Source organism: Conger conger, chromosome 7 (assembly GCF_963514075.1).
Source record: "Conger conger chromosome 7, fConCon1.1, whole genome shotgun sequence".
NCBI lineage: Eukaryota > Metazoa > Chordata > Actinopteri > Anguilliformes > Congridae > Conger > Conger conger.
Genome location: NC_083766.1, coordinates 49,663,595 through 49,735,683, shown reverse-complemented (window position 1 = coordinate 49,735,683; position 72,089 = coordinate 49,663,595). Strand labels below are relative to the sequence as shown.

Sequence of the window (72,089 nt, the reverse complement as noted above, 5' to 3'; positions counted from 1 at the left end):
AGTTCTTTTTACCAATGCTTTTTTAAATGAATCTGACAACGCTAGCTAGCTGATTAGCTGCTTAACTGGGATAAAAAAAAAAAGAAGTAAGAACAAGTTGGCTAACATTAGCTAACATAACGTTAGCTAATGTTGGCTAACGTTAGCCAACATAAGCCGCCTTGAACACACATACGGCATGTTGTGCCTCCTCCCTTCTGAAGCCCTCAGTGCTAGAGCCACAACACCCCAAACATTACTCTGGACCTCCGTCTTCTGAGTGTCCTCACTGGGGCTACTCCAAGATACACTCTGAACTGCAAATCACAGTAATCTAAACGCCGAGCGCACTCAGCAATCAACCCTCACATGCACAAACGCAGCAACGGCTAGGGCTCCGCCGGGCTTGAGGCGTGATCTTTACGCGGACGGCTGTTGTAAAAATTGGGCCGGTGGAGTATGGCTGGGTCTGGTGCCTTATCGCGCATGGTTTGTCAGGAATGTCTACGGAGAGATTAGCTGTCAGATTACAAAATGCCCTCTGTCAGCTTGTAACTATCAGACCGCAGTGACAGGTTATGATACAGCACTATTACATTAAGGGCCTGCTTGGATGCACACACTGCAAACACAGCACACAGCAATCCGGTCCAGGTAATGGACAGTAGCTCTTTTAATAGACTGGATAATAACTATAGATCTCTAAACCACACTGCGCACATTTCGTGGCGATGAATCAATGGAGTCTTTTTCTGATCCCCCCAATTTTAAGGCCCAGTAATACAGGGTCTGAAATAGATCAGCTGAAGTTTATTTAATATACAGGCAATCAATATATTTTCCCCCCCTCCACACTTTTGTCAGAAGCCATTATACCAGCAATGCGTAATGATTAGAGCTCTCTGCATGTCGAAGATTAATCTTTCCATATCCAATATGGTCCACCTTCATTAGAATATTTTGAACGAGTAATTAAATCCACTTTCATTTGATGGAATGCAATTAATTAAACATGAAGCGTGCACAAAGATTGAGTGCTGTGTTTGATCCACTGCATTCTCAGTGGTTTAATTTCCTTGACTAAAAACTGGAGCTTTCCCAGAAATTTTGCGTTCAGTTGGTTACCATATTTTTCCCAGCTACTTACCATCTGGAACTGAAGTCACTCAGTGTGGAGTGTTTACCTATTCCAGCAATAGCCAGGCCCTTGTGTAAAATATTCATAGCTTGTTTTCACCTGCAGGAATTAGTTTTCCACTCACTGTCCCCAATAAAAAAAACAATAAAAAAGACAAATGACACAAAGTCAGTTAACTGTACAATGCAGGACACAGAAACAATCTTGTAAACATCAGTTACAAATAAAAATATTTACTGTGACTACAAGTAAAAACGGTTTGCGATTGCTGTTTAATTAGCCGTGCTTCTGATAGAAAATGGGAAGGCAACACAGAGACTCTCATTTGACAGAACATCAAGTATTTCGATCAGACAATTTGTCCACATCCTGAAATCCTGACTACAGTAGGCTACGTGCTGTATTGTGGAAAACCTTTTGATTTCCCCCCCGACTGGTTGCCTCCTTGAAGTGCCTGCTGTTTGCTTTTGGTTTTCCCTCAAAAAGTAAACTCCATTGGTGTTATCAGAAAAATCCCTTTCGGCCTAACTGGCCTTAGCCCACCTGTGTTGCGACGTGGGTGAAAAATAGAAGCTACGGTTAGGCTACAGAAGCTTGATGGTATACAGCAGCGACTCTTGTCGGCCTTACTTATTCAAATGAACACCTGTGTGCTCTCAAAAGAATATCAATAAAGCAGAGCCCTCGGTAGTGGAGTACAACCAGCTAATAAGCGGCTCTGATGGCGCCTCAAAGGACGCGTTGGCGTTTAGGGAACAGGATTGAGCGCCTGATCAAACGAGCCCGGCGATCAGAGAGAGGCAGGAATTAGTCTGTGTCTGTGTGACAAATAGCGAGGGGAGGAAATCTCAGCAACGGCCCACTCCCGCAGAACGATATCGGGCCTTGATGGAGGAGCAGGGCTAATGTCTGGCCTTCTGCGCAAAATCAATACTCCTCTTATCTGCAGTGCCATACTTTCCGGGATTTTTAATCATTTCCCTTCCCCCCACCCCCCCCTTGGTCCCGTCGCAGGGAGCAATCCGTACATATTGTCATGTAGGCTACACCTTCTTCAGATGGCATCCATCCAGCGGCATGAGTAAACTGCGTTACATTTCAATTTACGACCCAGACGGAGCTCCCCAAACAGACAGGAACAGCCCCTCCGTGTATTTGTTTGGGTTCTGCGGCGTCTCATTACAAGAAATATGAGGCGACGCCGTAAGGATGCGCTTTCATTCGGAGACAAATTCACTGAGCTATCTGTCTTCCTAGCCTTATCTCCACAGTACTTGCATTGGGGCTTGACAGAGCATTCTGTGAATATCAAAGCTAGACAAGGATGGATATGACAGGGAGAAAAAAAAAAAAGACCAAAATTGATTATGCATGCTGAATATTTCTCCTCGACATGTTTGTTGTAATAAGCTTCCTCAATTAAAACGCTATCATCCCGCTTGAGAGCAGAGCGCAGATGATAGCATTTTTTTTCGAGGATGAGTAAATTACTTTCAGACTGGATAAGATCTCTTCTCCGCTGGGACATTTTGGTCTTTTTTCAATCCTGGAGAACACAAACGTCATTGCCGCCATCCTAAAACAAATCCCTTTTTATCGTGGCGTGAAGAAATAGATCCTGAATATGTCACTGTCTGAATACCTTGCCTGGTGGGATGCTGGTTTTTGGGGATTAATTTGCTGTTGAACGCACTTTTGCGTGATTAACTAAAATGCTCGTCTCTGTGGAGAAATGCCATGTGGACTAGGTTTGTTGTCAAAGGCTGGCCCTTTGAAAATAAATATGTGGGTAATGTCATTTGCACCTTGATGTAATATGCACCCATGAAGAAAGATTATTCATTCAGAATAAAGCATCATTAAACTCTATTATTGGCTCATTAGTAGTCGAGGCGTGCTCCGAATTGAGTCCATTGATCTGAGTAGGCTGTGTTTGGGCAGACACAAAAATGCGTGTAATCTATTTCCATCATTATTTAAGCGCCACCGTTGATGCCAAAACAAAGCTGCATTAATTGGACAATATTTTATTTGCTTCTAATTCATCAGCGGGTGGGCATACTTCTAAAGAGCAACAATAACTGAGCACAAGAAAATGTGTACTTTTCTGCTGAGGATAGTGGGATGAATATATAGTGGAAACAATGACATTTTCCATAATGGACATTTGAGGGATTAAGAAAGAATTTTTGCCACACCATAATAGATAATACTACAATTGCACTTGTGATGCCTCCATACCAAGAGGCAATTCTTCAGCTGCTTATTCAATGAACCTGCATTACACATTAATACACACCAATAGCAACCTGAAAAACAGAACAGTATGACTGTTATAAAAATGATTTATACCACTATTAGATAAGGGTAATGCTATTTTACCTTCTTTGGGCTGCAAGTAAAACTCTGCAAACATACATTTCTGGTTCCAATATGATTTTCACATCGAGTTGGTCTAGCCTATGTTGTTGTTGTTGTTGTTGTTGTTGTTGTTGTTGTTGTAGCCTAGCCTACGTCTCCTGTTTGGACCCCCTGAACTCCTGGAAGCAGATTTTGTGATGCCATGTTTGTCGTCAATATTTTTGCCTAACATCAGACAGTGCACTTGGAGGTCATCTAATCTTTCATGGTATTACACAGAAACCAAAATTGCTAATAACTATAACAGTGAGTAAAATTATAAAAGGTTTAATCAAAACAGTTATATTTAAATCACCAAAGCTTTGAAAAGAACGCTGTAAAAGTGAAATAAATTGTATACACGACTCTTAATCAGGTTACTGTTTCTCATGTCATTTCATATACTTTGCTGGTTACAGACCAATATGAAACCACCATCTGCTGCATACAGATTTGTGACATTTAGATAAACATTTAAGGATGCATCTACACTAGGGACTCCCAGATGAACGTCCACAGACGGTATTCAGCAAAATTAAAACATTACTTTTCTGGCAGAAGTCTATTTAGTTTCATTTAAATTTCCATATTTCATGAATATGTTTTGGGTTTCCAGATCAAACAAACCGTGTTTACAAAATGTCTGGTTTAGACATCCTTGGAAACATCATGCAAATGTATTACAGGTTTACAACTTACTAAGCACATTGATATAGGAGGCTGAGGAGAGGTTCTCTCGTTAAAGATGAGTTAATGTACAGTGTATTAAACAGCCACTGCATTGCTGTAGGGGGTGTTGTGGACAAGTGTATGCCAAACATTTTATTGAGGTGAGAATTCTCTGCCAAATGTCCGTTGTTTTTGGCTGAGCGGATGAGGACCACGGTCAGGGACCAAGATCCCACCCAGGCAAGTGTAGACTGTGAGGCAGAATTGAGGGTAGCATCACCCAGGGTTAGGGAGGGTTGAGTCAGCAGGGATCCATGGGACCTCCTCTAAAGTGAAATGATTGGACATAGAAAGGTACACACCTGTGTAGATAAGGTTCCTCAATTCACACGGCATGCCAGGAAAAAACCATGCAAAGTAGACATCCGTGAAAATTGTGGCATGGCATAGATCAGGGCATGGGTATAAAACTATTTCTAAAGCTTTGAGCGTTCCCAGGAGCACAGTTGCCTCAATAATTATGAAATGGAAGAAGTTTGGACTCCAGGACTGTTCCTAGAATTGGCCGTCCGGACAAACTGAGTAACCGAGAAAGACAGGCATTGGTCAGGGAGGTGACCAGAACCCAAAATTCAATAACAGAGCTTCAAAAGTCTGGAACAGACGGGAGAACCTGCCGGAAGGATGACCATCTCAGCAGCACTCCATAAATCAGGCCTCTATGGTAGAGTGGCTAGACGGAAATGGGCAAGAACTCCAAGAAGTCTGTCAGGCAAACACCAGGCACTACTCGTCACCTGGCTAATATCATCCCTACAATAAAGCATCATTTACATTTACATTTTACATTTTAGTCATTTGGCGACTTACAAGTGCATAGGTTAAAGTTCCAGAAGTTAAAGCATCACATCCAATACACCTGAAGTACTGTTCTAAACCAAAAATACAGTCATCGTAAGTGCATTTTTTTTTGCTTTTTTATATATATATTTTTTGGGTTAGACAAGAGGGATATCGGGGAGGGCGGGGGGGGAGAGAATCAGGAGGGAGGATTAAGGTACAGTTTGAAAAGGTGTGTTTTTAGTCTGCGTCGAAATAGGGGGAGGGATTGTCAGGTTTCAGGTCTGTCTCGTCATGTTTTATGTTTATTCATGTTGTCTTAGTCACGTAGTGTCTTCATGTATTATGTTAGTCTAGGTTCGTCATGTTGTTTAGTTATGTTTCGTTACGATTTATTTTCTTGTCATGTTTAGTTTTGTCTCGTTACGATTTATTTTCTTGTCATGTCTAGTTATGTTTTCGTACGATTTTATTACCTGGTTATGTTGAGTGATTATCGTCTTAGTTTTCGCTTTGTGTTATGTTTTGATGCTTGTTTATCGTTACGTTAACTGGTCACGGTTTATGCATACACTTTTACATGTTTTTCCGCAAACCTTGCGTTCCGCCTTTTCTCTCTCTCTCCTTCTGTCATTCACTTCCTATTGTTTCTATTTGTCTATTTACTAAAACTACTAACGCATGACGCACATCACCATTCCCTTACAACTGATCATTTCTGGGAACCATCGGGAGATGATCCAGTTCCGCGTCATCCAGTCCCCTAATGACCAACTCATCTTGGGATTACCCTGGCTCCAGAAACACAACCCCACGATCAACTGGAGTTCTAACCAAGTGCAAGCATGGGATCCGAAGTGCCATCTGTCCTGCTTGCGTTCCGCCCCACCACCAGCAGAGGGAGTGCCAGCTCTACCACAGACTCCCAAACCCTCCCTGGAGAGGGTCCCCTCTCCTTACCATGACCTGGGCACAGTGTTCTCCAAGACACAAGCTCAGTCTTTGCCGCTTCATCGACCCTACGACTGCGCCATCGAGCTCCTCCCTGGTTCGTCACTTCCCTCAAGTCGCCTATAAAACGTCTCCAGACCAGAGAGGGAGGCGATGGAGAAATACATCCGTGACTGCCTGGCTAACGGACTAATTCGCCCTTCTTCCTCTCCCGTCGGTGCGGGATTCTTCTTCGTTCAGAAGAAAGATGGCTCCCTACGCCCGTGCATCGACTACAGGGAGCTGAACAACATCACGGTGAGGAACAAGTATCCTCTGCCCCTGATGGACTCCGCGTTCCACCCACTTCACGAGGCCACCATCTTCACCAAGTTGGATCTCCGCAACGCTTACCACCTGGTCCGTATCCGCGAGGGCGATGAATGGAAGACCGCCTTCAACACCTCTCTCGGACACTTCGAATACCTGGTCATGCCATTCGGCCTCACCAATGCTCCTGCTGTGTTCCAGGCCCTGGTGAATGATGTTCTTCGGGACTTGTTGGGTCGCCATGTGTTCGTCTACCTGGATGACATCTTAATCTACTCCACCAATGCCAAGGATCATGAATACCACGTCAGGCAAGTCCTACAGAGACTCCTGGAGAACAGACTATTCGTCAAGGTGGAGAAGTGCGTCTTCCACTCCGACACAGTTGAGTTCCTGGGGTTTATCCTTGAGAGGGGACGGATCAGGGCGGATCCCAAGAAGATTCTGGCAGTTACCAACTGGCCCGCACCCACCTCACGTAAGCAGCTCCAACGCTTCTTGGGATTCGCCAACTTCTACCGAAGGTTCATTAGATCCTATAGTCAAGTGGTCTCTTCTCTAACCAAACTCACGTCCCCTGCGGTGCCATTCCGGTGGAGCTCCGAAGCTGAGACGGCCTTCACCAAGGTCAAGAGACTGTTCTCTTCCGCTCCCATCCTGGTACCCCCCAACCCCACCCGCCAGTTTGTGGTCGAGACGGATGCTTCCGACACAGGGGTGGGAGCAGTGCTCTCTCAGGTGGCGGCCGCTGACAACCGACTACACCCCTGCGCCTTCTTCTCCAAGAAGCTGTCCCCGGCGGAGAGGAACTATGACGTTGGGAACCGAGAGCTGCTAGCAGTCAAACTGGCGTTGGAGGAGTGGAGACATTGGCTGGAGGGGTCCGAGAAGCCGTTCATCGTTTGGACCGACCACAAGAACCTGGCATACCTCCAGACAGCCAAGAGGCTGAACTCCCGACAGGCCAGATGGGCACTGTTCTTCGGGAGGTTCAACTTCTCACTCACCTACCGCCCGGGTTCTAAGAACGTTAAGCCTGACGCCCTTTCTCGCCAGTTTAACACCTGTCCTGAGCGTGAGGTTCCAGAGAACATCCTTCCGGCCTCCTGCACCGTTGGGTCCGTCACCTGGAGGATCGAGTCGGTGATCCAGAGGGCTCTACGGGATGAACCCGATCCTAGGCCCAACCCCGGATTACGCCTATACGTTCCCGCAGCCGCTCGGACACAGGTGCTGCAATGGGCCCATTCATCCCTCCTTTCCTGCCACCCCGGCTTTACCCGCACCTTGGCGGTGCTGAAGAGGAGATTCTGGTGGAGCTCCATGATCCCTGACACCAGGCGCTTCATCAAGGCATGTACCACCTGTGCCAGAAGCAAGGCCTCCCACCAAGCCCCTGCTGGTCTACTCCAACCTCTGCCTGTGCCCAGCCGACCCTGGAGCCACATCGGCGTGGACTTCGTTACCGGACTTCCCCCTTCCGAAGGTAACACCACCATTCTCACTGTGGTGGACCGATTCAGCAAAGCGGCACACTTCATCCCCCTGGCTGGATTGCCCACCGCCCAAGAGACCGCAGAGGTTCTGGTGAGAGAAGTATTCCGCATTCACGGACTTCCCTCGGACATCGTTTCTGACCGCGACCCCCAATTCATCTCCCAAGTTTGGAAGGCGTTCTGCGTGGCCCTCGGGGCCACAGCTAGCCTCTCTTCGGGCTACCACCCTCAGTCCAATGGCCAAACGGAGAGGGCCAATCAGGACCTGGGGGCCGCTCTACGCTGCGTATCGGCAAAGAATCCAGCCAGCTGGAGCAAGATGCTAACCTGGGTGGAATACGCACACAACACCTTACCCTGCGCCGCCACCGGGAAATCTCCGTTTGAGGTCTCCTTGGGCTACCAACCTCCACTGTTTCCTGACCAGGAAGCCGAGATCGCTGTTCCCTCCCTCGCCATCCACATGAAACGGTGCTCCAAGGTTTGGAGGGATGCCAAGGCCGCGCTGCTAAGCACGGCAGATCGTAATCGGCGTTTTGCTGATCGCCACCGCACTCCAGCTCCGGCCTACAAACCAGGTGACTCCGTCTGGCTGTCCACTAAGGACATTCCCCTCCAAGCCACTTCCCACAAGCTGCAACCCCGCTTTATTGGTCCCTTTAAGATCCACAGAATCATCAACCCTTCCTCTGTTAAACTGTCACTCCCTGCTTCCCTTAAGATTCACCCCACATTCCATGTCTCTTGTATTAAGCCTGTATCCTCTCACCCCATATGTCCCCCGGATCCCCCACCACCTCCCCCCCGCATTATTGACAACCACCCTGCATTCACTGTTAAGAAACTCTTGAACATTCGTAAGAGGGGCCGTGGGGTGCAATACTTGGTTGACTGGGAGGGCTATGGCCCTGAGGAGCGTTCCTGGGTCGCTCCCAGTCTCATTCTGGACAAATCGCTCATCAGAGACTTCCATCGTGACCACCCTGATAAATTCCAAGGACCGCCAGGAGTCGGTCGTTAAGGGGGGGGTCCTGTCACGTTTCAGGTCTGTCTCGCCATGTTTTATGTTTATTCATGTTGTCTTAGTCACGTAGTGTCTTCATGTATTATGTTAGTCTAGGTTCGTCATGTTGTTTAGTTATGTTTCGTTACGATTTATTTTCTTGTCATGTTTAGTTTTGTCTCGTTACGATTTATTTTCTTGTCATGTCTAGTTATGTTTTCGTACGATTTTATTACCTGGTTATGTTGAGTGATTATCGTCTTAGTTTTCGCTTTGTGTTATGTTTTGATGCTTGTTTATCGTTACGTTAACTGGTCACGGTTTATGCATACACTTTTACATGTTTTTCCGCAAACCTTGCGTTCCGCCTTTTCTCTCTCTCTCCTTCTGTCATTCACTTCCTATTGTTTCTATTTGTCTATTTACTAAAACTACTAACGCTAGATCAGGATTCGGTAGAGACTAACAAACTAATCATGTGTTCATGTTACCTTACGTTTCTCGTGCATGTCATTTACTAATTTACTAATGCTAGGGCAGGATAGGTTTATTACTAACGATTACTAATCTCCTTGTTAAACTTGTCATCCTTCACACCTGTTTTCCATTTCCTTGCTACGCTCTAACTAATTGTCTACACCTGTCTACACCTGCATTTATAGCCCAGTCGCGCAACTGTTCACTGCGAAATTGTCTGCCTCTGTTTTTCACGCAACTCTTGAGCAGTTACTGTTTTGATTACACGTTACGATCCAAGCCTGTTTACCGACCATAGTTTATTGATTTCTGTTTTGTGACCATCGTTTGTTTTTTGACTACGTCCTCGCCTACCGTTTTTGTACTTTTGCCCCGCTGATTGTTTCATGGTTTCGACTCCCGCTTCGCCCACGACTACGCCTCTGCCTGCCGTCCGCCTGTTCATCTGCCCCGCTGACAGCTCTCCTGCTACCGGACCTCCCTGCACGTCTACCGACTACGAGATTGCCTCTTCCCTCGGCACCGTGCTTTTTGTTTGTTTTATATTTGTTTGGCTGGTTCACCTTTCAGCATAACCCAAAGCATCCAGCCAGGACAACGCTGTGGCTTCTGACTGTCCTTGAGTGGCCCTGCCAATGCCCAGACTTCAACTTGAAAGAACATCTGTGGAGAGACCTGAAGATGGCAGTTCACATATGCTTCCCATCCAATCTGACGGAGCTTGAGAGGATCTGCTGGGAAGAATAGGATAAACTGCCCAAATCCAGGTGTGCAAAGCTTATAGAGCCTAGAAGATTGAAAGCTGTAATTGCTGCTAAAGCGGCTTCTACAATGTACCAAATTAAGGGTCTGAATATCTATATAAATGAGAGATTTTGGTTTTAGATTTTTAAGAAATGTGCAAAAAAACCTGTTTTCACCTATGGATTATTGAGCATAGATTGACAGGAAAAAAAGTTTTATCCATTTCAAATAAAATCTAAAACATGAAGGGTGTGAAGGGGTTTGAATACTTTCTGAAGCGACTGTACAATTGGCTATTCCAAACCGGGTGTAATTTATTGTTTTCTTGGCATCCACTGATCTACACCGCTCAGCTGTACAGGCAGTGCAAAGAGTGGGGAGGAGGAAACGGTGTATCCTCTGCAGACCAAACATCAATCTAGCAGCACTTTCATGTTGCACTTGTATCTTAATCTTGATGTTGTAGTTCTTTATCATGAAGGGGTCGCAATGTTGTCCTTGTACTAGTGTGTGTATCACAAATTAAATGTGTGTTTGGAGTGTGTGGGCTTTCTTTTTCATTTACGTAGTTCTTTATCATACCCCTACACTCTCAGAAATAAAGGTAGGTAGGATGCCTAAAAATGTAGAAATGCTTGTTGCTGGATCCCATGTAGGTACAGAAAGTTGTAGCCTGCAATATATACTGAGCACTTTATTAGGTAGACCAGTACACCAGCTTGTTAATGCAAATATTTAATCAGCTAATAATGTGGCACCAACTAAATGCATACAAGCATGCAGACATAGTCAAGAGGTTCAGATGTTTTTCAGAGCAAATGTCAGAATGGGGAAGAAATTAGATCGAAATGACTTTGACTGTGGAATAATTGTTGGTGCCAGACAGGGTGGTTTGAGGATCTCAGAAACGGCTGATCTCCTGGGATTTTGCAGAGAAAGGTGCAAAAAAAAATTGAAAAACATCCAGTGAGCAGCAGTTCTGTTACTGACAGTAATGCAAATAACCACACATTACAACATTGCAACAGTGCTATGCAGAAGAGCATCTCTGAACACACAAAGCGTCAATCCTCTAAGTGGATAGCCTACAGCAGCAGTCAAAAAAATAAGTCCAATAAATATCGAAAAGTGCTCACTGAGTGTATCATTAATTTGTACCTTTTTTGCTTGGAAAACATGCTCAAAGAGAACATTGCAGTATTTTCAGGGCACATTTGGGAAATGTTATCCTTGAAGAACAAAAATGCACCGCCACTGTCACTTTATTGTAATCATGCCTCAGTTCTTGTGCATGACTTTCCATAACTTCACGGACTTAGCCAATGCTTACTGTGTGAATGGCTCTGGATAACAGATAGTTTATGAGAACTGTACCTTATCTGACCTGTGTTCTGTAGTTGTTCCAACAACCTTCAATTTGCACATTTAAAACATTATTGTATGTCGCTTTGGATAAAAGCATCTGTCAAATATGTAATGTAACAGAAATGAAACACATAAAATTGAAACACATTGAATATACAAAAGCAAAGTACTCATGTTATAGTACATGTTAAAATCATATTCTCAGGAATTGTCTGATAAATGCAAACCATTTATAATGGCATTTATTAGAAATGTAGTGGGGCTTGCGGTTCTGGCAGTACATTAGAATAAATTAATGTTTACATGTTATTTCCTCGTTATTTACTGCTACTGGTCTTGACAGGTTCTGCAGGGAAATGTTTTGTCTGCAAAGATGAGAACAACAAACAGATAAAAGTTAATCCCAGTAAATAACCTTTTCTTCCCACAAACTCCTTGAAGTGTGTGAGATTGAGATGCAGAGCATCTCCTGTCAAGCTCCAGATGCATGGATGTTAATTATAATTTTAAGGCTGCCCATCACCGGTGCCTAGCTGGAGGAAAAGGGTGGACCTGTGCAGAAAATGAATATTTAAATGTGTAAATGTGGCAGTGCGTGAGGGGAAAGGGGGTTGTGTCCACCTTGTGCCAGAAATAGAGAAAGAGGGAGAAAAAGGGAGAGAGAGAGACTGAGAGAGAGAGAGAGAGAGAGAGAGACTGAGAGACTGAGAGAGACCAAGAGACTCGACTTTAAAAAATAATTTAATGAACAGTGTCAAACAAGAGCCATAGTGTACAATCAGACAATAGTCATACCCAATGATATTGTCCAGTCAACCAAAAAAACAAGAGTCAGAGAGAGAGAGAGAGAGAGAGAGAAAGAAAGAGAGGGGGAGAGAGAGAGGGAGGGAGAGAAAGAGAGAGAGGGAGAGAGAGAGAGAGAGAGAGAGAGAGAACACCCCGGAAACAGCTGAGTCACACACAGCGGTGATGCAGGGCCGAGTCCGACGTGGAGCCCAGACGCTCAATACCACACTCACACATCACCGCGTTTTCGCTGGCTCGTATCGATCGGCCATTACAGCGAGCCAGGTGGATCAATCCTTCTTTTCAAGGGTGAATATTGCGAGGGGCTCAAGGAATTAGTTAATTTTGTAATAGTGAGAAATAAGTTGTCAATCACAGCCTGTTCAGTGGAAGGTGGGTCGGGAGGGGAAGGGGGGGGGGGGGGGGGGGTCGATCTGCAAGCTGTGTCAGATGACATCCCCCACCCACTGAGCTGGGCTTTTAATTAGCATTCTAACCCTTTCCCATCTCAGTTGACAGCTCCATCTGTGAAGTTGCCCTGGAATGTAAAAAAGTTGCTCAGTGTCTGCTAAATGAAATTAATGAAATGTAAAAAAACCCAAATTTAAGCATGAATTTAAGAGCTGCGCTGGAGGTAAGGTTATAATTGAAGTAATTGCTGAAAGGAACAACTCACTTTGAATAGACATAAAAGTAGCCTTCAGCTCACAGTCATGCAGTGCTTATACACTGTGGATGGCCTAAGATCAGTTCTCCATTTTGTCATCATTCCTCGAAGTAAACATACCCTCAGTGACCACTTTATTAGGATCGACTGTACACCAGCTTGATCATGAAAATATCTAACTAACCAATCATAGGCAGCAACTCAATGCATAAAAGCATGCAGACATGATCAAGAGGTTCAGTTGTTGTCTACACCAACCTAAAATAAATGTGACTTTGACAGTGGAATGATTGTTGGTGCCAGATGGTTTGAGTATCTCAGAAACCGATTAGCTCAAATAACCACACATCACAACAGCGGTATGCAGAAGAATATATGCCATTCGATGAATACTTTTATTCTAAGCACCTTACAATACCATGAGCTCATACATTTTTTAGGATGGCTGGCATCAGTGAGTGGGGATTGAATAAATAACCTTGGCAGTGTTAGTGTCATGCACTACCAGTGGAGGTACTGGTGAATGTTGCCTTTCATATGTCATTAGCCAGTTATTTTCCATAAACAGTGAAAACAGATGATTCGCTAAGTGTACATGCGTGTCACTAGATATAAAGCATACCACAATCTTGACACTGTAACATGCTGACCCGGGGCTGAGAACCTATAACCCTGTACCAAAAATATTGGCAATTTTTCTTATGACCATTAGCTTGTGCTTGGTTTCCCAATAATTAAAACGAAACATGAAATAAGATGACAAACAAGACCTACACAAGGGTACATTAAAAGTGTATTTTCCTGATTATTTCTTGAAAATATAGGGAGAGCTTAGCCCTGTTAGCCCATTTATACCAGCTGCCACTGCTGATACCATATATACATGCATACACATATACACATGCATGTGCGTGTGTGTGTGTGTGTGTGTGTGTGTGTGTGTAATGTAATGGGTATATCGCTTTCCATATAAAACACAATCAGCCTCATGATCTACCCCATGCAAGGTGTTCGGAGTATTCTAGATAAACCGAAGCCGTCCGGCAGTGTTACAGCACTTCAGATAAGGTCAAAAGTAAACACGGGCTTTAAGGGGGAGAATTTATTTTCTGTGCAGACAGATTAAACTCAAACTGTGTGCACCGTGCCTCCTTATCAGCGTCTGCAAGGCGGCAGAAAGGCCAGTTTCCCACCTCCGCCCACTCCACGACGGCTCCACTTTCACACGTCGCCCAGCTGACCGGCCACTGCAAGCCACCAGAGCGACAATTAGCACACACGAGCAAGAAAAAGGCGCCACTGGATATTGTAATTAATGCGCCGGCGAGAATACTAACCAGTGCCCTTGTCAGCGCGCGCTTCTTCACTGGAGCGCTTCATTAAAAGCTAATTAATAGGCCCCCGATTAGCATGTCAGCATCCCAGGACGAAGCCGTAAGTGTGTCACGTTGTATTTATCTCCGCTATAAGTCAGCCACCTCGCCCCCTCCAGAGGAGACCCCGCGCCTCGGCCACCCGCTCCCGGCGACGTACCGACACGTTCCGCGGTCCCAAAAAAACCCCCCGCGCGGCGTTATGTTTCCACGGTATCCGTGGAAACAAGAGCGGCACATAAAACACTGCCTAATGACTTCGGCGTGAAGTGCGTTTTGGCTGTCTCAGCTTCTCTACGTCTTGTTTTGTCAGAGCACTTCAATGTCAAACCATTAATTAATTCTGCGTATGGAAAATCTAGCGGACCGTTTTACAAACACCCATGAATTACACAGATAAGTAGCTTTCACAGCCTTCTAAATGTTTGCTCTCAGGATGATAGATGCTTCCCATGTGCTGATAAAAGAACATCATTTACAAGCTGGTGGCAAATGTTTCCCCCCCGTTCAGTTTTACATGAACGCTCGAAACCAAAGCGGTCGCAAAACGGCATGTCAATTCACAGAATGCAATGCTGTTACGGGTCACTTTTTATTCTTTTTTTTTTATGTTATGCATTCTGCCACATTAAAACAAATGAAGTGGTTCAGCCAACCCAAACATGGATTCAGATCTATAATTGATGTCAGCCCCAGTAACATTTTTTGCCACACAGAAGAAAAATTATGTGCTATGATTCATGGCCTGTAGTTTTAAATACATAAACATTTCAGCTTGTCAGAATAAACATTACATTTTCCACTCCGTTGATTGGTGCTGGCTCTTAGAAATGACTTATTTCAATATTTTTCACAGGCCTGTGATGTATTCTGTTGAAGAATGACGCTATTCACGGACACCCACGTGGTCGACTAACATAAAAAAAGTCAAATTGATGTTTAAACACTCCGTAAGCCTTTAATTGAATGCAGATTTATTCCAGGCTTGTGATTGGACGGGATTAACCATCGCCGTAGGGATATGTTATGAATGTGGGTCACTGTGGGCTTCAGCCAGTCTGAAATTGATTTCACCCCTTTTAGTAAAGCTGTCAGGCAAGCATCACGATTCTTAAATTCCTATACATCTCAGGGGTGTCCAGAAAAAGTTAACAGCCCTAAATGATGCCATTTTGTTTTAGTTTACTACAATTAGGGCATTTTAGTAGCCATTACAGTCCTTACGATTCCATAATTTCTCGATACAGGACAGGGCAGAACATATGACAACTGACTATCCTTGATGGATTCAAATAGTATTTCACAACTAAAGAGATTTTGTTTAAGAAACAAACTTGTTAGGATGATTTTTCTAACAAGAAGCAGAATCAATCCGCTAAATCCATATTTCATAAACGCAATAGTATAACAAGACATGAAATCTCCATAAGGATAGGAAACCATTGCCAGCAAAAGATGAATGTGCTCATACCAACTGGGAGGTCGTGGTTGGATTAATGAGTCCCAGACAGAACGGTCTGATTAGCCAGGTGATATATGAACACACTAATCTGATTAAAAATGGGGGAAGCGTCCCCCTCTGCAGACCAGCTTCCATGGGCTGCTGTCAGAAGGGGACTTCTCGCTGAGTAAGGAGCGATGTCACTGCTAACGCTGGGGGGCTGGGGGAGTCTGTGTGGGGTCATTTCACTATGGTAAAGACAAAGCGGGCAGGAAGCACAAAGAAAAGAGGAATGCTTTGTGGGAGACTTCAGTTGTGATTTATTCTGCGGAGACTGACAGGTACAAGGCTTTAATTGCATGCGTTTCTTTTGTAGAACTGACACAGAGAGAGGAAGTACTCAGGCATTGTAACGAGCTTATCCGCGAGAAAATGAGGACAAAATCACACACGAACACACACACACACACACACACACACTCACACTCACACCCTCACACTCACACACTCACACACACACACACTGACACAGACACAGACACAGCGAGCAGATAAAAAGTCTTCTCCTTTTACACTGGTTGATTAATCAAAGGATTAATTGGGCTTTTTAAAAGATACCATCATGGTAATATTAATATGATTCAATTCAGTACATTTATTTCCACTGCACTTAATGTATTTATGGCTGTGCTTCAATACATTACCCAGTGGGTTAAGTGGTCACACTTAATTGATTAAATAAATGTAAAATATTATAATTTATTACTGATCAGAGCTTTAATTGATTACTTGATGTAATTTAGATTTATTTATCACCATTTTATGTAACCTGGGTCCCTAGGATATTCATTCATAGGATATATTATACACCTAGAGGTAGTAATATGCATAATATATGTGGGCCTGTGTGGCGCATGCTGATCCAATCATTAATCCAATGAGCAGAGAGATTGTTAAAAAGCCTTTTACATGAACTTCATTTTTTTAAGTGAGTGTAAAAAATGGCCCTGAATCTTCAACAACTTCTGTCCAAATATGAAAATATTAAAAAACTAAATTGTAAATGTAAAGGTAGCAATAGCAAAGCTAACAAGAGCTTAGTACAGCTCAATTTAGGACAACAGGAGAGCTAATTGTCCTGTTGGACTTAGAGCAAGGAATTGGGATGACTACATTCTCGGAGTCACTTCCCAATTGAAATTGTTCTGAGAACAAATAAGCAAGAAAATACTCTGTACTTAATGGGTGTAATATTGGTCTGAAATGAAAAGGAGACTGAGAATATACAACTAATGAACTACCAACAGCACCATGCTTATTTTTGAAACAATATTCATAATACATCAAAGCTACGGCGCGGCGAGTTTAGTTTTCTGCCGTTTCATCTGAATTGCGCTTTTTATTGTATTAATGTAGCACCGCTTAAATGTATATTTTCATATTATTCCAACCCTTACTCACTCATACCTCCATCTGTTTATAATAACCTCTTATTATTCTGTACTGTAGGAGGCTTGCATTCTGATCGTAGGAGGGAGGGAGAGAGAAAGAGGAGGGATGAAGAGAGACAGAGAGAGATAAAGGGAGAGTGAGAGAGGGAGGGAGAAAGAGACAGGGAAAGAGAGAGAGTGAAAGAGGGAGTCTATTCGCATGGGAGAGCAGGTACTAATTAGGTCCCTTCACATCTGGTGCAAGAGGGGAGCAGTTATCTCCTGTACAAAGCTAAGAGCCACCTGAACGTCCCCCTGATAATACATGGAGACTTCAAAATGCATGTCACCAGATTAATCTCCTTTCAGGAAGCAGCGGTGTAGAGTTCCTGTGGAGCCTTTAAAGACTCAGCTTAGCCCCGGCGGTTCTTCATCTCGTTAAGGAAAAGATCTTCATTGAGCAACACGGTGGGTCCAGGGCTCCACTGTGTCGAGACTCAGTCTGTCTGCTGTCACTTTAGCAAAAGCTGGCAGTGGCACTCCGCACCGTGGTGGTCCCATATAATCAATCCGTGGTTAGAAGTCCCCAATACACAACAAAGCGATGAAGAAAAGGAAGATTTTCATAGCATAAGAACTCATCAAAAAGGCCATGTCCTAAGAAGTTAAAATGCTATATTACGAAATGAAGAATTAAACCTCACACATTTAATTAGCTTATGTCACACAGGAAATGCTCTTTATCTTTGGAGTGTAAAAAAACTCCAGGTCTAAAAACTAAAATTTCCTCTTACACTTATCCTCCCTAATTTAGAGGTATCAGTTGTGTTTCACGCAGACCTGGATCAAATACTTAATCATTTTGGATCAAAATACTTTTCTAGGCTTTACTGAGCTTGTGTCAGGTGCATCGGAGCCTACAGTATGAAATTGCAAGCCCTACCTTATGGCCCTTTGGTTGGCTCAATTGCACCAGGCAAGATCAGTCAAGCACAGAAAAGTATTTGAACCCAAAACAATTACGTATTCGACCCAGGTCTGGTTTCACATAGCTATCGTGCAACCTACAGCTATACAGGTTCACTGCACCTAGAATAAGTACTATACCCCCCTCTGAGATGCCTAGTTAGTCTCTACGCAGTGCTTATGCAGTGGCAACCATAAGAAGCTCATTATACCCCGAAGGGAAGCACACAGCCATGTCCTGCTGTTTATGACTTATGGGTAATGAATGATGAATGACACGGCCCATATTCAAACCATAATAATACCTCAGACATACTGTACATTAGCCAACAGCCAGCATGTGAACGCTTTTATCACCTAAGCCATTCAGGAGCCAGCACAGTCATTTATTAAATGAAGTACACGGCTCGGAATGCTTCGTTCAGTTTAACAACTGACCCCGACACCTAAAGTGCCTATTAATTAATTATGTGTGTACATTTGCTCCCCTGCACATCTTTATAAGAAAGAGTCAAATGTGTCATTGCACAACATTAGTATTCAGGTTGAGGGGTACGCTAATGGTGCACGATGATGAATGGAAGTATCCTCATCAGCGGTATGTACACAAGGGATGCCAAAGCCACTGGAAAGAGAACCGAAAACAACTTTCTTTAAATTATCAAAGAGATTAACTGACTCTCGTGTAATGGCGATGATTAGAGGTTCGTTAATAAGCTATCTAGGAACTGCAAGCCAAAAGGGTATCGAAAAAAAGTGGTATGATTTCTGAAGCACGAAAAAAACCTTTCCGTCTGTTGAACATCGTAAGTCTTAGATCACAACATCTGCATTTGTTCAGGACTTTTGGTTTTTGTTCGGCTCTTGTCCGATGGGATTTAGTGCACTTTCACAACACACACTGATATGAATGAAATGATACAGAACATTCTTTCCAAAAATCAATCCTCATCTGTCATTTGTCTTTATTCTGACTGACTGTGCAATACAAAGTGGCATGCCCTTTAAAGAAACCACGCATGCTTACAAATAGTCCCAGAACAGTGTTTCAGGCCAGAATTGTTTGCATGAAAATATTTGCTGCTGAGTATTTCGACATTTCATGACGTTCCGCGCTGCCTTGAAAATGAAGACATTCATTTCACAGCATAGGTTATGACACTGCGGGCCCTGTGAAAAAATATTCTCAACGGCATTATATAACTAACCAAAACCTGCCCCGTGATGTCATCAAGACTCATTCAGCAGAGATTTTATGAGTCATGAATCATTTTCTGAAAATAAAAATGCATTACCACTCACACTCCAAGCACACAAGTACAGTACGACCACATCCTTTGATCCTTTGATTCTCATTAAATCAATGGTACCTCTCATTAAAACAATGGAGTTCCCCCTCCTGTCTTCCATATTTCTGTCTTGAGGGAGCACAAGTAGTAGAGACACACGGACTGAATACTGAATAAACACTGTATTCATGAATCTCCTTTAACCCAGGAATATAAAATATTTAAATAAACAAATGATCTCTTCTCGGCGATCCCTCCTTCGAAACAGACCTCACCGACCGTCCTTTAAAGCATAATTAGCAACAGGCAAGCTGCTTTTGGTGAAGACTCAAATTAATGAAGGAAAGTAGGGTCCTTGTGAAAGGCACCATCTGATAAGAACATAATCTAATTCCACACTGGAGAAGTCCGTTTGCCTCGTCCTTTGAGAGGGGAAAGGAGAGAAACCCCAGGCCGTGAGATAAGACCTCCGTGTTTTAATAGCTGGCATCCGATCACATACTCCACAGCCTACATACAAGGTCCTGTTGATTATGTCATTTTGCTAAACGGCAAAACACAGGCTTTGAATAAAAACTCACCAAAAACCCCCGATAATCTGAAATGAAAGAACAATCTAGAACGGCGGCGGTGGATACAAAAAGAACAAACGGGCCGTTTAGATTTTCGTCCGTGTCAATCATGGCCTTCCGAGGCCGATAAATGCGGGGAGCAGACAGAGTCTGGCAGGACATCTTTTAAAATGGACGGAGAGTGCCTAACTGCTGATCCCTTTACGAGTGAGGGGACAGTTCTTAACTCCTTCTGTCACACTTAGTTTAAGTGTCGGGTCATGAAAGTGACACTTCCGCCGACAGATGACTGCTCCCCTCTGGCACCGAGGCCTTGGAGTGCGTTTCCCAACATCTGCCCAATCATGCATTCTTAATAACTGTAACTCTTTAAGCTGCATGAGATGTTGTCCATAATCAGTACACACGCTGCTAAATGGTTTCAAATAAAGAAGAGTGCATTTAAAATAGATACACATATTTTTATCATGTAAATAAGCATTTACTGTACTTGATATGAATACGATATGGCACAAGCTCTGATATGAAATTATTTAAATTCATTATCATATTACCAACACTCCCCCGGCTCATAAATGTGTTCATACACACGTAAAAAGAAATTGTTAACAGCACATTCTGCAGACGGTTACAGCTAAATAGCTCTGGTGCGATCGTAGCCGAGGTCATATATTCACTGACCCGCTTTGACAGCGGTTCAAAAGCGTTGCCGTCGAGTTCAATTCTATTACACCGCAGTGAACACAGCGACTTTGTGTTTTTTTTACTGTTCTGCCAGGTTTGACACTAACCATTTTCTCTGCGATATTAAGATAAATCCCTATAATAATACCCTTCCATTTATAAGCAGAAAATCCCCTGTTGCCGTGTGTCTGATGAGTGTTTCATTCTTCATTACTCTGCCCTATTGTGTCTAGGATCAGTCATTTCCTTCCATTACCATACTAGCATTCCTCCATCAATCCAGGGCCCGCAAGAAATATTGCCTTGAGCAAGCTCAGAAACCAATATCAACGGCTATGCGTGAGGAATGTAACGCAGGGGGGAACGGGGGCTTCAGAGCCCGGGCAGGCAGGCAGGGGTTTCGTAGCACCGCGCATTCCTAACATGAATAATTTACTGCCGCAAATTAACCTTATCTGTCAATGTTATTGACAAAGCAGACAGTGTCATTCCTGGAGCTGCGGTTAGAAGCCAGATATGATGGATGAGCCCTGGAGTACACGCTCAGACGTATTTCTTTCTTTTTTTTTCCTTTTTCTTCTCCTTCCAAAGTTTAAATATTTAACTCACTTCATTGGTCTGGGCCGTATACTCTGTATGACAGGCGGTGGGGAATAATGAGGAATGCAATGGAAGGGAATGGAATGGGAGAAACAAAGTGGAATTTGATGCTTTGTGTTCAACAAATCAAGTAAAGTGTGCTATGATATCATTTTGCATTTCAGAGATTTGTCTAATAATTGAATTTGGAAAATGAAAGGACACTCCACATTACTCCATGTGTAACCACTTAATATGGAGTGACATAATACGAGGCAATGTGCCATGTACAATAATTATTTACAGAATCACTAGGCTTAGGGGTAACCCCTGGTTTTGGAGGAAAAAAACCCTCTGAAGTCTGTTCATTAAATCGTGCACCGATTGCCCCTTTGAGCCCCTCTCTAGTCTCAACATCAAAGTGTCTCACAGTGCGATCTCACGGTGCTGGTCGCTTATACACACACGTCACTCTCCATCTCATCCAGAAAGCTGGCCGCTGTCTCTCCGTCTGCACCTGCACAAATTAACCCTGGCGTCCCCCTCCGACCCTCCCTGGGCCCGTCCGGATCTGGGGCTAACGTCGCTAACACGCAGGGCCACACTCGCCAGACAGGGCCGCAGCTGACTAAACTGAAAGTGGCAGTTGTGCCAGAATGTGTCTGATCAGCAGAAAGCCGATGGAGTTTGACTAAGCTGGAACTCCCACAGGCTGCCGGTTATTAAACAGTAAATGTTATGCTGGGCCCAGTGGACCGCAGATGCGGCGTGTGTAAAGCTTTGTCTAGGACTTTGTTCAGCCACAAGCCAACTGAATAATGAAGACAGGCAAGCTTGTGGAGGCTGCATGCGTGTGTGTCTGGGAGGAGGGGTGGGGGGGGGAGCAGGAAGTGACATGACAAAGGCTACCAGCGAGCAGGGAAATAGGGAATGGGACAACCCACTGCACTCAGTTCATTTCTGGTGACTTTATCTTAAGGGTAATTCAGGCTGCTGCCAACTCAGGTAGCCGACAGGCTAAATAGTAGAGAGTTATAAGACAGGAATAAAGTGACCTGAATCAGCATTAGCCAATACTGTACTGAACCTGTACTGCAGCCTTTGTAGTTTCTGAGCTGGCAAACTTGTTTTATTTGATTTTCTTGCTGAGTCAATCTTTCCTCGCACCGAAGCTGGAACGTAGCCTCGCTACAGCCTGAGAACAGCTCACGGCTCGAATTTGATGGCGGCCATACGGCCGCGGATGACCTGCATTATGACCTCAATGACCTTTTTAAAATAACTAACAGAATGGCCATTATTGCCTTGCCTTGAAATCTCTATGGCTGTGGTGCCCTGTGGAGGGGTCAGAATTGTCCATGTTGTGGAAGTAGCAGTCAACTAGCTAGCTCCTGGGTTTGAATCCCGAGTTTGCATGTTCCTCCAGTTTCCTCCCACAATACAAAACAGGGCGTTGCTGTAAAAGAGCATGCGTGCTCAGTCAACCTACCCTGTATAATTAAAGATTAATAATAAATAAACTTTCAAGAAATATACAGCCATTCAATCACAATCTGAGAACAACAATGTCATAGCAATGATAGCAATAGACATATCATGAATATAAATAGTATAAATGGTAAGCTACAGGACAGTAGAGTACAGTAGAAGTAGTATTAATCAATTATGTGCCTAGGAATATACAGCCATCCAAACACAATCTGAGAACTTTAGCTAGGATAACCAAATATTAAATAGATGCATTGTCGACAGAAATTCCTTATGTGGACTTAAGCTTCCGTTTCATGTTGGTTAAGTGGTGCAGTGCCCGGTGTGTTCCTGGGAGGTTGGGCTTTCGGTCTTAATAAAGGATTTTAAATGTTTCACTGCCTCTCCGCTGGGCTCTTGTCAGTAAAAGAGATGGATAGGGTGAGAGTGTACAGCAAATCACTGGCGTTGGGTCCAGGGAACGTACCTGTACAAGCTCCCTCACTCCAGGAATCAGGAAGAGCTTTGACCTTTGAGGAGGCCAGGACCAATCTGTGTTTAAAAACTATAAGGAAACGACCATTATTTATTTTGTGTGCACACTGACTCATAGTATATGGCTCACTTCCAGCCCACTAGAAAGGTCTCATCTCTGGTACTAAAATGTAACAATATTTTTGCTCTTTTTGGATAATTGCGCTTGTAAAAATCTCAGCCATTTTGACTTTGATGTGCTAATAGCTACAGTACCTGGCAACATAGGGGCCGGCAGATTGGATTTAATCTCCTAAATCACCAGGGCTGAAATATGTTTCCCCCTACTCAGCCGTCCGACACCCAGTTCTGGGGGATGAAAGCAGGGCTAATCGCATTAGCCTAATCGCGCTGGCCACATACAGGGCGGCGTTGCTATGAGTGGATTTCTGGAACAGGCCCTCCACAGCCTGCTGTTATTCAGCACAAGCACCCCCCCCCCTCCTCCAGTGCAGTGTGTACCCACTTAGCACTAAGGCTAGTTTAGCCTTAAAATAATTCTAATAAAATGGCTACACCATTTTTTGCAGGGCTATCAGACCAAAGTCAAGAGATGGAAGCAGAGACAGAGAATGAAGGTAACTGTAAAGAGAGATGGAGTCTGTTTCCAGAGAAACAGAAACAGAATCAAGAGGCTTGCTTTAAGAGTTATGTGACCTCATGGGCTGAAGGTAGACATTACCCTGTTAACAGAGTGCTTGTTGCACTCAGAAACTCACACATCTGAACATAAACCAAGCTAATATTTTCCACTTGAGAGAAAAAAAACACTTGTTGTTCAGACAGCCGTTTTTTTGTGATCCTGAACTGTGATTAGTCACCCCTTTCACCACTGCCCATACCTGTTCGATAGGAGAGGTGGCGTTGATTCTGCTGGTGAGGAGAACCCCCCTTTTCGGTCAGGTATAAATCTGTATGCAGCTGCACACTGTAAGTCCCCAAGAAGCAGCGCGCTTCATTATAAACTGACCACAGGGCTTTTTAAAGCTGAAAGGCTTTCAGCATGCAACAAGCAGCATGGCCCTCGCACACATCTCTAAGACAGAGCTGGAAATTAATTATTGTTCACCTTTCAGATAGTCAAAGAAATACAAGGTAAGGTAATATTTTGCCGTCATGACAAAGGCAAAAGACTAGACTTCAACGGTGGTTTGGATTACATTTTATATAGCAGATGCTTTTATCCAAAGCGACGTACAATAAAGTGCATATCAGAGGTCATCAAAACAAACTACAGAAAAGGTTGGATAAGCTACAATTCACAAAGAATCAGTTGCACAGCCCTGAACATTAAGTCCAGTACACAAAGCAAATAGGTCAGTAACTACAATACCAAGAAAAACGCAAATGCCCAAATACAAATACAACTGCAACTGGCACAGTCCTAGATTAAACTACAAAGTCCAACAATAAAAAAAGTGTGTGTGTGCTAAAAAAGTTCAGACAGGTGAAACAAGTGGCAATAGACAACTCTGCAGGTGCAAATAGTTGTCTTTGTCACACTGTTTATATCACCCTTCTGGAAAAAATATGGCAAAAAAAAGATTAGAATAGAGAAAATAAAACGAAAGGTATGTCGTGCGTGACTGTGTGGAGCCAGGGAGGACCGCCCTGTCTGAAACGGCGATGTCAGCGTCGGGGTTGTGAGACTTCATGCTGAGTCCGCACAGACGTGAGAGAAAACGGCGCATTAAGAATGAGATAAGTGCACATCCTGCAAGGCCCCGACAAAGAGCAACCTGCACCAACCAGGCATGACGCGCACAAATTGCAGAGCAGTCAGTCACACGCGTCACATGACCCGGAGGAGTTCTGTTGTGTTTAATGTGCAGATAGCGCAAAATGACCGCTTTCAGCTGGGAGCCTCCGTGGGAACGAGCCTGTTTTGCATTTATTAAACACGCCACTGTTGCCGCCACAGACACCGGGCCCAGACAAAAATAATTATAATTGGCCGGAGGATTACGTGCAGTTATAGCACTTTGTCAGGAGAAGTGTGGAGAGAGACGGAAGAGGACGGGGGGCGGGTGGGTGAAATTCGGTTACACAAGCTGAATGCTAATGAAGTATCGCAGGACCATTTCAAACGGGAGGGGGGGTGAAAAAAATCATTTTCACACTCGGAGATGTTTTCTCCGAGAGGTGACAGGCAGTAATTGACAGGCGCAGAAGAGAGCCGTGTCACAGTTTGAGGAAAATCTCCATTCAAGCACGCTACAGAAATGTACATCTCCCGAATATTGTTTGCAGACAGGCAGCCTGACAGATGAAAATGAAGTGCGCGCGATGTGCTCCCGCAACAGAGGCAGTGCTCAACAAAAGAACAGGAGATAAAAAGAAAGGAGTAATCTGAGAATGAGTTTTCAGCCATTGTGTTATATTAATCATTTCTGGCCCCCGTTTCCCAGAACTGAAACCGTAAGTAAAGCCATTCTCTTGCCAATCTTATTTAATCTCTGACAGCAGTTTTTTATTTATTTATTTAATTTTACCTTGGCTGCATTTACTAAAATAAAAACTGTATACATAAAAAATGTTTTGTTTTAAGTTCAGTTATAGATGCATCAAAATTGGATATACATTCCCGAAGTTAGATGCATTTTGCACGTTTATTTAGTTTATTGCACATTACCTACAACCTAGGCTGAGGAAAACATTTAAAAAATGACAGAACTGCTAAGCCAATTTCTTGTCATCTATGAATATGAATTTAAAATGATTGAATGTAACTAACTGCATTCCCTCTTGAAAGAAATTGTTTGGAAGTTGTTTTACTTGCCTTCAGTGTCACTCTCTGTTATAGCTTAACGGTACAATAGGTAATTTCGGACTTCTAACGGTCAAGAGAGGAATAGCAGCAACAAACACCTTCAAACCACAACACTCTTTATCCCTCCCCCTTCTCTGTGAACGCGCTGACGTTGAAACGCCATTGGCTGTGGCAATTACAACCAATTTTCAACCAATGAGCTTGAATTATTGTACAGCTATACAATGTTTTGGTACAGAGACCCATCAACTGCATATTTTGAAACCCAAATTTAAAGACTATAAACACAGGCAGAGGGTGAGTCAACATGTCAGTGAGCCTTTTTCAATGATAGGAAGGGATTGGTCTTCTAACAATGTTTTAACACAAAAATCTTACCTATTGTACCTTTATGGAATGCACACATGCTGCCAACTATTTCAAATAAAATAAGTTAATTAATATATTAAAATTTAAGTTAATATATCACATTTTATTTGAATGTGAAAGGTAAACTTGCCACAAATAACTGAGAAATATGGTTATTTATAATACTACAAATTTTTATTCTGACTAAGGTATTAACACGGTCATATCTTAATCAGCATATTTTGAAAACGATACAATTATGCACCCAAGCACCCACAAATATGACCTTTGCTTTAGATCCATGATTTTCACCTACATCAATGCAAACAAAACATTGTTCTGGTGACAAGCTCAGCAAACTAGATTTCTATATGATCTGGTCCACAAAGCTGTAATTATTAAATTTATTCATTTCAGAATGGCTCCCATCAGGATTATTTAATTACGATACTCTTGCTACATTATTGACTTACAAGGCTCTTCAAGCAGTTGGGAATTTAAAGTAATTAATGATGGTTTTTAAACCTCCATTTCATTCGATTTAATTAAATTTGTTTACAAGAGAAACATTGTTTTTTCTCCTTTTAATTAGCGGCAACTGCAAGGTCATTCTATCTTCCAAAGGAATATTTGCATAGGTAAGCAAGAACAGATGACTGCAACGCTTTCTGTACAGCTTAAGCAAAGAGTTTTGCAGAGTAAAAAATAAATAAAAATGGTCAGTGCATCTCAAATTAAAAAAGGAAAAGCAATCTATAATTCCCAACAAACAATGGCTAACCTATATAGGCCTGAAAAGATTTGGATGAATCTGAGTTGTTATATTTCTTCTACCTTTGGGATAAACAATCATTTAAGATAATTAGTGAATTAGAAGTGATAGATTGGAAGTGCTGAAACCTAATTGAGTGCAACAGCATTTGTAAATGAATTATTTTGAATGTCTGTGGGACTTGCTTCTCCACTGGCGTTGAAAGCAAGAGTCCACAGCCCCTACACTGCAAAAGTTTGTCTGTCTGTCTTATCTCGTAATGTAAAATTCTGTCAAGTAGAAAATATTGACTTGTTTTAAATAACTTTTTGCTTCAAGAATGAAATTATCTTGTCCCATTGGCAAATCTTGAAATAAGTAAAACTATCGCACCCAATTGGCAATCTTTTTATGTTATCTGGAAAAAGAGTAATGGAAATAAGTCTAAATACAACACTAAAATACTAAAATAAGATTGACTTCTTATTATTTCTCTTTTCCAGTTTTAGCTGGTTGGTAAACCAAACATTTTCTACCAGAAATATGTCATGGGTTATGAAGGGGGGGGAGGGGGGTGCAGGGTTTGCAGTGACAGATGGTTGAGGTTGACATCTCGATGATGAACAGTAAACACAGAAGTATTTGTACGTTATTGTGCAGCAGGTGTGTCGGCGAGGCGCAGGAAACCGGCGGCCGCGCTGAGGGATGCTGGGAAACGACAGGGTGCTGACGAGGGCCGGCGGGGAGCCATCAGAGCCGGGCCCCAGAGACACCCCCCACGCTGGGGCCTGCCGCTTAGGGGGCCCCCCAATCTCTCCAGACACCAGAATCATTTCAATGCCCCGCCTACAGGGCTGAGTGCGGTAAAGTGCTGATGTTAAGGGCTCGACAGCTCTCTCTTTTTCACTGACGGCTTAAGATTCACACGAACACACCGGCTTGTTTCTGGTCTGGTAACCACACACAGCAGGCTACACACTCAGAAGTGACAGTGGAGGTACATTTTTGCTCTTCGAGCACCAAATTTCACAAATGTGGTCCCCTGAAACTGTAGTAATGTTCTCTTTGGGTACAAATGTCTTTGAAGCAAAAAAATTAATTAAATATTGCTGGCTAGGGCTACATTTGTGTACCTAAAGGGTACTGCCCCAGCGACAAGCATTTGTACCTTTTTAGGCTCTTTTCCTAGGAATTTCAGTCCGCTTGCCAGAATTTGCCTTTCAGGCCAATATCAAACAAATGTCAAGACATACAGTAAGCAAGCAAATTACCCATACATCATTAACGAGCTTGAGAACTAGGCTGGTACAGTTCTTCACATGATTAAATGGCCTCAGTTCTTTGTGATGGACTCTCCCTTTAAATCAATGGATTTTTGTTAGGAGCCAATCGGCACCAAAAATCTGGGCGTATATTCAAAGGAAAGACATATTTTGTTGGATCACATCCTGCCTGTTCTGCATTCACTGATTTGTTAATCCTAAAGGTATTTACATGAAAGGATACTGCTTGCCAGGAGAGTGGCATGCATGCCAACAGTGAGGAGTGTATTGACAGTGGAAATGTCTGCAACACTAAAACATTCGCTATATAGCAGCTCTGGGGTGTTCACACTTACTGGCACATTAAGGGCCGAATAAAATGGGTCCTAACTATTATTGTTAATATTGCGGTAGGAGATATCCATAAAAAGGTCTGAAGCAAGACAATTCATGTGTGGCCAATTAACCACGAAGCCAGGTACAAGCAGTTAGGCAACCACGAGAAAAAGAAAACTAGAAAAAAATGTACAGATGAGGAAATAAATAGAGAGTGTGGTCAATGCTGTACATCACAACAGCGTATTACAGCATAGGAATGTGAGCAATGCAGAGGAGAGAAATTTGGTGTGGCATTATAAACAAAATTAATTTATTTGGCAAAGCAAAAGAAAGAGCAGAAAGATGGTGTGATGTTAGGCAGAATATAAAGAAAATACACAAGTGCTGGCCCAACCAAGAACAGAATATTAACCCTGACAGAACAGCGAGAACAATCCCAGCAAAATGAGTAAGTTGTGGGAGGGGAAGGAATAAATGGAAGAACAAGCAAAATTGTACTCAAGATTTACAGCCATTTTATACCCTACTGAAGGCACACACAACAAGACATTCAAGAACCGTATTTATAGTCTACTGAGGACAAGTAGTTCTGCATGCTTTCAATAAAACAAACATAATTTTCTTATTATATCCAAAAATGATTGGGAGGGGGTTCGGAGAAAATCATAAAGTATATGTAAATCACTGGGACAAAGCGTCCAGCACAGTACAAAAACCAGATTGAGCAATACCTGCAGCTGCACGCTACTTTTAAAAGCTCAGAATTCACAGGAACGCGAGGAAGTCGAGAGCAACTTCACTGTGGGCGACAGGGACTGTGATCATCGGAGCATGTCTCCAGTTCCTTTTTCACATCCGGCAGTAGAGTGATTATTGTGTGGCTGCGTAACCTGGCTGTATCGACTCGCTGTTCGCCGTTCGGTTAACTGAATGGGGGGTTATTCTCAGATGAAAACCCTCTCCTGTCTTATTCTGTTTTTGCCTTTGTCCTTTGTCTCGTCTCCTGGCTCCGATTACTGCTGCCAGGTTTGGGAGAGAGAACTCCTTATTAACATGCCTTTCATAGAACGCAAACTCCACTGTATCAGCGCTCCGCAAATTACCGCCTGCTTTCAAGAGTTCCTAAAATCTATACGCAAAGAGAAGAGTTGCAATTAAGCCATTCTTTAGAAAATGAGATTGAATACTTAACCTCATTTACTTCTCTATGCTATTTTAGTGCTTTGTCCCAGGTATACGTAAGCATGGAAAGACTCAACTACTATACTAAAAGGAATAATAGAGATTTTGTCCCATTGTCACCAATTAGAAAATCCAACACACATACCAGAACCTTGGAGTGACTGCTTTTAAGCATGAAAAGCAATTTGTTAGTAAATCTGGTCCCTGGTTCTCTTTTTAAAGAAGAGTTTCAGTTTTGAGCTGTTTTTTACATTACTCAATGAATTTATTTGATTATAATAATATACTGTGATATACTCCACAATGGAACTAAGTACTTCAAGTAAAAATACATCATGTTTAAGTTTGCTTCCTGCAAACTCATGAACTCATTCTTGAACTTAACAAAACAAGAAATTTGACTAGGCGTGCCCAAACTTTTGCATAGTACTGTACTGCATGCATGCAAGAATCTATCGCTATTTGCCTGCCTTAAGGGGGATTACAACATTTTTTATACAGAAATACATACCGAATATAACATTTCTGATGGAATTCCCCTTTGACTCATCGACAAAACAATTCTGTGGGTCTGGGATACCGTGCCTTACAGCAGTATATGACTTATAGAAATAGATTCAGTTGTGGATGAATAAAGCCCTGGACAAAAAAATATTGAGGAACGGCAGCAAGATTGACATCTTGGTTCTGTATGGGCACAATATATCAATATCAAGTCTAAAAAAAAAAGATTGTCATGACATGAATTTATTTTAATGGGCCTCGCTCCGTAATAAAAGATGCATAGGAAATATGCCAGCAGCACCATAACTCAACCCTGCAGCCAGCGCGAGTTTCTGTCATTACGGATAAAGGGAACTCTCGCCCTTAAAACCCGAACATTTCCCCGCTTTCGGCTCCCCTGTCACCGCCCAATTTGCATTTGAAAGGCATTACTGTGCGGGAACGATTTGCATTTTTTTGGATCACTTATATCAAAGCTTCTCAAAGGCTCCTGGATTGAATCGCTGGCCCTTCATAGGACATGTGCTGGAAACTACAGAGGCAGGGTGCCAGGAAGGTGATGGAAGCACTGCTTTTCAAAGGTGAGAGTTTGTGAGTTTTAAAACTGCCATTCCTAAGCAGCGTTCTTAAAAGGTCATTTTTTAATTCAGCTTATTACTGCAGCCTTCAGGAAAGTCAGTGAAGCTGTCTTCTCGATGGAGGAAGTGTTCATGAAGTTATTTCTTAATCATTTGTCTTCATAGACATGTATGTAGGCTAATGTACTTTCTATAGTGCTCAGACTTATATATAGTCATCGTATAGTATAGTATAGTTGCTAATGAGGTAGCAATGAATGAAGAACCTGGGATAGTTTCTTTGATCATGTGTTTTCTGTGTCAAGAATGGAGGGTTCTGACTTTAGATTATCCCATTACATTTACAAATCTCCTCATTTTCCTTGCACATGCATAAACTGGTTACATGATTCCACCTAGAAAAAAAACTACTTTGAGTTAACCAAATGGTGTACCTACCCAGCCACTTTTTGGGAAAATATTGCCAATTACATTCGATTTCAATGACAGCAAGAAAGGGCACAACTGTAAGAGGTGGTCATGCTCTCAGGCTACATTAGGTTGTAGAGCATGGTAAAGTTATTAACTGTACTTATCCAATACAAAACAGGACAAATTGTAACAAACTCATTGTAGTGAATTGGCATTTAGAGATAAAAGTACAAAGTAAAAAAAAATGAACCACAAAGATAATCAAAGATACTTTTAATGCAGGTGTAGATTTTATCATGCGAACTTGGTTGAATCCGGGTTTTGTGGCAACATTGTTTGTTCCCTTCTCATTATTGTTTATCTTACAAATTCTTCTTTAGCATCTAAAATCTGGAATGAATTCAGCAATTGTTACCATTCAACCAGATGTTCAAATTGAAGGACCACAGATGAAGAATTTGTCAGGAGCCTTCTCCACAGCAACGCCCCTGCCCGTTGGCCAGTGTGTGTGCTTTCGATCACAGGGACTAAATGATGGGTGACTCCCTTGCCAGGCGAATTCATCACTGCGATTCCAATGGCTTATCAGCAGGCTTGCATGTCGCCCGTTTCATAAATCAGTTCCAGGAGTCAAACCCGGGACCCGTGAGTGGAAACAGTCGCCACCCCCAATCACGGTGATGTATGTCACCATGTGGGGAAGGCATATGTGATTCAAGACGCCCGTGCCCAGAATCCTTCACTTCCTGTGAGGGGTAAATCACAGGAACTTGGTGCGTGCTCTTTCGCCAAATCTAGACCCCCCCCCCTTCCCCTTCAACCCCCTGTAGCATTGCATATTCACATCAGAATCCGCTGAGCAGGTGCTACACAGGAACAAATGACTCCGGCAGAAAGTAAACAGGATTTATCTTATCATCAACATTCTCCGGTCATTAGCCTCCGCGAATAAAACGATCGCGATCGCTCAAATTGGAGCGGTCGCGGCACGGATGGCTTGCCGCCGTACACTCGGTTCGAGGGCCGAACGGAAGCGGGAGGGAAAGACGGAGGAGAATAATCACCGTCATTGCATCTGACTCGGAGTGCAAAGAAGTGTGGCCCGTGAAGAATCCAATTTGACATCCAGCGCCTAAGGATGTTAATTTCCTGTCTCGGAAATCCTCCGCTGAACCCCACTATCTGTCTACAAGTACGTTCGGAATAATCACAAAGAATATTATAAAGGGTCTGCTTCTCCCCTGAGCTAAGGATGATCAAAAGAGTCTGCTTTCAGATTGGGAGCAATTTGAAGAAAGCCCAGCGGAGGCGGTGTTAAAGTCCTACCGCCGCTATGGCAGGCTGCCCAAAGAACCCCTCTCCACCGGCTCAATTAGTCCACCCCCAATACAGCCCCCCTACATTACCCCGACGAGTACACGCCTGTACGACCACATCACCGGAGTGTCTATTTTAATGGTCATCCCTGTCTGAAACGTAAAAGGTTTTGATCTCCAAGACTCTTTGTGCCTTGTCGACGTGCCTACGCACCCCAGCCTTTTCCTTTGCCTGACTGTTCAAACCTGAAGCACTCATTTAGTTTTTTTCCCCCCCTGCACTTGTGGATTTTTAAGTTGGTGGGAAACAGATGTTTAATAATGAATATCCTCCATTTGAAAATGAGATTTCTTTTCCCCCACTGGTGTGGTGTGATGTGAAAACATGCACAATACATTTGACAGTGAGTCGTACAGGTAAAATGCAATGAAACTGGACACCTGAACAGGTAGTATGAGACCTCTTTGAGTTTGACCTCTCAAACTGCCAAAATCCAGTTTCATCTAGAATGTTCCAGAAGAAAGCATCCTTTTTAAAAGAAAACCCTAAAGCTACTCATAAAAGGCATAGTGCTACTTTCCTGCTTCCAGAAAAGAACTGACCTGATTGCCTGGCACAGAGCAAGAAGATGTTCAGTAAAAATAGCACTGCAATAGCTTTTTCAGCCAGACAGTTTACATAACACATTGAATTGCCCTCTTATTGAAAGCATTTTAATCTCCATACAAAATGCATTAGTAGCATACATACGCAAGTACGCACTGTAGTGCAGTGAATATTCTGTGTTGCAATTGCCATGTCCCAAGTAGCAACAGTGTTCTACAGCACGTAACCGTCCTCACAAGGGAACAGAGGGTTGTGTAACAGGATGGAGATTTTTCTGGTTTTATGAATTTATTTGACTGAATGTCTCTTTCTGAAGGTTTTCTGAGGGTCCTCCTAATTCATACAAATGATAAATGATACGAGGTCTTATGACAGAATAAAAATACCTGAGGATAGCCATTTCTAGCTTGTAAAATGTTTCCTACCAATCTAATGTCGACAGTTACTGATCCGTGTGCCAACAGTGGAAGCAAACTGCTTATCACTGAGACACTATCATACAGTGTAGTCATTTCTTTAAAGCTAGTTTATCATTCTTAGAGGACAGTACATTTTGTAGTGAGTTTAGATATACTAAAGATTAGGGAATATGAGTCAGTGTAGCACAGATGCCTAAAGGCTGACTGTCAGATATGTTTATCTTTAGAATGTGAAAAAAACAGTGGTAGCTGCTCCTGAGCAAACTGCTTCTGAGACACATACTGTATCTCACTAGACAACTGCAGGCCTCTGCCAAGGCACAACAGTCCCCTAGCATGAATGTGCACAGCAAACGTCGAGTCATTACTTTTTTGAGATATGTTTGGTCTGATGGTGGAGCTAGAGGGAAGGTCGTGAGGTCACCAAAATCAAGACGTTTCTTTCTCTTGGGAATATGAATATGCCCAGGAAATTTCATGGAAATCCGATAATTACTTTTCGAGATAAGCTGATGACAAGTTCCAAAATTTGGCCTTAAGGATGGTGGAGTGACAGGAAAGGTCACGAGGTCAAAAAAAAATCAATAGGTTTCCTCCTCTTGGGAGCAGGAACGTGCCAGGCAATTCGGTAAAGTACGGACCGAGGAAACGGACGTCATTAGATATCTTGTGGTCAAAACTTTTTTGTGTAATGTGTAAGCACATTGCAAAGGAAAACAATGCAAAGCATTTCCTTGGAACAAATACCCTGAAAATGTATATTTTGTGGTCTCTTGTACAAAATATTGCTTCTGGCCTACTTTTTTGTCATGTGGGTCTGTTTAAATGAAAGAAATTAAATACGCTTTCACTATATATCCTACATTACCCTGGGGGGACAACCTTTCAAAAGGACTGTTATATTAAGAGAGCAGCCATAAAGGCTGTATTTAAATGAACGCCAAAACGGCCTGCTTGGTTTTCATTTCCCTTGTCATTCCTGGTTGTGGAAATGATTGACACGAACACAAAGAAGCACTGGGGAAGTTCACGGGGAGGGCAGGGGTAATTTGTGTGTACCAGTGCATTGTCATACGGAAATAGGAAGCATTGCAGCCATTGCTTTGACACGACTAAACTTGATATTGTCAAAACTTTTTAATTAAACATTTACTCAAATGCTGAATTGTGTACGCCAGAAAATGTACCTGTGGACTACACAGAAAATATTTGTAATTTCTTCTCCATGCCCATTTTTGGACTTGTTTTTTGATTAAATAATATACAAGATGCACTCATCACAAATTGTACAAATTGTATTAATCTTGCTGCAAGAAAAAGCTATATATTGAAAATAAGACAAAAAAAGACCGATTTCTCCATCACTTTAACACACCTTACTCTCTTGTGTAGTAAAAAGCCACTATGAAAATATCTATAATTTCTCACAATCAACAATTATAACTACACATCATGAGTGGAATTGTATAAAATGCGTCTATAATATCCGTACAAACTGGATAGCAATATTTATATACTGTAGTAGCTCTCGAAGTAAGGGTTCTTTCCCAGAGCTGGTTTAACCCAGATTAGATCTCAGTGAACTGGTGTCTGACGTCTGCCGGTGGCAGTCATGCAAGGTAAAGCCAGTCCTGACATTGTATCCGCGGCCAGGGATCACCGATGCTCATCTAATCCACCGACCCCGGGTCCTCTTGGCAAGCGCTGGTACTTTCCGATCTCTTAGCGGCTTTAAGAAAGCAGTACTCAGGGGTCATCCTGCCAGCCGCACTTACGGAAGGGCGTCCGACTCCTGACCCTAAATTTGTGGACGTACGCAGTATGCAGAAATTGCAGGGAGTGATCACTGTGCGGAATTGCTTGCCCTTTCCGGGTCGTGTAGTGGAGGCAGAAACTCAAGACCGGGCTTGATATGCTGCTAGATACCATCTCGCTTTCAGGTAAACTAAGCTTTAGGTACACTTTAGTGGTAGGAAAAAGCAAGCGTTGCTGGGCTGAATGTACTGTTCTTATCATTACGTTAGGTTATGTTGTTTTCTTTACCAAACCCCTGCTCCTGAAGCCCGACCTTGTTAAAGTGTGCATATGGATGTTTATGGGGGTGTCATAACAGCTGCTACGCAGAGCAGGAACACGTGTGTCTGCACTGACGTCGCAGACTCCAGCGAGAGATAAAGAGATAAAGAAGATTGCCAATGAATCTCCCATACCTCCCCCCCGCACGCCCTAAGCTTTCCCTTTGACAGGCCATTGTACAGATCACCACCCCTCAGGGAGGCACTATTCCATCGCTGGGGCGTCTGACTGAGCACATCCATTTACTGGCAAAGTGGGAGAGAAGACAACATGGTTTCCACTCCACCACATCCGCCACTTTCAAAGAGCGACACTACATCTCCTGACAGCGCAGCAATACCTGTGATTTTTTTATCAAGGTTACATTCAGTAGCTGTGGATCCATTAGGCTGAGTTTTTCAGCATTATTTTTGAACATTATTGTTACTCCACATCTCACAAAGCAGGTAGTGGTAGAAACGAGTATCTCTCAGTGGAGTGTGACTTCGGGTTTGGCTTTTTGCCGCAACAATAAAAGTTGAGTAGCATTCATTTCACATTGTTCACATATGTATAGGCCCTACTTCCGGGGACACCTATACTGTAACAAAAATTGAATGCATTTCTAGCTAAGGTGGAGTTTAAAAACTCAAATTCAGTCATTTCTTGCTATGGGGAATTTGGATTAATGATATGCAGTTTTGCCTCAAGCAAACTTTTGCTTTGTCTTTTACATAAAAAAAGTAAAAAGCAACATGATAGCATGACATTCTTAACAAAATACTACACCACTGACAATGATATCCATTGATATTTGTTAAAAATGGCTACAGTATGCCCTGCAAGCTCATTCAAAGCTCCAATGTTTCATACATTTTAAACTATTTGGAAAAATAAATTCAAAAATGTCCTGTCAAAGATGCCCGTGAGACAGAACAGTAAACAAGATTTATACTGAGAGCATGTTTGAAAATGGGGTAGAGTGAAATGTTTTTTCTTGCCAAAACGGAACACTTTAAGTTTGAGAGGAAACCATTGAGTATAAAATTGGTACAGAAATCATAAAAAAGGCTAGTGCACCTCAAGGGTAGTCCATTAACATGGGAAAAGCTTTTGAAAAAATAAAGGATCTGTCCAGCATTTGTAGCATTCAGCCCATTTAACGTCCGACTTCCTGTCAAGTCTCCACTAAAAGTGAGTTGTCAAACATTAGGGTCTTGGAAGCAACCGCAGGACACCGACATTACAAAACACATGAAAGCAAGCGAGAACATAAAAAAGCCCCATGCATTTTAATACAACTCGTTACTATCGAACACCGCTCTCGACACCAAACTCACAAACTTAGCAGGCACCTGGAAAATATAGAACCCAAATGTCTTTAAAATCCCCTTCCAAAACAGGGCTTGGTATTGAAGAGTTTCCTGCAGATTTCTCATATTAAAATCCTCACAGGTGGCCACCATAAGAAACATGCAGTGGTAGCACATGACGACAAGTGGACCATAGTTCATGTGCCAATATCGTCCTGGCAATGTTAGATTGACTGGCTTGGTGGACCTAGGGTATGAAAACAGACTACAAGCCACATACTTTTGGATGGTGTTTTTTTGTGGGATTTGAAAGACTATAAAGTGCACTATACTTTCCTACTGGAAACAGGCAGTGCTGTGTTTTTTCTGTGACCCCTCCTTTGCTATTGCTGGGGGTCATTTTGATCTCAATGAGTGAGTGTCTCACGCACTCTGCACACACTAGAAGGGTGTCCCTTCTTACCCCACCCTTGTGTTAATAAGACCGTCAACTTAGACTGAAAAATGCAGATTAATTCAACTTCAGTCTTCACTGTGCAATCTCCATGCATCCCCCAAAGTGTTGCAAGCTGGCTTCTCCCAACTGCATATACAGTACGCTCTGTCACCACCAGGGGGAGACACCTCAGGGTGCACAGCTAATCAGTCAGCTGTCAGCACATGAAGAAATTTCAAGAAGAAGAAGGCACTGAAAGTGAAGCTGCAGACAATAGAGGGAACGAGGTGTCTGCAAAAAGGGGTCAGGTTTTTTTCTTCTCTGGAACAAATTTCAGAAAGAGCCTCTCTGGGCTGATTCGGGGGGCCAGCCACCATGCAATCACAGCTGGCAGTTGAAAGATGTACTGTAGCCTTCTGGTGTTGATTGGTCTATAATGAGAACAAGGCCTTACACCTTCCTGTTACCAACTTCCCCTGTGGTTAATTTCACAACCTGGGCTGCTGCTGTGACAGAAGGATGTATACAGTGCCGTCCGTAAGTATTTGGACAGTGGTACAATTTCCGTTCTTTTGTCAGGCTCATAATGGCTCGCTTGACTGCGGTTGGCACAACTCTGGTCCTCATGTTGACAAATGCCAATAACAGACTCCAAAGGCAATCAAAAGTCAAGAATCAATACTAGATATATTCTTATACAGTACCTGCAATACACCTGACTAATCAGAAACAGCTGAAAAGCCAACTGAACAATAACTTTTGGTCTCCTCATGCTGTATGTGGGGATGATGTATAAAAAGGGAATTCCTAAATGAATCACCAGGCATGCATGTAAATACCCTCAAATTAAAGGTGACAGTCTGCACTTTAACCTCATATTCAACTGGTAGGAAAATCATCTGTCCTTCAATGTCGAGGTTATGCCATGCATTGGGAGATTACCTGGGAGGACTTTGAAAGTAAGATAATCAGGCCTGCATATTTAGCATAAGTTCCTCTTCAATTCATTAATTGAACAAAATTTCAGTTAATTAATTGGATTACAATTCATGTCGGAGTTGAAATGGAACTGACGTTTATTTATTCTCTTAATTATTCAGAGGGTAAATGTACAGAGGTGTCGAGCGGTACAAGGTTAAGGAAACATAAATCAGCACAAATGTAAATAAGGTTACACCGATTTGATCAAATGCGTTTAAAAACATGAAGCAGTACACGGCTGGCTTCAGAGAGGCCTCCTAGCACGAGCAGATCCAGCCAACCCCAAGTCACTCCACATGATCCCATCCCACCACCTCCAGGGGCTTGGGCCACACAAAGGGAGTCAATAAGTAATCACCCTCAAACGCAGGGATCAAATCCCGCTCCTCGAGGGCTGAAAAGTGCTGGTCTTCCACCCTGCTTTCCCTGGAAGCCAGGCCTGAAGACAGTCTGGCCACTCTGTAGCACTAATTGTTCAGTTAATTACCCGGACGAAATGAAAACCAGGGGCTGGATTTGGATTTGAGGGCCAGATTTGATGATCCCTGCTCTACTGCACCTGCACACACACCCTGTGGGCCAGGGGCAGGTGACTGGCGAGGTTAAACGCCCCCTTTCCTTGGGTGGTCCAGAGCCCTCATGCCTTCAAGCTGCTGGAAATGAGTACAGGGTTCAGGGTCTAGGACATTATCTCAGCTCTACACTGCTGAGCGGCACTGGAGTGAGCTCATGTTTGTGCTTGACCTGCCCCATGTCCACCCCGTGCTCTTCTTATCCTTATATTACAGGTCCTCAAAATGGCCCCTCAAGCCAGCAATGCATCTTTCCCCTTTGGGGTCACTGGTTAAATTGTAGTGTTCTGTAGTCTGACAGCATACAAGCAGTAACCATGTTCAAAGCTCCCTCCTCACTGTAGAGCTTTTTCTTTTTCCATCAGTGATGTGAAAGGAGCGGATAACCTTCTTCTTCTTTTTTTTTTGAAAGGTTGTGAACCTTGTGAATCTTACATGATAAAAGAACTATTCCTTCAGTGGTAGTCACATCTAAAAAAATAAAGAAATAAACTCAAGCTGTGAAGAGATTGTGGGAAAGGGCAATCCTTACGGGAAGAACAGGAAAAATAAAGAGACCATTTGTCTTTCACTGTTTGGTCAACAGTGCGCATGTTAGTGTTTCTCCCGGTAACTTAATGAAGACAAAATGATCAATACTGCGGAATGTATGGCTGACTCCAGGCCCTGTGGGAAAAGTTAATAACGTTCTCTTCACCTTGGCAGGGAATTTCGATCCATCCTCTGAACAAGGCATAAGATGTAGATGACAAACCCGAAAGGAGTTTTTCCGCAGTAGATAAAACAATGACTCCAGCCTCTAACCTACTCTTCTAGTTTACGATAATGTATTGATGTGTTGCAAAGTGCACTGAAGAAATTTAGAGCAAGGATTTCCTGGAGAGTCACTGTACTCGGAACTTAAAATACACACTCTCTCTCTCTCTCTCTCTCTCTCTCTCACACACACACACACACACACACACGCATACACACACACACACACACACACTCTCTCTCTCACACACACACATGCACACACACTCACATATTCACATACTCTCACACACACACTCCCTCACACATATACTCTGACACATGCACACACACACTCTCTCTCACATACACATACTCTCACACATACACTCTCTCTCTCACATACATACAAACACACACACACACACACACACACACAAAAGTATTATTTGTAGACAAATCGACTCTTATGTTCTTCAAATGCTTTCACCTCTCACTGGTTTGATCGACAAAAAACCCAACTTTTTTCTAAAGCAAATTGACAGGAAGCAGTACCCACAATGCCCCTCTGTCAGTGCAGAAGCTGATGAAGAGGTTGCTTTAGTAGCAAGAGAGTGGTACAGTGAGACCCGGCTAATTAGGCAGAAATGGTCTGTATCTGTCGAACTCAACAGAGAGGTTGGCGTAGCACTAGAACTCCCCTTGAAACCCTTGAGCAAAAACACTGCAACTTCCTAACGCAGGGGTTAATTCCGCTAAAAAGAGGTTTTAGGAGCCCAGCTAGAATGTAACAAAGTTTGCCTATTTATCAGAGCAGCCTTTAACACTTTAACACTGAGATTCAGATCTGAGCATCCTGACTGACAGCATGCCCTATAGGATTACATTCTCTCTGCAGAAAGGAAACACTTAGACTCTGCCCGCTCTCGTAGCCCAAAACGCACCCTTCACCTCACCGTTCCACCTATCCACCTGTTTCCCATACCTCTTACTCACCACTTATTCATACACCTCTTATTCATGCCTCTCTCACCCACCTGTCCTTTGAAGAGGTGCGGGGAAACGGCTCTTGAGCCGGGGCGTGGAAAAAATGCTCAGTTTGGCGGAATAGACGGCGGACGGATGGCGCATCCCGGGCAGCCGAGCCGTAAGGTCTCATGGGCGCTGTCACCGTCAATCACTTCAATGTGCCGTGTCAACCTGCCGGAGAGGGCGGCTGGAGATTCCAGAAGGATCCGCCGCGACAGCAGAGCACGAGATTGCCGCTCGCGCCTGGGGGAGGGAGTAGCGACTCCGGCGTGCCGTCAGGACAGAGGGCATTTATCACACGGGAAGTGATGTCGTCATCCCAACACCTGGAATTGTGACCCGGAGTCCCCACAAGGAAACAAGAACCGTGGACTGTGTGTGTGTGTGTGTGTGTGTGTGATTGCCATTTAGCTCTCCTTTTTTCTCCTAATTTTCCGACCCAATCTCTCTCTCTCCCCTTTGCACTTCAAAAAAAGTCTGTCTGTTAACAAAGGTTTTAGTTTCATAATGAGACATACAACTGCATTCCTTACCCTCAAGCAGAAAATTTGCTTGTTTTAAGTAACTGTTTGTTGACAATTCAAAATGTCTTTCCCCATCGGCAAATCTTGAAATGCGCCAAACTGCCTTGCCTCTTTTTGTCTTATTTACCCAAAAAAATAGAAATTTGATTTTAAGCATACTTATAGGACTACAGTGCTTGTTAAGACTGACTTGTTTTTTTGTTTTTTGCAGTGTGGGAGTCCACTTAAGGATGTCGTGACCAGTATTATTAGAATGCAGGTTCTGTACACCACTGACATACAGTAGACCTGCGAGAGCACTGAAAAAGCCCTTTATCTTTGGGAAAAAAAGCAGTTCCCATGGAAAAGGAACTCATTAGTACTGCTGAGTGTGTCCCAAAAATGAGCAACAAGCACCATTGATCTCATGGAAGGTATGTAAGAGAAAAAAAAAAGAATGAACCTTGGTTGGCCCAATACCACTATTACCAAGGAAACCATGCTTTTAACTTTGATCTGTGCAGTGTCTGTCTCAGTCTTTGTCACCCCCAAGTTGATATGTCACTGCTGTCTAGTTATGGCAACAGAAAGATGGAACAAGTCATTTTTTACCATTCGGTGTGAATATACTTATCATTTCAATTTGAAACCCTTTGTTCTGACATGAAAGCATACTTTATTCCCAAGAGGGGGGGTAAAGAACATTAACAGACTTGGAGTTATATTTAAATTACCAGTTAAAAATCTGTGAAATTCCGAGGTGATTTATCAGCTGTCTTCTATTCTCAATTCATATACTGTATGCATAATACCATTATTACTCATACTACTGAAACCTCACTGATAATACATCTCTTTGTGTTAAATCACTGCAGTCTTTTAAGGCTGCTGATCCAGGATAATTTAATTTGCAAAGGGCATGGTGCGTGGTGAGGGGCTCGAGTCCATGGCTACAGATTGAGTGGTGTTTTAAAAAAATTGGCACGTCCAAATCCCTCCCAAAATCAGAAGGTCCAATTAGCCAGGAACAGTACAGCCGCCTACATGTGTTGGTCAGTGCAACTTATTTAGTCAGTGCAGTTTTATTTATCAGCGGAATACTGTTTACGGTTTCCTTCAGTCTCCACAAAATGAATACATTGACAGACCAGTCATTTGCTTATTTCAAAGACAGTTTTTGATTTAACACGTTTGGTTAAATGCAGTTGCTTAAAATACAGCCTGTGTGGCCGAGGGTTCAACTGTCCAACATGTCACTTTCTTTTACCATTAATACCTGTAGCCCTGTCCACTTTCCCCTTGTCCAAATAAAACGAAAAGGACGAAGGACCAGGGACTGTCCGCTGAAAAATACTGAAACAAAAAATGTGTTAACAACAATGTTCCAAACCAGCACTGATATCAGGTCAGGAGTGAACTCAGGTAAGGTCAGGGGAAATTGCTGGAAGTTACCAGACGTTTCCGGGAGCCATGCAGAAGGGGAATCCAGTTGGGCTGCTTCAACCCAACCAGCAGTAGCCAGCACAGCACAACACATCATCACCACCCTGGCCACTCATTCCGCTAACCAAGAGCCGTCGCTAATCATTTTAGCGCAAGCCGATCGTGGCGGTCTCAGTCCCAGTGTGGGGTTTCTCAGGCCGCCCAATCTTCTGGCTCAGTGCAGCCAGGCTCCACTTCCATTCACACAAATGACTCGTCCCAATCTGGGTTCAGAGCAAGACAAACTGAAGACGACTGGAGTGCTGAGCCTAGGAAAATGATTCAATTACCCTATTGGTACATAAAATACATAATTCATGAGCACCTTTTTTGCTTGTGTTTGTACATATTAGTTCCAAAAAAGAATATAATTGCACCTTCAAAGTATTTGTTTGTTAAACATTATATAATGACCCAGTGCAGCTCTTTCGGGAAAAACAAAAACAAAAAACAAACAACTATGTGGTAATACGGGCACTGAGAATAAGAATACTCAAATCCATCGATTTTAATCTAGCAAACTCATGTCAATAACTTTGGAGGGACAGTGTTTATTGAAACATGATGCAAATGTACCCACGATAACGACAGTAAATTCAGCAGTAAAACACACTAACCATAATACAGAATCAGCCTCAGCTGAGTAAAATATACAGCTATGATAACCACACCATAAATACAGCAGTAAAACACACTGACCATAATACAGAATCAGCCTCAGCTGCATAAAAATATACAGCTATGATAACCACACCATAAATACAGCAGTGAAACACACTGACCGTAATGCAGAATCAACCTCAGCATGGTGTACAATATACCACCAAGATAAGGACACGGTAAATACAGCAGTAAAACACACTGACCATAATGCAGAATCAACCTCAGCAAGGTGTACAATATACAGCTAAGATAAGGACACGGTAAATACAGCAGTAAAACACACAGACCATAATGCAGAATCAACCTCAGCACGGTGTACAATATACAGCTAAGATAAGGACATGGTAAATACAGCAGTAAAACACACTGACCATAATGCAGAATCAACCTCAGCTCTGTGTACAATACACAGCTAAGATAACGACACAGTAAATACAGCAGTAAAACACACTCACTGTAATAACGAATCAGCCTCAGCACTGTTTACAATATGCACTTACGATAACAACACTGTAAATACAGCAGTAAAACACACTTACTGTAATGCAGAATGAACCTGAGCTGTGTAAAATATGCAGCTATGATAACCACACCGTAAATACAGCAGTACAACACACTGACCATAATGCAGTATCAGCCACAGCTCTGTTTACAATATACAGCTACATCAGAGGCATTTGTGCAAAGTGGCCACTCAAGCAGCACAGTGTGTGAGCAACTCCCCCTGGTCCTTGCAAGCTACCCGGTCCTGAGACCCGTGTCTAATAGCTTGCGTTGTCATTTTCCCATGGCTCATCCTCCAGAAACTTAGCTGAACTAAGATTTTAAATCCAACAGCAAAAAATCTACTGGGAGTTCCGGTCTTTTCTTCGTGTGGGGACAATTCATATGCATGACCTTGGGACATCTGCTTGGCTCTTCTCGAACAGTTAATGATTCAAATTTTCTGTTAAAACTGAAGACAATTTCCTGCTGGTCATGAAGTATATTTAGACATAAAATTCAATGTACAGAAAATCTGGGCAGTAGAGTATTGAAATATAAACAGGTGGCAAATTAAAGGAAAAAGCTGAATAAATTAGTGAAGAAAGAAATGCAGATGCTTCCATACAGGTGTACTGCATGATAGAATTAAGTAATTAAAATCCTATCCTGCTCTGTGCCACATATAAAAGTGTTGAGCAGGCTCGGCTGACCTAAATTTTAGATCAAGATAGAAAGAGGATTTCTAATTAAAATAGCAATTTCATGAGACGTTATACTAAACAATTATCACATAAAACTGGTGTGCAGTAGGAGCAATGTACTAAATAACAGCACTCTTTATTCCCATTGCCTTTTGGTTTAAGTCTAACCGGTTCCATTTTAGTGGGACATTTTGAAAGGATTCCTTTGTGTTGACACTTGCTCCGTGCAGTTTTTAGGTGCTTTGAGTTCCGCAACTGTATTCTTGCAGGAGAAGGAGTGATTTTGCACTTTAACATTTTAAAATGTTAAATAACTTTTCATGCACTTCTTCAACAAAGCACTGTAGTTATTTCTAAGTGGAGGGCACAGACTGCTGTCATTTGTGCTGTTTTCGTAGCTTTCCAGTGTTTCCATGCTGGCTTTAAGCTAGTCTCTTAGCAACAAGTCTCTAGCTATACATTATATGCACAGCCACATACCCAATTACCGTATAATATATTTAATTAGGATAATTACTGCAACATCAAGTCTAAACTATCAAGAGAATAGTAACCGAGAGCTTTTTCCTTTTAACAATCCAAGGAGAAATACCGCTCGAGAGAAACAGAAGACCATGGAATGTCCTAACATGAAGAAGAAACATTTACAATGTGTGGAAAGACAACAGATAAAAACCCTAAATAAGAATTATATTATCTTACATAATTAGTATAGCCGACACCTATTATAGTTCAGTTTCCAACAAATATAGTAGTAGTAGATTAGCACCACACTGAAAATGCACATTATCCACAACACTGAAGCTGTGATTCTGTGTTGTCAGTCGCATAGTGTGGAAGACAGTGACATGGGAAGAGTGTGAAAAAGAGGTGAAACTGTACATTAAAGCTGTGAAACTACAGCTTACATTAGATGAAACTTGAAAAGGGTGTGTAATAACTTCACCATGGAATTCTTTATCGAACAAGACTTTACTTTGGTTCTAGACTGCTCTAATTTTGATACAGTCACAGATTTTTTTTCTTCTTCTTTTTTTGGGGGGGGGGGTGGGGCGTCAAACTAATACATGATTCAAAGTAACTGGGCAAACTTTAGCGGGGTAGAGTAAGGGCAGGGGGAGGGGGGGCGCCCACATACCCGGCCCTGCTTTCTTGCAAAGGTCTAGTAATAAGTGCTCCAAGCCCAAATAATGAGCTTGACATAAACAAACAAGCTGATTTATAAAGGAATGTGTCAGGCTACCTTCTTCAGATAAATTTGATGATACACCTACCTCCTCACCCCCCATATGAATCACCAAAATTTACAGCCATTAATGAAGCCCCACTCTGTGAAAGAATGAATCATGATGAACGTTATAAGAGATTGACTCTCACACACACACCCCCCCCCCCCCAACCCCCACACCCCTCCATCCATCAAATTAACAACAAGAACAGCCATCACCACTGTCTCAATGGCAGTGAACACAGTGTGCAACAGCACACTATTTGCAGCAATTTCACAATCAAAGCCAAAAAGTTATTGCCATAACAGGACTGCAGCTTGAAGCTACCGAAGGCGCTCTTCGATTGTACAAGCGCTGAGAATGTTGCAATTTTCCCTGCCCTCAAGCTACAACACACATAATTCTTTTGGAGAGACACCTGCTATTGGACATAATGTACTGGTACACTGCAAACAATGTCGGTCTTAACAAGTGTTTTTAGTCTTGTAATAAGAATTAAGATCTTGTTTTCTTCTCTCAAGTAGAAAATAATAACCTGTTTTAACTGAATTCTTCTCACCCCATTGGAAAATCTTGGAAATTGGAAAGTCAAACGTTCTCACCTCATTGGCAGTTCTTGTGTGATTTAGCAAAAAAGCAATACAAAAACGAGTTCAATTCTCAATATAAGAAGAACAAGATACTTGTTAAGCCTGACTTTTTGTTTTTTGCAGTGCATACACTTCACTTCCTGACAAAAAGCACCCCACATTCTACTGCACATTCAACTCACATTCAAGGCAACACCACAGAGAACAAGTGCTAAGGCATTGGGGGTGCGTAGCAAGACAGGGGGAAAGCAATCAGCACCCAGTCTTTCACAGCTCCTGTATGTAAAACTCTTGCAATATTTAAACTGTATTCATTTTAGGAAGTGATAGCACCCTAACTACCACATCATTCACTGGTTAAAACTGCGAAATGTCAAACTGGTCTCACAGAATGGCTTACTATGCAGTTGTCTCAGTTTCACAATATATCGCGTTGCAATACAGTAGCTCAAGTTGAAAGAAAGATTGTACAAAAGAGAGAGAGAGAAGGAGAGAGAGAGAAATTCCCAGTGTTCTCATCACGATTGTGTTTACAAATTGGATCTTTGATTAAAAACCAGTGAGTGGGGATGACAAGTATTGATTTCCAATCTCCTCCTGAAATGATTCCATCATAGCCAGCTAGTCAGGCAATTGGCCTGGCCTTCCACTCGAGGCTCCGGATCACCCTGTCTGCCTCCCATCCTGCCGTATGCATTTAATTACAAGGAAAACGAAAATAATCGCTGTAAATCTCCACCATTTTGTGAGGTGCGGAGGATTTTAAATCGTATGGCTGCATTGGCTAATTTGCTCCATTATCTTTAGCACCATCATCGTTGACGATCCAGTAATGACAATCTGTCCCTTTCCCCCGGATGGTGTACTTGTGCTTGTTCATTAAATGATTCATAAACTGCCTAGACACAGCCTTCTTCAATGACTATTACAAAAAAAACAACAACAAAAGGTTTTCTGAACAGAGCTTATCTTAACAGTATGTCTTGAATACTGTATAAATCCCAATGTCATTTATATTCAGAACATGCCCAAATCTACCACCTCTCATCCTGTACAAGTTGCTGCCTTTCTTTGGTGTTCTGAAGGCTGTTTAATCACCAATCCCTTTGAATTCACAAGATGCACAATGCATGTATAATCAAAAGTTTTTTTCTATTAGTGTTGCTATCAGAGGAGACCAGGGTTTAAATCAAAACTTTCATTATTGGCACAGGATGAGACCCTGTTTCAAATGAACACTTAACATGGTTGACAATAGATTGATTTAAATGTATTGGCCTACTACTGTAGTTTGAGCCTTCAAAATATACCCATCAGCTATCTGAAAATACTAGCTATCAGTTTTAATCCATATGTTCTCAGGAAGTTCATGGCAGTACGTAGGCCTACATTACATTCCATTACAGAGTATTTTGCAGATGCTCTTATCCAGAGCGACGTACAACGAAGTGCAGATCAAACACAAGTGTGAAGAGGACCTGAGAGGACAGTACAGTTCCGAGTCCTAGTGTAACCATACAGATACAATCGGAACCCTTGAAGAGGCCTACTGCTACAGTTTGGGACCATACCCATCAGCTCCCAGAACATACTAGCTATCAAGTTCATGGCCGTGGTAACTAACAGAATCCCCAACAGCCAGTCTCAGCCTGTACTCAGGGAATGGTGAAAAGCCTACTCTACAGTACGTCACCTGGATCGACTACTTCATCATCGGAAGACCCGCCTCGCACGATCGACCGGATCGCCGCAGGAGCTGGGCTTCAGCCGGCGAGCGCCTTGCTCTGTCCTGTCCATCTGTGCGTAGCAGCCGTCACAGAAGCGGCAGGGTCAGAGGCCCGTCTGATTGTGCCCGATACGATCCGTGGGGAGAGCCGGGATGGTGCCGCCCCGGCCATCTGCGCCGATCTGTGCCGAGAGGGTCCGGTCGGCACGGCCACGGCCACCATATGCTCTGTCTGGTGGAGTAGGACCAGACACCTGCACGGGAGAGAGAGCCCGAGCCAGATACCGAGACGCAAATGCTCACTGCGAAAACCCCAAAATAAGTCTCTCCCAACACGTACTGCAGTCTTATCTTGAGACTTCAAATCTTATTTCTTGCACTTTTTCTGCTGAATAAGAAAAACATTCTGCCAATGAAGTGAGACAGTTTTGACTCATTTCAAGATTTGCCAGTGGGAAACTTTCACTGTCAAGTAAACAGTACCGAAAAACAAGCTAATATTTTCAAATGGAGAAAAATAGATCTGAAGTCTAAAGAATAAAACGGTTGTTAAGACAGCCATTTTGTTGCAGTGTAAATGCAAAGAGAGCTGGCGCTCGTTCCAATCGCTTATTTTTCTCCCCTTTTATCTTTTACCTGCTCCTGACCTGGAAATCGATCAAGGTCTTTCCCAATCTTTCCTTTGAGCAAGAAAACATCAGCGCATCCTTTGTGGAACTATTTTTTCAGAAAGTCTGACATATAAATGATCGACCTGTGGATCCACCTCTCCCCATCTGCCATGCGTCTGTAACTGACGTGGCTTCGAACTGACGATTGAAGGAGCGAGGGCATTCCGTTTGACCAAATCGCATTCTCGATTTCCCTGTCTATTTTTCTCTCTCTCCCGATGGGTGGAGCTAGGGGCAAGCAAAGGAAAAAAGATGAGAAAAAAAGAGGGGAATATAAACAAGTGATTGGAAGGAGCCCCTGGAGTTTGTGCCCTCACTGTTCCCCTGTTAACAGACATATCTTTAGCACTCGACACGTTAGACGTGTACGGGTCTATGCCAAAAGTAGTTGGGAAGACCCTTTGCTTTCATCGACCAACACCACAGAGGAAGTATTGAATAGAAGATAACCATCAAGGGCTGCCGAATTTACAGCCCTTTTCAATTAACAGCTCAAGCAAGTCTTATTGATTGTTGCTCACTGCGATACAGTATGAATCACTGTATAAAATAATTCACTGAATTATAGTCGCTAATTTATCAAAGCGATCGCATTAATCAGGTTCCTTTACTGTACGTAACGTGAAAAAGGGAAACAATGTCAAATGCTTGATTGAGATAAATTGCTTTAGAGGCGAGACAGTCCTAGCCGTTGTCATGGAGAAGTAAAACATTGACTAACGCGGTGGAAATATCTTGTGGGCGTGAAACAACAGCTGTGTCGTGCAGTGCTTTATCTCACCGTCCTTAGGGCAAATACACTAACAGATCCGCTGCTTATAGACTTTCATGCTAAATACTAAATGCTTTGCAAGTCGAGTATGACAAATGCTGTCCTGATCTGAATGCTACAAAATAGAGCAGTACAGCAAGAAAAATGAAAAAAATAAAAATAATGAGAGAAGCAAATCCATTAGCTATTTTCCTGAGGATCAGGGAAGGTCAATGATTTGAGTTGGTCCTCTCCATAATACTGTGGTAGTATTTACAATGATGTGCTGTAGTGTTAACATTTCATATTTTCTGTTAAATTAGGCACACAAAACAAGTTCAGCATCATCACTCTTGACAGTTACAAATGTTTTCTGTGTACTGAAAGAGTGAAAGATCAAGTTCAGTGCTTTTGTAGTTTTTTGTAGCCGGTTTTATTTTTTTAACACCACTGCTGTACATAATTAAAACTCAGATTCCTGCTTTAAAAAATACAGCAGGCCAGGAGAATGTTCTACTTTGATGCCAGACAACCTACAGATTGGGATTAATTTTTAATCACTCAACAAAGTATACTTTTGCTGAAGCTATTTAAATATGTACTGGTAGTTGCATTAGATGTACTGTAATGCACATCATCAATCAAGAATTTCTCATGACATGGGCATTGGGGCCAGGTACTCATGCACTGGATAAGCATAGCATTCCTTCTGCCTTGATATTAAATTCCACATGGGAATGAGTCAAAAAAGCTGACTAGGCTCTGGACAACTATAAAGCAGAGTTTAGAATGGTGAATACTGTAGGTACGGGAGTTAGATACAGTAAGGTCTCGAATACAAGGCAATCACATAACGGTATTTAAAGTGATCATCTTCAGACAATTTGCCTTCTGTGGAGAGGAGATTCCTTGAAGATGGTAATACCTCAGTCTACAGACTACAAATACTTTCCCAGTGGGTTAAGGAGCAAGACAGGTATTGCCAGCTAGGCATTCCTGCTGAAATATTCCACATGCTGGTGAATTTGGGTACGTGCTGGCTAGAGCACCCTGCAACCTTTGGTTTTGGAACCAAAAATAGTTCCAACAGGAACCCTCTGATTCCATAGAAGAACCATATCTAGTTCAAGAGTTATTTGTCAGGCAAAATGGTTCTTTGTGTGTCAGTTTTCACACTTCACACATATGACAGAAGGTTCCATAAAGAACTAAAAAGGGTTCCCCTCTGGAATGAAGCCAAAGAACCCCCTCAGAACCCCTTTTCCTAAGAGTGACCAACCATAGCAGGTGATTATAATCACAATTACAATCACACAATAAAGCTCAGACTTCAATGGGTAAGCAGTGGATAACTGTTATTATGAAAAGGTTAATTAACTGAATAAAAAGGTATAATACATAATTTCCTCTATGTAATTAATCAATAATTAAAAAAATGCATGATTCACTGTCAGCCCAACTCAGTGTTAATTCATTAATGCTAGTCTTGGAGAACCACACGGTCTGCTAATTTTCCGACAAACAACTCAAGTCAGAACCAGAATTAGAACAAGAAACCAGAATCAACCCATTGGCGATAAAAATCGGTAGTTATTGTAAGTATGTACTCAGATGCGACAACTGATTAATAAACTGCTTGGTACCAATGAAAGCCAGCAGACAAATTTGCCTCCAGGAGCAGAGTTTGGTAAAGACTGGTCAGTATTTATGAAATAAGATAACTGAGACATTACCAGATTCAGAAGATGGTTTGCAGCTTGAAAGCTGTGAGGAGTACAGTTTGTGACCATGAGAAATTCCCACTGCATTACTTGTTGTGCATCATCATAAGAAACACAAAGTCTAAATATTTCTTCAAAATGACTCTCCTTGGGCTGAAATATGTTGTTCAAGTTTTCATAGCTGCAATCAAATTTGGCTTTGCGTGTCCTTCAAGCTGCTAAGCTTGCAGTTCAATTTGTCCTAATTCAGTACCTAATCGTGCTGGGCGACCAGATAATTAAATGTTCAGAGAAGTGATAAATTAGGTGGGTCGATCATAACAGCTACAGTAATTAGTCAGATGTGCCAAATCCAGGTCTTACACCTCGTGCATATAAATTTCACAGCAACAGAAAATGTGTACTCTATATTTTACAAACCCAAAGGTTTACAGCCATTCCTGTGCTACATTCTGAGGTTTTAAACAATTTGACCCTTCACAGGTTAACATTTCACCCCAATCTTATTAGAATAATAACCATAAAAGTCATCATCCAATTCAGGGACCTGGGACATTTTAAATCTGCCCACACAAACACTGAACGTGAGCTATCATTTCCTTTCCCACAGTAACACCTAATTCATTATGATGAATAGGCCATTGCGTTATAATAAAATGAACTTGAACATATGCCATGGCATTATAATGGTTGAACCATATGCTGTAAAGCCTACATCATACTGTCATAAGCACTGCATAAACCTGTTCATAACCAGCCATGACAGCATATTACAGGTATGTCATAAACAATGTGGCACACACTGACAATGCTATATTCATGTAAGCAATAATATGACATTGTGACTGGTGCTATATTGTGCTCATAGCTACATTGTGTAGGCTTTATTCTGCATATTATTATTATCATTATTATTAACCGTTATTTATACCGTATAAGTTGACTGAGCTGACACATGCTCTTTTGCAGCAACACACTGTTAATGCCCCCTAGTAAATCCAAGGAAGTGCTACTGTACACAAAGATTCTTATATCTTTATGTCTTGTTAGCCCATATGGCCTGGGAATTCTATACTCTAGCATGTTAATATAGTATTCTTTAATCTGTTGTTGTTACAATAGCTACATCACTTCACATCTCATTCAGTATAACTGCTGAATGCCACTGTAGTTCACAATAAACTAAAAATAGAAAGAGCTAGTGCACGTCTTTGTAGCTGCTTCTGAAGGTGTGAAAAATGAGCACTCTATAATGACAGAAAGGAAAGCAGATATTATTCTACTCGGAGGAGATTTTTCTATTTTATTAAACTGCATGGGCGCCACATTTCAAAAGAGATTAAAAGCACTGTTTGTTAAGCAGTAAACGGCACAGATATTGCAGCTCTGCAAATAATAACTGAATTGTCAGTCTGTTCCCAGACAGTTTTATTCTGCTGTAACTCAGGTTCTCACAGTTACTTCAAAAGAGAGAGGCCTCAGGTAATTTTATTTAGGCTTAGGTCTGCTTCAGCAGGCGGGTGTAATGATGGTCCTCAGCCAGCCCTGTCACTAGTGGGATGTGACAGGAGTCTAACATCATTCTCTACCCGGATAGATGACGGGCTTCAATCCCCACACGCTAGATGGCTGGTAACCAACAACTGTTACCAGCGAGATTCAGAATGGACGAGTCATCATCCAGATTTTTGGATTTGAGGAGGCCAGACTACAATTGGCCTCATGCAAGAATATTTGTGTTCTGATCATTTTCTCTTACTTTTTATGTACAAAGGGCTTATACAAGTGTGCCACGGTGAATTCAACATACGCACCTGACTACAGTACGCTTCTGAAAAACATTTGAGGCAAGAAATAAGCTATGCAGCTGATGAAGATTGATTGATATTTGATTAGCAACACCTTAGAAAGTTTGATCAGAGTTCGGTGTGCCAAGCAAGCTGCGCTGACATGCACTGCAAGGCACTTGTTTACATGACTCGTATGACAGGTCAAGACCGCTTGTAAATGTTGTTCCTACCTAAAAAAAATTCAAAATAGGAGAAAATTGGTGAACACTCCAAGTTCTCTTAAATCACTTTTTAAGCGATTGAAGAACAAATCTGTTCGTACAAGTGGTTCTTGCATGAGGCCCATTGATTTGCATTCTCAACAAATTGATTGGTGCTTGACTAAGGTATGGTTTTGACTCTTTTAGGGGGGTGAGCAGTCACAGCACAGCCGAGTCACTCATTTGCCCCCTTCGTTTTCCCGCACTATCTTTGAGCCGTCTCCGTGGGCTTCATCTATCTCCACTGTCCTGTCTACTGTTAAGTCTGCTCCCCTGAGCTCAGATCTAAATGCTAAATCCCTCCACGGCTGCAACCAGAGCTGTCCCCGCTGGCCCATCTTCCACTTCCTGCTCCCTTGAAGTGTCACTGTGTCACTCTTCCGTAGATCCTGCAAGGCCCCAGAACATTCTGTGGACAGTGACCTCTGACCTTGAGGCCTTGAAAAAATACTCAAAATGGTCTTCAGGTGAGGCTGTCAGTGAGAGTCTGGGGCAAAGATGGGGGGCAGCCTACTGGGGGAACAGTGAGGCCTATCCCAGGAAGTGTGGTCTAAGAGAGAACATCTGACCCCAACCTGAACTCTGACCTCCGGAGAAGCCCATCTCACAGTTTTGCCAGGCAATGAACAAATACAGAACGGATACAATCACTGCAGAAAATATAATGCAAGAAATAGAGGTTTGTAGAAGAACACAGTGAGGAGGAATAGTTTTGTTGCATTTTTTTTTTAATACACTTGTCCTGTGATGCATTAAATTATATTACACAAGAAGCCAAACAATAATTCTATGCTGTTGCACACCTCCGAATGTATAGGTCAGAGTTGGACAAGCTTATTTCTGCTATAGCTGAGGCTGAACAATTCCGAATACATTAGTATGCACAAATATCCGGGCTGTTGTGTTTGCATGGTAAGCTTTTTATAATTTGGAGCAACAAAGCCCCATCCATAGAGAAAAGCTTGGCTGGCTTTTAATTGCGTTAATCACTTTATTACTCTACAAAGACAAAAGATGAATAAACTCTTATCTGTTAAGAGCCAAATAAAAGAGGCTCAGCCAAACGCAGAAAATAAAATGTTTGCACTGAAGCAAAATAAAAAAAATAAAAAAAACAGAGGTCTTCTGGGAAATATAATCTTCAAATGCAATCAGTATCAAAGCTAATCTAAGGGGAAATGCTCCTTGATAGCGGCTAAAGCTTTTGTTTAGTGCCACTCTGGCTTTTGAGATAAAGATAAGCATGGCACGAGAAGAGGTGCTTGAGATAGCATGTTGAAGACCCGACGGTGCAGCCTTCCACTGCATATTTCCAGCTCTACCTTCAAACAGACCCTTGCACTTAATGTATAGAGATAAAAATAAAAATAACGGGATATCTTTCAATGACAACAATTTCAAAAAGTATTGTGTGTAGAATATGGTATACTGTATAAAACAAAATGGCACCAAGGGTCATCACTGTAGTAACTGTCATCCACACAACACATAGTATGATCAATAGAGACAAAAAAAATCAAATTTAAAATATTCAAATTTATAAATATCAAGTGAAAGGATATGAATTGAGAAATAGTTGCCTAGAACAGAGTTGCACGTACATAATTGACATACTACTGTAACTTTGGTTTTAAGTTGAAGTTTTAAGTCATAGAACACAGTAGCAACTCAGGCTATGTAGTCAGGGATTACGTAGTCATCGCCAAGTGCACCTTTATGTTTTATGACCAACGGTGACATTTTCCACAATGGGCCCTGCATAAGTTCTACATAAAGCATTCATAATTGGTACATAAATGTTCAGAAATAATTTCTAGTTGGCATAGAGGGATGAATTAAAAATATATATCTGACACTTTGCCTGAAAGCCTCCAAGATTCCCATTTCCCAAAACGATAAAGTAACATGGCAGAGTAGATTCAGATAGATGGGAAACAAAGGGAACAAATCACTGATATAAAAAAAGCGGGTTTTAATACAGGAGCTATCATCACGAGTCGATAATAAAAACTGACCTATTTAACATTTAGCACCTCGCCCCGTGGAACGGATCGAGCGTGGAACGCAATCCTACGCGAAATTAATAACGCGGAGACAATAAGACAATCAGCAGGAAACGGGGAAGAAGATATGGCAAAAAGCCAGGAGGCTAATGAAAGAAAACAACAATGTTCAAATACCGCAGCCCCTGTGTAAGCCCTGCGTTAGCATCGCAGACGAGTGGCGCGCTAGCTGATGAGTGGCTTCTTCCAGTCACCGCTCATCACTCGTTCCTAGACAGAGCCGCTGATGGAAAAGGACGCCTCGGTAATGCAGACTGAAACGTTGAACAATTTGTCTGCCAGTCAGCCGGAGAAGCAAAGCCGCTGTCCAAAATACTCCTTTCTTGGCTCGATTTAGACAGCAGTCTGCTTTCAATCAAAATGTGTCATTTTACATTGATTTACAATACCCGTCTTACAGTTTTTTTTTCTTCCCGTGGTTTTGCAAGTTCTGCAAACACCAATATTAACTCAACGTTAATCAGTCAAGAATATTGAGTCCAAGGTCTGTCTTGTAGAATGAGAAGCAAAAAAGCTGTAAAAGAATTAAGACTACAAATATCCCAGATATGTACTGTATATGAATTCGCACACACTGCACTATCAAAAGAAATAGTGACTTTTCTCCATTGTAATTCCCATTGCTTTGTGACAAATATTTTCCATCACAATGGAATCCAAATGAAGTTAAATTAATTAAGTCTCACCATAAGTTACTGTGTATGTGCTATGTCACATTCCATATTATTAGTGAGTTTACTCATTCTGATTTCTTGTTATATTCATGTAACTTCATTAAAATAAGCTTCAGCAAACTGGGAAGGTCTCGTTACTATAAATTACCACCAGTGTGCCAAAGTTTATTTCATTCAAACAAAGATTGAATTATTATTACACCTGTGCTGTTTGTCCTTTTGAATGTATGGATGCTCTCTTTACTGTGTGTATATAACTTAGCACAACCCTGGCTCATCCATATATTTATGTGCTTCTAAATGATATGAAGCATTTAATAGGCTCTTCCTACTGCATGTACAGTAATGTAGGCATTAAAGGGTTTGCATCTAATGTATTCTTTACGATGGTGCATAATTCTCCATTTAATTAGCTGTTCATCTGCTCTAATTTAATTCAACCTTGTACAAATGAGCTATAGTCACCACACAACAAACTAGCTACAATAAGTCCTGAACATTACAGTCTTTTCATAAATAAATGTAAAATTACCTGAGTGTTTCTTGTATTCCTCGAAACATACAATTTACTGTGTGTAGGGTAAGTGACTGGTGAATGGTGGGTTGCGTTGTTGTCAGTTATTTAAAAGGTGACAGGGAATCCTTGGGCTTTTTACCTGGAGCAGACTTTATTACTGTTTATTTATATTTATTTATTTGACTTTTTTCTTGTTATTATATAGTTTTAGCTGTTTATATCAGTCGATCCCATTGTGCCATCTTCTAACTCAGAATGAAGATCCACATCTTCAGACACCATCTAAACTCCTCTGCCCTGACCATCTCTAGCGCATACCTACCCCTAACACCCGATTAGCTGTCACACTGATTCAGTGTAATGTTTTCAGCGCCTGCAGTTCTTTGCGGTTGTTCAAATAATCTAGTTTAACTTTCGCTCTTTTTTGTGTGGCTTATTTTACAAGTTTGAGTTGAGTCTTCACTTCCTGCACTTGTGGTCTCTCTGGGGGCCATACTTCCCGACTCCAGGGAATTACTGCAGTACAGTGCCTGATCTCTGCTCTTGTGTTTGCATAGCAATCCTTCTGGATAAGAGCATCTGCTAAATGGCACCTGAGGTTGCGTTAATGCTGCACTCTGCATTAATGCCTCTCTTTTGTGTACAATCAGCCGGTTGATGGACACGGCTGGCGTGAGCTTATCCTTAATACGACACACACATAAAATGTCACATCCCTGGCCATGCGCAACACCAATGATCGATGAGACGATTTCAAGCCGTGTGCTTTTCGGGTTTTGACGGCGGACACAAGTACCACACAAGCACACCGGAGGAGATGAATGCTGCATGTGTGGGTAGTGCTAAAGGGAACAGGATTATTCTGAACACCTGTATGAGTGTGAGCTGGCTACCTCATTATAGAACACTTGGCAAGCTAGCCAACTTGCAGCATAATTACGGAAAATGTAGACTTCCACAACGCTGCAATCATATTAATTTAACACTTAACTCAAAGCGGGTATTAATGCTACTCAGGATATACAGCATGTGTTGCTTTTACCCATGTGATAAATTGTTTCTCTAACCTTAGCCAGGTACGACAGCTTGCTAGCTAGTTATATAGTATATAGATTCACTTTTATAGTTGGACAGTTTAGTGATATTACTTAGCAGTAATGGATTACTATGAACAGACACAGAAACAACAGTTATGGACAGAAACAGCAAGCATAAGCATGAAGTGTCTTTGATTGGCACATTGGGACTTGCCATCATAAAGTTAGTTCATTTAAAACATCGGTGGAATTGGCCAAACACAGACATTTTCCTGGCCTGCATTTTGGAAATGGAAATTGGACATTTCTGAAAGCTAGGGCAGTAAAATAACTGTGAATGAAAAAATGCATTTTATGCATACAACTCTCTGCTGAACCGCCTGAACCGACAAGCACAGAAACCCATTTCTGCCATCTCAGAAACTTTTTTCACTGAAGCGTACATTTTATTTCTCTCCCACAACTACGCTTCAATCCTTCTTTGTTATCAGATTATTTTGGCCTGTCTGATCCTAAGACAAAAGCGGAACGAAAACGAAAAACAACCCCCGACCCCGAGTCCCCCCCAAACGGCAATACGATCCTCACGTTTTAATGAGAAGAGTTGTGCTCGGGAGCTGTGCACAATAGAAGGTGACTGAGTCGACATTTTGATGGATGGTCTGTCAGTGAAATAAAGAAATGATCTTCGGGAAAAAAATAAAAACCCTGACTTTCGTCTTAATGCCTCCACCGGATTTATTACTTGTGAATGCACTCAGAGACAGGGGAATATGCAGCCGCGCTAAAGCACTGACAGCCCGCACCGTAGTGGCTAAGATACATGACTGGGACCTGGAAGGTTGGTGATTTAAGCCCCGGCGTGGTCTCGATAAGATCCGTACAGCTGTTGGGCCCCTGAGCAAGGCTTTAACCCCACATTGCTCCAGGAGGGATTGTCCCCTACTTAGTCGAATTAACTAAGTCACATTGGATAAAAGCTTCAGCTAAATAACTGTAATGTTGGGCCAGTGTGTACGAAGCCGGATTACTGAGTTAGCCGGATAACTGCGCTGAGTAAAACCCAGAACCCTCCCAAATCTGGAACATGGACTGAAGTAAAAAGAGCTGTTCTGGGTTTTACTCAGCAAAATTATCCAGCTAACTCAACTCCACTTCATCTCTCAGACCAGGGGGGTATGTCACGAAGCAGGATTACTGAACTAGCAGGATAGCAGCGCTGAGTAAAACCCGGAACAGATCTTTTTACTGAATGTTCCAGATTTGAGAGGGTCCTGGATGTTACTCAGTTACCCAGCTAACTCTGTAATCCTGCTTTGTGAAATACCCCTCTGGTTTGAAAGGTGAAGAAGAGATAAATTGCTTGATGCTCAATGGGAATGTGTCCTCCTAACACTTTCCACATTGTAAAAACAAATAAGTAAATAAAAACATTTCATTTTTCCAAGTGTTTTTAGAGAGAGTCAACACGTGAATGCCTGATGTTTCAGCTGCAGTCTGTCTCAAGGGCACATTTCCATTTTCCTGTTTAACGTCTTAATGAGATTTGCAGCCACAAAAAACCCCTCACTGCATTTTTGGCCTATGCGTTTGGCATGGCGTTATGATGATTAATCTGCTTTAAGTCTCCTCCAAATGTGTAAACACTAATGATATATTGCGAGATAATTATTTAGTAAACAGCAGAATAAAAACACAAAGTACTAAACATTAACATGATAAGAAATGACATGTTTTCTCCTTTGAAAATAAATGAATACAATAAACAAAAACATGCTCGCTAAAAGATTAACATTAACAGATTGAATTTGAACATATAAATATTTGACTATTAATACAATTATTAATATAATTAATACACAATACTGATAAGCAGGCCCATTACAGAGCAGTCCGTAAGTATTAGTTCTTTTGGCTCTGTACTCCAGCACATTGGATTTGAAATGAAATAAATGAATATGAGGTTAAAATCTATACTATAATTTGAGGCCATTCACATCCATATTGGCCAATCCATGAAGGAATTGCATCCGTTTTTATAAAAGGTCTCTCTATTTAATCAAAAATGCTGAGCCGATAGAACAGAAATTGTACCTCTGTCCAAACACTTGCAGACAGCAGTATAATGGGCAAAAAGGACCCGAGTCAATGGGCTGGGACCCCTTATGTGTTTTGAAACTAGGGGACTGAACCACAGTAGATGCAACAGTCTGAATATAATTTTGCTATTTTTCGCCTGCTTCTTCAGAGGTTTCCAAGCATAAAATGCAAATGCGAGACACACAAAACCATAAACAGTTGTTATACCATCCCTCTTGGCTGTTTCTTCCCAGTTATTGTTTTTCTGCTGCTCATTGTTTGCGCTCGGTTTTTGTGGACGGATCCAACAGACGCTTTTTTTCCTCACCAGTAAGATGTAGTTCTTCAGTTTTGTCTTTTTATGGGTCTTTTTTTGTCGTAAAGCCGAGTACTTGTCACTGTAATCCCTATGCTGTCTCTCTCACAGTTACATTGGAAACACTGCTGGAACACTGAGCTTGTTTTTTTTAACCAGGGCTACAAAGGTTCAGCCATTTTGCTAGAATCATTTGGAAGGCTCATCCCATTCCCTGAGTTCACTGGCTTAGCCAATCTGCATATAAGAACAAGGTTAGCCAATTTGCGCATATTCAGCATTGACTCAAGTCCATTATTTTGTCAAATTAATTTGTTACTGATCTCATGAAGCCCAAGACAGAATGGAATGCAGTATATTGGAATGGAATACAATACAATGGAATACATTTCTGGATACAGTCTCAAAACCGATGTGTTAAAAACAACACATAATGTGTAATTTGTAAACACACATCCTTGTCTAGTTAAGGACAACACATTTTGTGTTACTTTCAACACAGTCAGTGTAAGAAAGTCTGCATTTGAAACACATAAATTATACACTCAGTGAGCAATTTATTAGCTGTTAGGGAGAAATGCCCTTTTTAACATTTCACCGGTGAGCATCGTCTGATGAAACAGATCCCAGTAAAAACAACGATAGCTATACTTGAGTTTAACTTTCCTATTTATTTGCAAAGAAATGACAGAAAGTGAGAAAGCTTACCGGCTTTCTGATTTGAATCAGACATAGTAAGACTATACACACTTTTCCAGAAGGGGGGGCTTTACCAAAACAAAAAGACATGAAGCTGGCCACTTACATTTATCAGTAGGCTATTTTGTCTTCTGAATACCCCTTGTTGACCTTACTGTAAGACTAGGAAGGAATGTGCTAGCTACCCCCATCCAGGAGAAGCAGAGATATTAAGGTCAAAGGCTGTCTGTCTGCTGGGAGAGAGACAGAGAAAGACTCCTAGTAAGCACTTAATTAAGAAAGTGGTCTAATAGTAAATAAGGATTAACACTAAAAGGTTATTTGTAATAATATGATTGTCTTTATCACACATTGTCAATTAAGAATCAATTCAGAATCAATAAAGAAAATTACTCTTACATTAGGTATATGACTTATTTTTTAGACGTATTGGTCTTCTGCTACTGTAGCCTATACACTTAAAGGTTTGACATGTTGTTTGTTCAGAGATGCTCTTCTGCATACCACTGTTGTAATGTGTGATTATTTGCGTTATTGTCACCTTCCTGTCAGCTTTGACCAGTCTGGCCCTTCTCCTCTGAGCTCTCTTATTAATAATGTGTTTTTCTCCCAGAACTGCTGTTTTTGCTTTTTAGAACTGTTCTCTGCAAACTCTAGAAACGATTGTGCATGCCAATCACAGGAGATCAGCAGTTTCTCAACCAACAATCACTCGACAATCATTCCACGGTCAATGTCACTTAGATCACATTTCTTCCCTATTCTGATATTTGGTCTGAACAACAGCTGAACCTCTTGACTACATCATCATTATTTTATGCATTTAGTTGCTGGCACATGATTGGCTGATTAAATATATGCATTAACAAGCTGGTGTACAGGTCTACCTAATACATTTCTCACTGAGTGTATATTTGTAAGTAAGTAGTAAGTAGTAACAGTAAGTAGTAACTTTGATACAAAATCTGTTGAAAGTAACACAAAAGTAGTAACACAGAAAATGTGTTGGATATCAACACCCTTGTTCCCACTACTTACAGGTCTTTGCAAGGGGAAGCGTGGTTGCTCATAAGCACCTAACACCTGAACTGTCTGGGTTTCAGCATTGATCCTAGTAAACTTCCAGCCATGATAGGGGCCAGATCGTGGTGAGCATTCTAGCTTAGCTAGAGTATTCTCATCACAGTTCTTATCACAGTTCCAAGGCACCCACTGTCGCCGAGCGAAGTCTGAAAACGCATTTTCAGCCTCAAGGCAACATTTCATGCCTCATGATAACATCACAGGGGCTACATTCAGGTCATTGTGCAGCTTCAGAAATGTACATTTGACTGGCGCTGGCAAATAAAAACATATCTGACAGATTTGACAGGTCAAGATAATGAATTTATTAGCTCTTTTCACAGCTCATTTGGCTGCAGTTTAAGACAGATCTCTCATGTTAAACGCAGCCCCAAAGCACGGTCGTGTATGAAAATGGTGGCAAAGAGGCAAAGGGAAGATTGTTTTCAGTTTCTGTAAACAAAGGGCATATAAAATGAATGGCAATGGGCAAATAAGCAGAGGAGAAAGCTCAAGTACTTTCAACAGCAACATAACCCTCAAAAATAAATAATGACTTGTTCTGCATACAAATTACAGTACGCTTGTTTCGGAGGCTAAACTGAAAGAGCTCTTCAAAGTCATTTGGCTGTCACCGAGTGCCTGCTGTTCCTATGTCTTTGTGTAAAGCACGGACCCTTGACACACATCAGATAAGGGAAATGAATCGTGTCGAAAGCAATCCACGGCTCGGGCCATGCAAGACAATGCCGCTCGCCATCTCTCAAGCGCAATCATAGCAACGAGCTGGCAATCCTACACCCCCAAAAACGGTGTGTTAATATCCACCACGCTTTCTGCGTTACAAATTTTGGGTTACCTTCGACACATCTTGTGTCAATGTTACTATGGTAGTGCTACAAATATACTATTTATGTGTTACAAAGGGTGATCTTTAAACAGACTGCATTGAATGTAACATAAAATGTTGCCCTTAACTAGACATGGATGTGTGTTACAAATGACACCTTACAGTATTGTGTTGTTTTACAATAGAAAAGAATAGAACTTTATTGACCAGCAAAGGCTGGAAATTTGTCATTGATCTTGCCCCAGAAATAAAAAACACATACATGCACCAAAACACAGCCAATATCACAATAATAGCTCATTAAACACATCTGGTTTGTGAATGTCTTTCTTATCAGTTTCTACCATATTCTCATGACAGAGTAATGAGTGAATTCTGTATCAGGCAGTAGGGCAGTAGGCTACTTTGTTCGGGGAAGACGGAGTCGTTAGCTCGAGGTGCTGCTGACCTGCTGTACTGACTTCCCCATGGGGTGCCCGGGGGGCGAAGGGAGAGGGGTTGGGGCTGGGCTAGCTGGGGCTGCCCGTCTCAACAAGCCCTCAGATCTTTCCTGGGACTGGCCTACATCGCCCTGGCCTTTGATGTCTCACTGGTTACCCGGGCAAGCTTGCTCGTCGCTATGGGAAACACGCAGGCAGTGCAGACAGACGCACATACGCATAGACCACAGCGGCCAGTGCTGATGACCTACAGCTCTCAGGGCTGCGTGAATACGATTATCCTCAATGAACCGGGCCGTGGAGCTCACTGCTGCACAACTATGAGGCTTCTCTGCGATAGCGCCGGTCTTCAAAGGCCTCCGTCCTGTCTCAGTTTCAACGGTGCTCAACTACGACACAGAGATTAGGAGAGAATGAGGGCAATCTGAACCATCAGCTCCTATTTCGCGTTCGCCTAGCCGTACGGGAGGCCGGGAAGTGTCATACGCGCACTTAGTTGCGTACTGCGAGAAATCTCATTTTGCTAGATTTCGGCCAAATAAACCTTCAATTTCATGCCAAACAATCTAGGCTATACAATCTTGTGCGAATCCTTTTCTCACTGCATGGATAACTGGAAGATGTATTCTCAAAGTTAATTTTGTATACAATGGTATTTTGCAGGTAAACATAGTGTAATGTACAGTAAGCTGTAGTGGTTTATTATATTTGCATTACTAGTGATTTGTTGGTTTATTTTTTTGTTGTTTTTTGATAAGAAAGTATGGATAAACAGCTCATCGTAAGAAACTTTCCCATAGGGACCCATTGTAAAAACAGTGCTGAGGTCTGCATAAGTAGATTTAAACATGGGACAGTTTAGCATCTGGGTTGGGCCTCTCTCTATTGTTGCTCTCTGACTACGATCTATCCGGCTATGGTTACCTCACACCCAGCTACCAATATTACAACATGGCCGACTCGCGTTAAATCAACCCAAACAGACACGGACAGGGCTGCCTTAGCGCATCTCAGTCTCTAGCCTTGTTTTTAGGCTCTGAAACAGGACTACCCCCGCAGAGAATGAAAATCTATGAACGCGCGAGAGGCTGAAAGCCAGCCAGAGACTTTAGTCTTCCATTTGCAACCACTCCAGAGTCAATCACTGCGGTGGGTATTAAAGGTAAATCAATTTCACTTGGACAAAAGCCAATATCCATGGCATTGCCTTTGTTGGCTAATGCACCTTCCATTATTCAGTGTCAATCTGCCACAGGGAATAAAAGGCGTGCCATCAGATTAGTGGCAGTATGCCGTTCAGATAACAGCATTATCCCGAAAGACACAGGGAATACTTACAAACCATGTCAGACATTAGCCCACTTTGTGTAACACGCCGTGCATACGGTTATCAAAATAAATTATACACTTTCAGATGGGAGTAGAAAAAGGAAGATTATGCTCCATGCACTGCGCACTGGAAGATGCAATAAACCCCATTGAACAGTGGTCTCCAACCCTGGTCCTGGAGAGCTACGGGGTCTGGTGGTTTTCACTGTTACTCTGCACTTACTTAATGAATTAGAGCAGTTGGTTACACAGTTAACCCACCACAGTTAACTCCCCTGGTTACCTGGGCTTAACAGGGTTCTGATTTTAAGGTGAAAACCAAAACTAGCAGGCCCAATTGCTCTCTATGACCACGGTTGGAGACCACTGCCATAGAACAACTGCAGAGAATAGCAAATCATGTCCCCCATCCCAATTTCTGTTAGTCACAAATAACCCATAATCCTTCGCTTCCTGATTGTCCCAGGGCTTTGGTCTACAGAGTAGTTAATATAGGCCTCAACATTTTCTGGACTTAAGTAGGTACTGTGCTGACCAGAGCACATTTCAGATGTTCCACTCATTAATTGAATTGAAATTCACTGCCTGAATTGAGAAGCAACTGACCCCAATCCTGGTGCTGACATGCTACCGAGAAGCTACTCTTTTCTTTGATGTCCCAGCTAATTTCCGAAAGTTAAATACCCATGAAAATACAAACTTTATAGACAAGAAATTGAAAGAGAACTACTTCCTCAGTTGTCAAGATGCACAAATGATTTAATGCATTTATGCTGTATTATAGCTATGATTGAAAACAAACACAGAGAACAAAAGATTGAGGTTTTTGATTTGTGGTTTCATCAGAAATGTTTCCTTTCCTTTTCCCTGATGATTGAGAGCAAGTTGCAGTTATATTTGAAATTATATGACTATATATAATATGAAATTATATGATTGTATATAATTATATTGAATTACAAAAACAAAATAAACCATTTTGAGGATAATTCTGTAGGGAGATGCTTTACATTATGTTGGAAAATATAGCGACATGAATGTGGTATATTCAAATGTATTAAAATGCCACATTTTAAAATGTTGATACGACAAATACACTTTCTGAACAGGAAACAGCCATGGCCTAGTATAACACAAAAGCCATTAGGTTCAGGGGGAAGAAAAGAGGTTTGTGGGTCATGTACAAAGTCGATCAAATGCTATTACAGGCAAAATAACACAATTCCGCCAACACGGCTAAATAAGAGACAATATTCTTCTGGCTTCTAGTCTCATAAAGTTTACAGCTTTATCGATAACTGGGAGAACAAGGGAGTGGAAGAAAATGATTACTGTGGACACGGTGGTCTAGCAGGGGATAAGTCACTAGGAGTGTTTAAAACTCCAGCGAGAGGTTCTGGTATTACCTGGAGGGACAGGACCAAATTGAATTTGATGGCTTCTGGCAGAAAATCAGTGCCTATTGAAGCTCTTAAGGTTCCTGCAGCCATGAATAATGGAAAACTTAACCCACTAAATAAAATCAGAATTGAACCAATTTCCCCTCTTGATTTGCGGGACCATCTAGAAACATCTCTGCGGGGTCTTGAGCCTGGCGGTATACACGTGCGGATCGCGTTTGAACTCCGAGAGCGTGATTTCAGCAGCTGCAATTTAGGGAGCTAACCGGTGCGATGACGAGGCTGAAGCTCTTCAACGAGGGGAGTAGCCTTGCGCTCGAGTGCCACCTAGCTCCTCCGCGCCTCGTCAACCGCGGAAAACACCCGCCCCACTTTGTAAAAATGCGTTCCCCTCTTAAAGGCTGCTTGTTCAATCCACTTAGCAGCCTCCTGACATCTGTGTGGGTGATGAGGTCAGGCTCGGGAGGCAAACGAGAGAAGCGGCGCGCTGTAGGAGGCGGGGGAAATATGTGGTTGTGATGTCATAAGCTCCTCCGGGGTCGCGTGTAAGAGGGTCAGGGGTGCCCCGTGTGGACTCGGTCTCTTGACGCAGGTCGCCGTGACAGCTGTCAATCATCCCCTTCCTCCACTTAAGTCTAATCAGGGATGGCCATGGGTGTCTGGAATTGGAGCGCTGCCAAGTAATCTACCTGAGGTCTTGGTCTTCAATTGTTTATCAGCCACCGGTGGCTTTGAAAAAGGTCCAATTAAGCAGCTGCGGCCTCCAATTAAGCCATTTGAAGCTCAGCTGCGCTCCGAAACCAGGAATAAAATCTTACCTCAGGCCGTGTTTAATATTAGTTGCAATCACGGATATCTTAGCCATCATCCTCTAAAGGTCTTCAAGAAAATATACTGAAGTTAATGAAAGAGCAAAAGATGATTCAGCCACAATAATAAGATGAAATTGCCATTCAAAAGATGTTTTATTACACATTCTGGTAATTGAATAGCCGCCATGTATGTGAGTCTGAGTAATCACGTAGGCAGTGCCTTCACAGCTGTCATTTCTGTCTATCTGCACTGACAAGGAAGAAGATGGAACCAGCAATGATCCAAGGAAGTACAGAATAAGAACAACTCCCTGAAAATAAATCATCTTTCATGAGGATTTACATGTTCATAACGGAAGAACATAAGCAATAGAGGTGACACTCAAGGGAAGTGGATGGAAAATTGATTCATATAGTTATGTTAATGTATTTCATATATAGCTTTACAGGCTGCAACAATCTGTTATGAAACCCGTCACGGCAATGCCTTAGATGCCAAACCCTACAAGCAAATGTATAAAGCATCGGCGAGAATAATGTAATTCATTTGACAGCTTGAGTAAACATGTCGAATATCAAATAAGGATGTTCATCAGGACATTACGCAGAATTTCAGACATGCTTGTTCAAATACATCTCATCTTAGTTCCCGCTCCCCCGTGTTGCTGCCTGATAGTGTATCTGTTCCTGCTGAGCGGAGGAAAGAGAACACAGCTTTAATGAAGAGCGGTGACACATTCAGCTTTTGCACTGAAACGTTTGACCCGCTTTCAGCCAGACCAGACACTACTCTCCACCCCATTCAGCAATACAAACACATCAAATGACATGAGCCTCTTCACCTCCTGAGACCCGGCAGATAAAGATCCTTACCAAATGACATGAGCCTCTTCACCTCCTGAGACCCGGCAGATAAAGATCCTTACCAAATGACACGAGCCTCTTCACCTCCTGAGACCCGGCAGATAAAGATCCTTACCAAATGACACGAACCTCTTCACCTCCTGAGACCCGGCAGATAAAGATCCTTACCAAATGACATGAACCTCTTCACCTCCTGAGACCCGGCAGATAAAGATCCTTACCAAATGACATGAACCTCTTCACCTCCTGAGACCCGGCAGATAAAGATCCTTACCAAATGACATGAACCTCTTCACCTCCTGAGACCCGGCAGATAAAGATCCTTACCAAATGACACGAGCCTCTTCACCTCCTGAGACCCGGCAGATAAAGATCCTTACCAAATGACACGAGCCTCTTCACCTCCTGAGACCCGGCAGATAAAGATCCTTACCTAGACCTTTAGCATGGACAAAACCATTTAGCTCACACTAGACTAATAATATGATTGGTCATGGTATTTATTTTGCACCAGTCATCGGTTGTGTTATTCATTCTGTAGGTCCTAATAGGTTTTGCATGTGCTAAAGGTCTTAATTAATCAAGTCCAAAATATACTTTCTTTGAAAACATTTTTTTAACATAATACAAGTAGGTAAAAAAAAAAATCTATAAATAATGTTTTACTGTTATCGAATGCCCCTTGTAGTGTATGTTTCTACACAGCATAGCGTAGATTTCGGGTAACCTCCGTTTGACATAAGACTCGGGCCCTCAGTATGCATGACTTCTCTCTGGACCTCAGCGATGAGAAATGTTTTTGCCGCAATCTGAACGATCTTATCCGCCATCACAGAAAACGCATGCCTTCCTACCTAATCTTGTATTCTGTTTATCGGGCATATGCTCCAACCGACACTTTTAGGCGCGATTTGAGAGTAGCGTCCAAGGTCACTGGAGCACAGATCTAATCAGGCCGCTGTGTTCTGAGCCGGTTCACCATGAAGAAGGCCGTCAGACAGGTGGAAGAGAGGCAGCTGTTGGCGGCGTACGGAGCGGCAGGTGAGCCGTAATCTGAGGAAGAGGGACACGGAGCTGGAGGTGACAGCTTACCGCCTGCAGCGGGAGTCCATATGTCTCGCATATCCCACCTAACTTTGTCCAAGTGTATATTATATTATATTATATTATACAAAAGTAATTCAAATTTGGGCTCCTGTGGGCCAGCCACAAACACAGGCTTGGCCCTAAAGCCCAAACATTGCAGGTTTCGGCATGGGACTATGGCTTTAGCTAATTGGCCAGGGGTTTGCAGAGGGGAGAAACCTTCAGCTTTGATTTGGCAGTGCTGTTTGACTTTGCAGTCGTTCCTCCCAGCGATGTGCCAGACAACAACAGGCTACAAGTTAGCATGAGTGATTGACGTGCCTTTCCTCCAATCAGCGCAAGCTCTCCTGTAGTACTGTGTGGTAACTGACTGGCAAGTGCACTACATATCATTATGGAAATATTATTGCTCATAGCATGGATGACACCTGTATAAATATGAAAATATACATGATACAGGATATCAATTTACATTGACAGCTGTCATCTGTATGCTAAGTGTGACCTCCCATAGACATGGTATTGGCCGTTGACTGATCATTAAGGGGAAAAAATGAGTATTCAGATTCCTAAAAACCTGTCACTGTGTCAACATCTGCATCTGTTCACTGTCAGTACTGTCACCTCCCACCAGAGACAGAATACTAAATAGTTCCATTTAAAGAAAGCATTTGCTTTGCATAAACACACGTACAACACATTACACACCGTTTTACAAATATATGCTCATGTTGAATTTTCAGGCCCATTGTAATAAAAATAATCACTTTTAATTGTAATAAATACAAACTATTATGATGGTATTAAACCTTTTTTATTCAGCTGAGATTGTAATGCATTTTGCATCCTGAGAGCAATATAGTTATTTTATTGCCCACTGAACAAGGATATTGTAGGTTTTTTTTGGAGACCATTTTGCATTTATAAGCAACATGGTGATGTCAATGTTACCCAATCAGCAGTGCGCAGTCCACTTAATGGGTTGGCAATTAGATGCAAACTTGTGATGTGACCAGAAGTGAACGTTCATTACAAGACGTGTCAGACTCCTGCTTCTCTTGTTTAAAAATTACATAGTGTTTATCAAAAGGAAATGTAAATGGTTTAAAAACAGCTTAAGGGACCCTTTAACTATGAGAAAACAAGCACAGAGTGTCTTTAAAAAGAATCTACCCCGCAGGAAAAAGAAGACTGGTTGTTGACCTACACTGAGGCCTGGCTCTCTGAATAGGTCACTCCGTACCCTCTGCGTCAATTGACTGAGCTTGCCGTTTTAATTTGCGTCAAGGAAGGAAGAAAAAAAAAGAAAGAAAAGACAGCCAGGAAGAGTAATTTAAATCTTAATAGCAAAGAAGACAAAAGGTTAATTAAGCAAAAATGCTGCACTTCCAAGCCAGGGTACGTTATTCCCGCAAGACACCGAAGACAGAGAGGGTTTGATGACTATCGTTTAACCCTCAGCCTGACGTGAAATGAACCGTTAATAAAGAGTGGAGGTGACAGGGCTGAGAGCACTGGAGAGGGAGGAGTGATTGAAAGGCTTAATAATGCGCTACCTGGGCGACGATTGATCAATGCAGGTGGTCATCCGTGAAGACTCGAAAGCCACGCTGAGCTCAAGGCTCTTTGCAATGCCGTGAAGCCCAAATCATCTTTTTTAATTACTGCACTGCCCATGACCTGATTTTTCTTCACCTAGCCATTATGATTGTTTAGGCGGTTGAAATGGTTTGTATTTGATAGCGGTTAAGAATGTAGTAAATATTGCATGTTTGGTTTCTGACGCCCCACTCATTTTTAATGCTTACGCTACTGTAATACAGTTGCTGAGAGTATTTGACAATATCAGAAATGCTAATAAAGCATTTATAGTCAATATCAGGAATATACTTTTTTGTTTTGGAGCTGACAGCAGATTGACCGGTTTAGCTAAAAAAAAACAAAAAACTAAACAAAACAAATACAAAAAAAAAACAGAAAGACAGCGGGCAAAGACTTCAAACTGAATCTTTGAAGCGAATACTGCCATCGGAAAGCGCAGCTTATCACAAAGCACACTGACAGTTTGTGACATGAATGCAGAGTGGCGAATGATTTAAAAACAGTGGCAGACGCTCTATGAACGCGAGAAGTGAACCGCTACCGGTCTGATTGACCCCCTGTGTCCTCGATAATGACGGACAAGGAGATGGAGCCACACACGGAGTGATTACTGAGTTATTACCTCAGTAAAATGGCATGTGACACATAACAGCTGATGAGGTCACAACCCACAACCCATGGATACCAGTGACTGACAGCTCCCTTAACCAACCACTACATCACAAGCTGCATAAGAATGACTGACATTCCGCCAGTCATCAAGGGTAGAAAATTTGCAGCTAAGTAGGTATTGATTGGACTTATTTTTTTAGACTTCTACTGCTGCTCACTGGATTTTCTGTTTCGTTTTTTGCACCATTCTTTGCAAACACTAGAGACTAGTGTGCGTGAAAATCCCAGCAGATCAGCGGTTTCTGAGATACTCAAACCACCCTGTCTGCCACCAACAATCCTTCCACGGTCAAAGTCTCTTTGATCAAATGTTTTCCCCCATTCTGATGGTGGATGTGAAAATGAACTGAAGCTCCTGACCTGTATCTACATGATTATACGCTGCTGCCACGCTATTACACTGCTGCCACGCTATTGGATAATAGCATGAATAAGTAGGTGTAATAAAGTAAAATAAAGTGCTCGGTGAGTGTATATACTGAGACCTATTCCACTGCACCATCCTCAAGCAAAATTACTACACATCCCCCAGGCAATTTAAAGGCATTACATTGATTTGAAAGGGGGACAAGAACCAGCAGTTACAATACATAGCGATTTGAGAAGCGGGAGTACTTTTCAGTGGAGTTCTGTGACAAACAGATTTAATTTGTATGATTATTAGTGTTTTTGCTTGCATTAACCACAGCAGTAAGCCATTGCAATAACGTAAGAAGTGTTTAACACCCCCCCCCCCTCCCATAAGGAACAAATCTGAGTTTGTGCAAAGCGCTGAATGTAATCAGAGAAAGCCTGTTTGTTATTTGCCAGGATGGCAAAATAAATGAGGCGGTCTTGAATAAAACAACCGGAAATCTGCTGACACAATATCCAAGCAAATGAACCATGTTCTTTAATTTCCAATCTACTCCACGACTTAAGTTTTCTGTACGAGAGCTGTGTAATATTTAACCAGAATAATGATGAACACATTAAATACGTAAATACGAGCGCGGTTTCCTGGCAAGTTTTACATAAAATATCACCGATAGCAAAAAAATTGAACCGCCAACCTCTCGGTGCAGGATAGACCATGACCTTATTTGATATGCGTAATTAACCGTTTGCCAGCTGAAACAAGTACCTTAATAACAGCACAGCCCGGATGTCCTAATCACTCGGCTTATCTTTTCATCCCAGAAAACACTAGAGTGATTATGATCTCAAATGTTATTATAAAAACGTAATAGCACATTCGGTTCATTGTC

At 42.2% G+C, this 72,089-nt stretch overlaps 1 long non-coding RNA gene across 1 annotated transcript; it reads left to right on the top strand.

The window, feature by feature from the left end:
* The first annotated feature begins 25,288 nt into the window (after positions 1-25,288).
* Positions 25,289-31,713, top strand: LOC133132287 (uncharacterized). The gene is made up of 3 exons (XR_009709107.1): positions 25,289-25,577; positions 27,689-30,896; positions 31,685-31,713. It is a non-coding gene; the product is annotated as an uncharacterized LOC133132287 (long non-coding RNA).
* Positions 31,714-72,089: the final 40,376 nt, after the last annotated feature.